This window comes from Bombyx mori, chromosome 21 (genome assembly GCF_030269925.1).
Source record: "Bombyx mori chromosome 21, ASM3026992v2".
NCBI classification, from domain to species: Eukaryota; Metazoa; Arthropoda; class Insecta; order Lepidoptera; family Bombycidae; genus Bombyx; species Bombyx mori.
In genome coordinates, this window is record NC_085127.1 from 5,412,612 (window position 1) to 5,484,700 (window position 72,089).

Genomic DNA, 72,089 nt, shown 5'->3' on the forward strand with positions numbered 1-72,089 from the left:
TAATAACATAATGAAAATTTCATCAAATTAAATTTCTAGCTCTTTTTAATTTAATTAATTTATATGGATAGCAAAATTCTTCCTTATAATCCGATGCTGGTATATTTTTTATCGTAGGTACTAATTACGGAAAACCGCAATGCGGATAAGAATCAATTCATTCGCTAATACTTACATCTCATAGAAATAAAACAATATTTAATTAAATACTCTTTTTCCTATCTAATAACCTCGAGGGGTTCTAGATTCGCCGAATTAGTAGGTGAGCTCACGGGGCTCAAACCTGACGATGTCATTTAAGAGTATTTATTAACTACTAGCTAACCCGGTAGACTTCGTAGTGCCTCAATCGATAAATAAAAGACCTAAGCTTTTGTATAAAAAAAAACTTAAAACAAACAAAAGGAATCCGTCCGACGGGGGACACATCAAAGGAAAAACAAAATTGCTATTTTTATTTAATTCCAAGCTATTTCATATTTATCTACAAATAATTTAAGATCAAAATTAGCCAAATCGGTCCAGTCGTTCTCGAGTTGTATCGAGACTAACGAACAGCATTTCATTTTTATATATATAGATTATTTATACCTTCTTACACACATGCTATAAAAGGTTTATTGGAAGTAACAAGATAACAATGTGTAGGGTTATAATATATTATATGTACAACTATACTAAATTGTGGAATTCGGTATTTAAATTTCATTGATACCTCCTTTCTGGACTGGTAACTGTTCATTTACTGTAGTATCGATATGAAATGTCAAAGAAGGCAAAGTTTTAGATGAAAATGACGAATGCGTTCAGTGAATTACTAATCCGAATGGGGTTACAACATTTTTTCTGTAATTTATCAGTAAATATACTAACAATATTATAGATACGGCATATAAAGGATTCTAAAAGACAGTAAATATTTACACTATCCTACACTATTACCGGTGGTAGGACCTCTTGTGAGTCCGCAGGGGAAGATACCACCACCCGGCCTATTTCTGCCGTGAAGCAGTAATGCGTTTAGGCTTGAAGGGTGGGGTAGCCGTTGTAACTATACTGAGACCTTAGAACTTACATCTCAGGGTTGGTGGCGCATTTACGTTGTAAATGTCTATGGGCTCCAGTAAACACTTAACACCAGGTGGGCTGTGAGCTCATCCACTCATATAAGCAATAAAAAAAAATACTAGACCTAAAATTATCTTTAAAATTAGTAATGATTTACGGTAATAAATTTGCAAAAGCATTGCATTGCACATTTATGTGTGAAATGAAAATTGTATGAAAAAATGTAAAGAAAAAAGACATTTTTTTTACTAATATTAATAGTGAACAATAAAACCTTCAAATAAACAAAAAAAAACAAGTCCAAGAATAAACAACTTAACAGATAAACATACCATAAAACAAATTCAAAGTGCACGCTATCTATACAATCTAAACTGCACTCCGATATAGATTAAACACCTAATCAATTACTAATCTATTTCAAGATCACAAATAATTACTTCCCAGTATTAATACGAACTGCTTTCTTTGTTGACTCAATATTAATTTATAAGTCACGAAGTTCCACAGAACATTAGTCAGAACTGAAGTCATTCGTTCAAAACAAAAATTCAAAAACAAAAGAATACCGCCGACGTTCGCACTCCCGCAAATATTATCGGAAACATGTTATTACTTGCCACAGGTGAAAATAACTAGGGCAAGCCAAACAAATAGATAACACGTAAACGAACGGTGAGATAGAAAAATAGCTATCGTGCGGCGATGACTCATAGAAAAATAATGAGGTGTGTGATGAGAGAATTGATAGACCCTTTGTATAGAGCACGATCTGTGTAAGCAAAATACTAAATCAAGTGGGTCACCCATCCTGGGGGGCAATGCAAATTTAGTTTGTTTTTTTACAGTTGCCATAAGTAAAAATGTTGAAGGGTCGAAGGACCACTTGAACGATTGGCTAATTCTTTTGTGGTCTATTTAGGTATTAAGTTGTAACACCTTGTCTTATACCTATACGGATTCCTTTTGATTGTTTTAAGTTTATTTTATACAAAAGTTTAGGTCTTTTATTTATCGATTGAGACACTACGAAGCGAACAACCTTAGCTACGAATGGAATTAATCTAATTATTATTAATCTAAATCTGTACATAATAATATAATGATTATGAATATTTCGTTAGTTCGATTTCAATGCGTTCGCTCGTCACGTATGCGATTTATTTGAAAGATTTATATGAAGTTATTTGAAAGTAGGCAGCGGCTTGGATCTGCTCCTGGCATTGCTGAAGTCCATGGGCGACGGTAGCCCCTTACTATCAGGTACGTTCGTCTGCCTACAAAGGCAATAAAAATAAAAAAAAATGTACAATTGCTGCTAGAACTTAAGAAGAGAAGATTTTCTAGTTTCCCAAATTTCCATAAGGTAATTTATTCTAAATATCTAATATATAAAACAATCCTAAAAATATAGCGTATTAAGGGTTAGTTTTATAAAATAAATTAGTTATTAGACTAATTATAATTTTATCAAAACGAGTAAATCTTGGATTCATAATTTCAGCCTATAAATCATAACATGATTAGTATGTCACAAATAAAACATAGCCCATAAGAGTTAAGTTTTAAGATTTTGATACTAATCATTATGTGATATTTTGGCCGATTTTTACTGTTTTTTGTTGTTTTAACTTATTTCCGTAATTAATTGATGGTCACTTTCATAAATAAGTAAGTGTACTTTGCAGCTTCTGTTGAGTTTTAATAACAAAGAAGTTTCATTTTTCATCGCATCAAAAATGCCACCCTGATATCGGAGCTTTATAGTTCAAAATGACCACTAAATAGGTATTTGCTGATTTTACGTTATGTAAATCGTGAAGAAGTTTTGACGTACGTACGAACGTAATAAATAAATAAATAAATGTAGTATGAAAACCAAAGAAAAAAACGAAGTCGTCGTGGCCTAAAGGATAAGACGTCGGGTGCATTCGTGTTGAGTGATGCACCGGTGTTCGAATCCCAGGCGGGTACCAATTTTTGTAATGAAATACGTACTCAAAAATTATTCACAATTGACTTCCACGGTGAAGGAATAGCATAGTGTAATAAAAATCAAACCCGCAACAAAATTATAATTTGCATAATTACTGGTGGTAGAAACTCTTGTGAGTTCGCACGGGTAGGTAACACCAACCTGCCTATTTCTGCCGTGAAGCAGTAATGCGGTTCGGTTTGAACCGTTGGGCAGCCGTTGTAACTATACTTGAGGCCTTAGAACTTACATCTCAAGGTGTGGCGCATTTACGTTGTAGATGTATATGGGCTCCAGTAACCACTTCACACCAGGTGGGCTTGAGCTCGTCCACACATCTAAGCAATTAAAAAAAAACTCACTTCAATAACAAGCTGAACTAAAAATAATGATGTCAAAGTAATAAAATTATTGTATTGTCAACTGCGCTTGGTTCCAAAAGCTAAAATCAAAGTGCACCAAGCATATTGGTAAAATGTTCAATTTTCCCATAAACGTTGAGCATCAATATTTTCATGTTCTATCTGATATGGAGTAGTAGTAATTTATTATGATAACAATGATCAAAATGGACATTCTGACTAATCTTTATAAAGTCAATGTCTTAGTTATCGAATTGATAATCTAAATAAACCGCATATAATAAGGGCACCAGTAGAATAAAAAATCATTCAAGATTTAATTTTCGAGTCATATACTCGGAAAAGACATTTCTTCGTAATGGAAAAATTTAAAGGTTAGTTTTGAAATCGATATATTATTAAAGTTGAATTCATTCTAATTTAATAAATAAACTAACAAACAAATAAAACTAACTTAAAATTTATCAAGTAGTAATAAAATCAAGTAGTAATTGATAAATTTTAAGTTAGTTTTATTTAATAGCCTTTGGCTTCTTAAATTAATTTCATTATAAATAATAATGGATAATTCATTCTGAAAGTACAAGATATCTCTTAACTGAGATAGGCCAACGTTTTTACGGTAACTCTTTCACAGTCAATTTTTAACATCAATTAATACTATTTATTTCAGGTATTCTATTAGTATTATACGCAGTCGCATTGTCAAATGCATCTGTCATCAAAGAAAACACCAATAAAGCTACCAAAGGGGTCAATTTCGAATCCGGTAAAGCTACTGAAATCTGTGCTCGTATAGGTTCAGATGGTATACTAGTTGCTCATGAACATTGCACAAGATTTTATAAATGTGCAGAAGGTCGTCCTGTAGCACTTAAGTGCCCTCCAAATCTATTGTTTAATCCTAGCAACGAGCAATGTGACTGGCCTCATAATGTAGAGTGTGGAGACAGAACCATTCCAGAAGACGACGATGATGTTGATAGTGAAAGTGACAATGGCAGTGGAGGAAACGGAAACGAAAACGATAACACTGGAAATGGACACGCCGACCCCAGCCTGGCTACTGAAATATGTGCTGAAAAAGATTCAGACGGTGTTCTGGTCGCCCATGAGCACTGCACCAGATTTTACAAATGTTTCGATAGTCATCCAGTAGCCCTCATTTGTCCTCCAAATCTGTTGTATAATCCTAATAACGAGCAGTGCGACTGGCCTCATAATGTAGAGTGTGGAGACAGAATCATTCCAGAAGACGACGAGGATGTTGATAGTGAAAGTGACAATGGCAGTGGAGGAAACGGAAACGAAAACGATAACACTGGAAATGGACACGCCGACCCCAGCCTGGCTACTGAAATATGTGCTGAAAAAGATTCAGACGGTGTTCTGGTCGCCCATGAGCACTGCACCAGATTTTACAAATGTTTCGATAGTCATCCAGTAGCCCTCATTTGTCCTCCAAATCTGTTGTATAATCCTAATAACGAGCAGTGCGACTGGCCTCATAATGTAGAGTGTGGAGACAGAACCATTCCAGAAGACGACGAGGATGTTGATAGTGAAAGTGACAATGGTAATGGAGGAAACGGAAACGAAAACGATAACACTGGAAATGGACACGCCGACCCCAGCCTGGCTACTGAAATATGTGCTGAAAAAGATTCAGACGGTGTTTTGGTCGCCCATGAGCACTGCACCAGATTTTACAAATGTTTCAATAGTCATCCAGTAGCCCTCATTTGTCCTCCAAATCTATTGTATAATCCTAATAACGAGCAGTGCGACTGGCCTCATAATGTAGAGTGTGGAGACAGAACCATTCCAGAAGACGACGAGGATGTTGATAGTGAAAGTGACAATGGCAGTGGAGGAAACGGAAACGAAAACGATAACACTGGAAATGGACACGCCGACCCCAGCCTGGCTACTGAAATATGTGCTGAAAAAGATTCAGACGGTGTTCTGGTCGCCCATGAGCACTGCACCAGATTTTACAAATGTTTCGATAGTCATCCAGTAGCCCTCATTTGTCCTCCAAATCTGTTGTATAATCCTAATAACGAGCAGTGCGACTGGCCTCATAATGTAGAGTGTGGAGACAGAACCATTCCAGAAGACGACGAGGATGTTGATAGTGAAAGTGACAATGGCAGTGGAGGAAACGGAAACGAAAACGATAACACTGGAAATGGACACGCCGACCCCAGCCTGGCTACTGAAATATGTGCTGAAAAAGATTCAGACGGTGTTCTGGTCGCCCATGAGCACTGCACCAGATTTTACAAATGTTTCGATAGTCATCCAGTAGCCCTCATTTGTCCTCCAAATCTGTTGTATAATCCTAATAACGAGCAGTGCGACTGGCCTCATAATGTAGAGTGTGGAGACAGAACCATTCCAGAAGACGACGAGGATGTTGATAGTGAAAGTGACAATGGTAATGGAGGAAACGGAAACGAAAACGATAACACTGGAAATGGACACGCTGACCCCAGCCTGGCTACTGAAATTTGTGCTGAAAATGATTCAGACGGTGTTTTGGTCGCCCATGAGCACTGCACCAGATTTTACAAATGTTTCAATAGTCGTCCAGTAGCCCTCATTTGTCCGCCAAATCTGTTGTATAATCCTAGTAACGAGCAGTGTGACTGGCCTCATAATGTAGAGTGTGGAGACAGAACCATTCCAGAAAACGTCGAGGATGAGGACAACGATAATGCCAGCGATGGCAATTTGGACGGAAACGAAAATGAAGGCAATGACAACAGCAGCGGTAACTGCGATCCCAGCGCAGCTCCTACGTTGTGTGCTCAAACTGGTTCAGATAGTGTTCTAATTGCCCACGAAAATTGTGATAAATTTTACATATGCTGGAACCACAAGCCTGTAGTTCTCAGCTGTCCTCCAAATCTCCTCTACAATCCATCGAAAGAAGAATGCGATTGGCCTCAGAATGTCGACTGCGGTTCAAGAATTATTCCATAAACACATACATACATACTTTTTTCGAGAAATTATCGTTTTATGTAGCATTATGGATTTTAGATTATTGAACTGTTTTTAGTCGGTTTTACTTAAAAAGTTATTCTGTGATATGCATAGTTACATCACATGATCTCAAAAAATATATATGCGGAAATTAAAATTTAAATTCATAGGTTTGTTGTTATTATTTAAAGAGAAATATTTTAATACATAATATTTATTGGCACAATTTGTTTATTAACAAAATAAATGCGAAAATTATTGCAAAACTGATCATCATTTACTTTCTATTACAATTATTATTCTGTTAAATTTCAGTTATATTCACATTTCATGTTTTTACTTCAAGTGTACTATTTTATTAACAAAATGAAATTAAGTATGTATATGTCGCAGAAGGGCTGACGTCTTCATTTTCTTTTGACATAGTGGACGTGCAGTGGACGTATTCGTGCAACAATTTTTTTTTGTTATGTCGATACACTGGTAGAAGATACGTGTAGAATAGTTTATGAAATTAAAATATAACCACGCGCAGCATGAACAATAATGACAGTTCCGTGACGTCTTTCACTCTTCCTAAGTAAGGCAACGGAAGTGCTTCGTTTAAGCCCGAGCGATGATACCTCGAATCTGCCGAAGCAGAGCACCTTTTCCCCCTTGCCTACTCACTAATAGCCTAAAGGGCTAAGAGGGTAGGCTAGGAGGGAGCACAGAGGGACGTGGGACTGGACGGTCCGCAGATGTTTGAAGCGCACCGCGGGCAAGGATGATATTTAGGGCCCTACCCACTAAACGATTCCCCTGCACTCTCGCCCAAGTGTCCGATCCTCGCGAGGTCAGGACGGACCGGGGTAAAGGGCTCACCCGGCTGACGGAGTGCTCTATGCAAAACTATGGCTCTGGAGCGTCAGCCGTCTCGGTACGGTGCCCATCAGACGGCGGCCCAGTCGGTGCCACTGGTGTCCCGGGATACCCACTGGATCGAAACCAGCTTGCCGGGTTGAGACGCGATACAGCGCCAAGCTGAATCAAGGAGCCAGCCGTTACCACCAGCCGAGGGCCCAAAACAAATTCTCCTAAGCATCATTAAATTTATACACAGGATAAAATTGTACAACATTTAGTTTGATTAATTGTTAATACAACACTTTAAGTTTTTATTTTATTTAGAAGTCTCACAAAGAGTAACCAAATCTTATAAATTCAGATAGACTAGAAATAGGTTAATTGTAGATAAATAAATTTACTGTAAACAAAATGTTTGGGCTTTTCTTTGCATGAGATTAATGGACAAACTTCCCGACCAATGGAAAATAACAGTAAGTCGTGTACGACCAGTAACGTCAATAACTTCATGAATTTAATTCCTTAGAAAAAATTAATCCTATTTGAGAGATTTTAAATCCGGCATTATCACAAATACACCAGACATCTTAATACTTTAGGCTACGGGTGTTACAGAATTGAAATTTTAGCTCAGTTCAAATAATATTCATTTAGTATTCATAGAGGTTTTTTTTTCCTACCTAAGCTGGTACCCTTGAGAGGCTATATCAGCGGAACCTTAACTAGTAGGTGAGCTCATGGGGCTCAACCCTGACGACGTTGCTAACACGAACCCTAGCAAGAGCCGTGCTTCGCACAATCTACCACCGGATCGGAAACGCGACCCACTGAGAAGATCCGGCGAGAAACTCAGTGGGCTGTGTCTGAGGGTTAATTTACTCGTCGAGCCCTTCGTCGCAAGCGACGGGTTCGACGAGAACGATGACTGGATCTTCGTAGAGGTAGTATTTCTCAATGCTTTAGAATGTTATTATATTTTTTTGTTATACGCTTAAAAGGACACGCTGGTTGTCTTTATTTCACAAACTAGGTACTCAGTTTCCTCCTTACATCATGACATCAGATCAAACTGTTTATACTGCCATTTCTTTTATTCCAAAATTGGTTTCATGTGCATGCCGCCAGATAGTAAGCATATTTTATGTGTTCAATAGCCGTAGAGCAAGGTAAAGACTAAAACATTTCTTGTCAGATACGCCGGATCCACTTTCGGTGCTTTTAGGCTCTTCAAGTTTGACGAGCGAACTAACCCATACAGTTTGTCGCCGGATCTTTTCAGTAGGTCGCAATTCTGATCTGGTGTTAGATTCTGCGAAGCACAGCTGCTCTAGATAGGGCTAGTATTGACCAATTCTCTCAGATAGAGCCCCTAAAGCTTCCAGCGAATAGGTAGGGAAAAAAGAGTTAGGAATTATATTGGATTGACCCGTGAGTTCAACTATCAGTTCGTAAGTATTTGGAGTAATCGCTTAGGCTACCAACAAGTAGGGATAAAAACTTACGCTTATAAATACACTTAGAAATTGACAACACTATCTACGAGTATTGTGTTGTTGTAGGGTAACATAATTATATATGTACTTAGCGCCATCTATCATAGGCTATAAACAATATGTGTGCCTACCTACTGTGCTATTTATTAATAAAAGTTAGTCTGTAAAAAACTACTATACGTGTTTTAATAGGTTATGGGCCCAGTGTTATATTTCGTGTTTAAATAAAGGCTTTTTGTTTAAAACTATCCCTGGTGGACTATCAGTGAACTGTTTTTGGATAAACTATATAAGAAGAGTGAAAATCGTTCCTAATTAATCTTTTTTGTGTGTGACAATCAGTTACCGTGTGTGTGGTTTGACGATAATACAAAATGGCTGGAAGTTACATTGTCAACGTGCCTAAATTGAAAGGTCGCGAAAACTTCGACGAGTGGGCGTTTGCAGCTGAACATTTTTTGATGTTGGAAGGTGTCGATATTCATAAGTTAGAATCGTCAACCGATGCTAGTTCTATTGATGAAAGAAAAGCTAAAGCTAAACTTATTATGACAATTGACTCTTCAATTTATGTTCACATTAAAAACGAGCAAACAGTACAAGGTGTGTGGAAGCGTTTAAAAGCCCTGTACGATGACTGTGGCTTTACGCGTCGCATCAGTCTACTTCGTCAGCTAATATCAATTCGATTAGAAGACAGCGAATCAATGGAAGCATATGTAACGCAAATGGTCGACACTGCACAAAAACTTAAAGGTACGGGTTTTCAGATCACTGATGAGTGGATCGGTTCACTATTATTAGCGGGCCTAACAGATACATTTGCTCCTATGATAATGGCCATTGAACATTCTGGATTAGCCATCAGTACGGATGCCATCAAGTCAAAATTACTGGACATGAGTTCAGAAGTTGGCAACACTGCAACTAACAATGCCTTTTTGTCGAAAGGTTGGCAGCACCGGAACAAGAAAAAAGGGTCTAAACAAAAAACGTCATCGCCGGCTGCTAGTTCTGCTAATCATAAAGCAATCCGATGCTATAAATGTAAAGAGTTAGGGCATTATATGAATAAATGTAAAAATATACAAAATAGATGTGAAAGCAATGCATTTAGTGCAATATTTTTGAATGGAAGTTTTCATAAGAATAATTGGTATATAGACTCAGGCGCAAGCTCACATATGATAACAGAAAAGAGTTGCTTACAGAATGTTTCCTATAACCACACAGTAAGGGAAATAATAGTTGCAAATAAAGACAAATTACCTGTAGAATGCTCAGGAAACACGATGATAACGACGATTGTCGGTCATTCAGAATTTAACATTCCTGTTAATGATGTGTTATGTGTACCTAACTTATCTACCAATCTATTATCAGTAAGTCAGATGATTCGTAATGGAAACAAAGTGAGCTTCGAAGAAGACGTTTGTTACATACGCAATCGACAGAATGTGCTGGTAGGAAAAGCAAACCTGGTGAATGGAGTCTATAAATTGGACATTAAGTCAGACAGTTTGTTCGCGTGCTCAGCCACAACTGTGACTAGTGAGATATGGCATCGAAGATTAGGACACATTAACAGTAGAAGCTTGAATATTATGAAGAATGGTGCTGTGGATGGGATATCATACATGGATAAAGCTGAAATTGATATGTCCAAGTGCATCATATGCTGTGAAGGAAAGCAGTCAAGGTTGCCATTTTCACATAAAGGTACGAGAAGTGAAAATGTGCTTGAACTTGTTCATGCAGATGTCTGTGGACCCATGGAACAACCTTCTATTGGACTATCAAAGTATTTTTTGCTTTTTGTAGATGACTACAGTAGAATGGCATTTGTGTTTTTTCTCAAAGCCAAGAACCAAGTTTTCAAATATTTTAAAGAGTTCAAAACTCTGGTTGAGACACAGACAGGCAGAAAACTAAAAGCCTTAAGGACAGATAATGGTGGAGAGTTTTGTTCGCTAGAATTTGATGAGTTTTTGAAGAAAAATGGCATAGTACATCAAACAACAAACCCTCATACACCAGAACAGAATGGCCTGTGTGAAAGACTTAATAGAACTGTCGTGGAGAGAGCTCGGTGTCTTCTGTTTGAAGCAGGCCTAGATAAAAAGTTTTGGGCCGAAGCAATCAACACAGCAGTCTATTTACGAAATAGAACATTGGCAGCAGGACTTCAGAAAACACCTTATGAAATATGGAGTGGTAAAAAGCCAAATCTAAGTCATATACGGATATTTGGTAGTCCTGCAATGGTCCATGTCCCCAAAGCAAAGCGGACTAAATGGAACAAGAAGGCCAATGAACACATCCTGATTGGATACTCAGAGAGTACCAAAGGATACAGGCTGTACAATGTAAAAACAAAAAATATTACCACTAGCAGGGATGTTGTTATCATGGAGAAAATCAACGACACAGATATGATACAAGCAGTAGTGGAAGAAAAAGAAACTATTCCAAGTGAAGAAGGAATACAAAAATGTGCTGTGACAAGTGAAGATTCCACTTGTGACTCACTAAATAGCACATACATGACAGATGATGCTACATATGTACCAGATGATACCAGTACCACCAGCTCAGATGAATTCTGTGATAGTAAATCGAATCACAAGTCAGAAAATCTGCAGCCAATAATTAAGGTGGAAAGGAGGACTAGGAAGAAACCAGACTGGTATGGGTACAATAACATATGTCAGAGCAGTGAGGAGGTGGACGACAATCTTCTCACTTATGAGGATGTAATGAGAGGATCAGAACAAGAAGAATGGTCAAAAGCCATGAAAGAGGAAATACAATCTTTCCATCAGAATGATGCTTGGGAGTTAGTAGACAGACCCAGTGGTGAAAATATTGTGGCATGCAAATGGGTGTATAAAAAGAAACTTAACAGTGACAACTCAGTGAGATATAGGGCACGGTTGGTTGCGAAGGGTTTCAGCCAGAGACAGGGTATAGACTTTAAAGAAACTTTTTCCCCAGTGCTAAAATATTCCACTTTAAAACTGTTATTTGCTATTAGTGTTAACTTGAATCTTAGCATAACCCATTTGGATGTAACGACGGCCTTTTTGAATGGTCACCTAGATGAAACTGTTTTTATGCAATTGCCTCAGAGTTTTGAATGTAAACCTAATGCTGATAAAGTCTTGAAATTGAAAAAGGCCATTTATGGACTAAAACAGTCAGCGAGGGCCTGGTATAAGCGAGTTGATGATTATTTACAGGAGTTAGGCTATAAAAAGTCTATGTATGAACATTGTTTGTTTATAAAATCAACAAAAAATTATAAAACATATGTGGCTTTATTTGTGGACGACTTTTTCATTTTTTCTAATTATGAAAAAGATGTAGAACATTTAAAAGTTGAGCTGAGCCAAAAATTTAAGTTAAAAGATTTAGGCCAGCTTAGACAGTGTCTAGGCATGGAAATTAAGATACATAAAAATAAAATTTTTGTTAATCAGAAAAACTTTATTGAATTTACATAATAATCTTATTATGTAAATTTAATTTAGAAAATTGCAAGAATGTTGAGACGCCTATGGAAACTAATCTAAAGCTTGAGAAAGGAGATAAGACACATTCTAAGTTCCCTTATCAGCAGCTTATAGGCAGCTTAATGTATCTCTCTGTTCTAACTAGACCCGATATCTCATACTGTATAAGTTACTTAAGTCAATTTAATAACTGTAATACTGAAACACATTGGAAACATGCAAAAAGAGTGTTGAGATATTTGAGTGGCACTAAATATTATGGTTTATTGTATGTTAAAAATAATTTAGACATAGCTGGTTATGCTGACGCTGATTGGGCATCAGATAATCAAGATCGTAAGTCATACACTGGATATTGTTTTATTTATTCAGGCTGTTTAGTTTCTCATGAAAGTAGGAAGCAACAAACTGTTGCCTTATCTAGCACAGAGGCCGAATATATGGCTGTTTGTGAAGCAAGTAAGGAAGCTATTTATTTAAAAAAACTGTTAACTGAATTAATAGATAGAGGAAATATTCCTATTGAATTATATAATGATAGTCAAAGCGCTAAAAGGTTAACTGAAAACTGTGTGTATCATAGAAGAAGTAAACACATAGATGTCAAATTTCATTTTATTAGGGAAGCAGTAGGTAACAGATTAGTTGTTGTAAAATATTTAGAAACAAATGAAATGCCAGCTGATATATTGACAAAAAGCTTAAGTAAAAATAAACATTATTATTTTATGAACAAGATGGGTGTTGTAATGTTACATGCTTAAGATGCATTTGTGTTTGACTTTTTTTTTGGTATTATTATGTTAAGTGGTGGTGTTGTTGTAGGGTAACATAATTATATATGTACTTAGCGCCATCTATCATAGGCTATAAACAATATGTGTGCCTACCTACTGTGCTATTTATTAATAAAAGTTAGTCTGTAAAAAACTACTATACGTGTTTTAATATATTGAACATTGTTTCTTTTAGCGTTTAAAGTAAACCCGATAACAAGACGAAATTAATCATCATCATTATCAATCAATACAAATAATAAAATCGCATCTGGTCGCTGTCTGTACATGGAAGATATCTCAGGAAAACTGTTATTGGGGGCTTTATGAACGCAATAGAACCCAAAATAATAGTTTTTCGAAATTTTGTCTGTTTGTCTGTTTGTCTGTGCGTTTGTGCACGCTAATCTCAGAAACAGCTTATAATTTAGTTTTATGATAAGTATGTGTTTACCAAACAATGTTGTGTTAGTAGGTACTATTTATTGTAAGAATGCCTCGAAAAAGATCCAACCTCTCTCAGTGCAGCAGGAATGCTAAAAGGATGAGATTAGTTCGATCACAGGACTCACTAACGCCATCTAACGTCATCTCAGGAACGTCAGGTGAGGTTTCGTGTTACAGATCACAGAAACTTCGGCTCAGCGAGAATCTCGATTGAGTTCACATCGTTCTCAAATAATGGCTACTCGAATTAGGGTGAACAGGGAACAGCGTGACGCACGTTTGTCCATCGATCGTGAATCTTATGCAGTATCGCGTGAATCTGAGACTTTCACTGATAGGGAATCCCGCTTGAGCTTCTCAGAGGGTTTGGACAGCAAATGCGGAGTCTCAGGGGATACTTGAAGAACGAAAAATACGTCTCACTGTCGATCGCGTTTCCAGTGAGCCTATGTTTCGTGATGATAATAAATAAAGCCCAAGGTCAGATGCTAAAAGTAGTGGGTGTAGATCTAAGTGTTAACTGCTTTTCACACAGTCAAGTCGGTCACACGGCTATGTAGCTATGTCACATGTTAGCAATCCTAGCAACCTGCATGCTTTGATCCCCGATGGCTATACGTCTAATGTCGTGTATAGAGTAGCATTACTGCTGCCCAAAGTCGCTATTCCACGCGGACGGAGTCGCGGGCAGAGCTAGTACTTAATATTATAACCGCCATTACTCACACGGAAATTCTGCAACCACCTGGGAACCGCTTCAGCGTTCTTTATCCTGCATTGCGAAGTCTTATATATTTCCTTTCAATTTGAAATTTACTGCACAGATCCATTAGCAAAATTGCCATTTGAAATTTTAGTTCATATTCAAATTTACTACGAGTATTAGAATTTATGCTAGTTGATATTAATATCCACTGTAATAGGCGAGAATAGGACGCATTTGATGCGTTTTCTTTTGTAAAGTGTGCATTCACAGCCACTAATATCCTTTTTTTTTTAAATCAGGAGCAAATCGCTGGAGTGCATTGTCGCACTGGAGTAGGTGGGAGTGTTTTGAATTATTATATCTTTGGGTAGGCTTAAACGACGGAGGAAAGATCTTTCACCGAGCGGGCGATATTTGCTCGGTAGACCGACGGTCCCAAATGTTGTTGTTCGGAACTTTTATATATGCAAGTTTATCCTGAAAATATCGTAAGTGAGATTCAGGCATCTGTCAAATATCTTGCGTTGTATGATGGCTACCCGCCACAATATCTATACTAATATAAAGCTGAAGGGTTTTTTTTTTTGGTTAAGCGCGCTAATCTCAGGAACTACTGGTCCTATTTCAAAAAAAAATCAGTGTTAGATAGCTCATTTATGAAGAAGCCCATAGGCTATATAAAATCACGCTAAGACCAATACGAGCGGAGATCTAATAAAGAACTATTAAAAATCGGGGTTTTTTGCTCTTTTGAGAGCTGCGTGCGCTGCGAAAACGGTTAAGAGTTTAGTTAAAATAATGTATGACAGAACTGTTTTCCTTTAAAAGTTCTTAAAAAAGTCCGCGGCAGCATATCTCTATATTTTAAGGTGGGCTCACTATTACCTTTTATATGCTAACCAAATTAGTTCTGAAATAAAGCATTATTTGGGTAGGTGTTTTTATAAAGATATTAATCCCTATCCAAATGAATACGATATTCGTTACAAGTATTTAAATTAAAAAAGTCGCCCGTTACACCATTTGATTTCAATGAGTATCTTAGAAGATATCGCAATTTTAAAGTAACAATGCAGCAAAATAATGATCAAGTACGTATTAAATAATGATGTACAAGGCGCTGGCCGGCATAGTATAAGAAGAATAACAAGAAACACCCAAATCACTTCAAGATAGGCATTGAAAACATTTTTCTCGATTTCTCCAGGATCACACCATGATGAGAAGGATCAGGAAATCCTGTCGCTTACAAGACTATTCGGGAAGTCTACGCTTTCGAAAAAAAAGAATTATAAGAATCGGTTTAAGCATTCTCGAGAAATCGGTGAACGTGCATATATAAAAAATTGTGGTCGAATTGATAATATCCTCTTTTGAAGTCGGTTAAAAAACGTGATTTTGGTAACTTAAATAGCTCCTTAACATTCTATCATTAAAAAATATTTTCAATTTAGCGTTTTCCCAAAGTAACTCGCGGACGAAGCCGCGGGCAAAACCTAATGTACTATACACGTTTTTTTGCTCCCAAATAAAGTAATTTTATAAAGCGTGTTTCTTTTCTAAAGTATGATAATATTTATTTCTTATTTTTTAGTATAAGTAGCGTTATGTATCGTAAATTAACCATTTCAACAGTTTCCAATGTGCTAAATGAAAAAAAGAAGGCGTTCAAATGAATTTGTTGTAAGAAAATAACGAGTCTAACTGCTTAAAATATTGAATTATCGTCGGGCCTTGATAAGTACGCACTTTACAATTACAAGTTATTCCGACGTGTTGAAGGGTTCAAAATCATGTTCAAAGATTCCGTTACATAGGTACTAACATCGTATGAGGCTAATAAAAGCGTATTAAAAATGTGAAGAGATATATTGTTATAAGTACCAAGATTACTTCCCTATACCTAAGCCGAAATGCATTACTGTGGCACTGGCTTGTTAGAAAAAAAAAACATTTTTTTTCTTTTAACTTTCTCTATAAAGTTCATTTAAGTAGGCGGCAGCTAACCAAATTTGTGAAATGAGTCTTAATATAAAACAGAAATATAACAAATTTGCTCTAATTAATAAATAATATCACAAATAAAGTGACCAAGTAAATACATAGATACCGTTTAAGTGTCAGAAACATGATGCCTAACTTGGATTCTGGTCAGGATAGTTCGAAATTACGTACTGGATTGGCTGGATTATTTGTTGGCACTTTGTAGCCTGGAGCGTTCTAGTCAAGAATCAATTTCACATTTTGCGAAACAGCACAGAATACAATTTTTCATATCGTCCGTCTGTGACGACATTATTTGAATATGCAATTTCGAAAAGGGCACATCTCTGAAAATGTAAAATGTTCAGGAAATGAAAAAACTAAAGCAGTGCAAAAACACTGCTTTAGAAAATAATCAGTTTTTTTTCAAATATATTTTTTTTAAATATTAGCTTTTGAGATATATTTTAGTGTTAATTAGCTATTGAAAATTACTGGAATTGTTATAAAATGGGTGTAGGTAAGCCTCAAAACTACATGTACATGAAAATACGTATTTGACAAAATATGCGACATGTGCCCTTTTCGAAATTGCATATTCATTTGTATACGACAATTTTATTCTAGGGCAAGTTCCGTTGATATTTTATAATGTGAATGAATATGTAAGATTGTAATAAGAACGAATAAAAAAAAGTATTATCTGAGTCAGATTCTGGTAAGACAATCGAAGTTTTTCCTTAAAAACCCAAAGGATATTGTGGGCCATCTGTTGGTAAGTATTATATTATAGTTTCTGGAATCCTTAGACATGAGAAACAGAAACATATTATTTTAGTATTAGTTTACAAATAGCTATATACAATTTATAAACTTCATGTAGTTACAAACATTATTATTAAATAATATCCCAAAAAAGCCTTTCAGAAAGGATCAAAATCATTATAAATACATTATTGGTAAAATGAACAGACTTAAATGTTTTATTGAGGTATTCTTAGGTAAAATTTTCCTGTCTATTGAAATTTCAATAACTCCCAGAGTATAATAATATTTCCTAAATAATAAGAGTAAACTGGAACAAGCTTTTAGTATCTAGAACTGAATGCTAATTGAGGGATTTGCTATAACCATTATTTTTCATTCTATGAAATTTTGTTACATAATTGTGGGGAATAATTACAAAAAGTAAAAAAGTGTTATGTAATGTCATGTATGTAGAAAAGTATATAATAAATCTTTCTATCTTCCTCCTCAAATCATTATATTTCGGCCAACATACAAACAACAGATACACGAAGAAATTCTTATTAAAATTCATATTTCGAAATATAGGGAGCGCATACACACAAATATAACAAAATTAACATACACTTTTTGAACGTATAAAATAATAGAGTAATTATTAATTAGCTATGCACACTCAGATTGAGATCACAGATAGATAAAGCATAGTTTATTTTATTAAACATTATACGTATTATAATTAATTAGTCCGCTTTCAATTTCCATAATATTCAGAAATAGATTTAATAACGAAAACGAAGTTCAAAGGTTTATTGGTAATTTCCACTTCAATAGGAATTTGAGATATAGAAAGTGATGAAAATTTGTGTTAATTTATTTTGACAGCGACATGTTAATATTTACAATTGTCACATGAAAGAGACAAAAATGAATAGATGATTTATAATTGACGGTTGCAAGACAGGGTTGCTCCTTCACTTAAGATTACTTTTGACTAAAAAGCTCATGTTGAATGCAATTGATCATTGACATTAAAACACCGTAGGTGCACTTATTATCCAGTATAATCTTGATTTATATTTCAACCACAATATTTTCTATGACAATTTATACGAATTAGATTTTTTATATAATTATGTTCGGCGTGCAAATGTGTATTTGACATATAATTAAGAATACTAGAGGTCCCGCAGTAGTCGAAATTCGACTATAATTAATTGGAATTGTAAGTTTGTACACTATTATGATTGTATTTTATACTTCTATAGTCACAAATTTCGCCAAGACCACTATATAAAAAATATTAACAAAGACAAACAATAATTAATGTATTCTCAATTTGACAACAGACGTCAAGAACAAAAGTTTGACAATAAATAGTATGCATGCGTGTGTGCGTCAAATACATGGTATGTAGTGTGTGTAATCTTTTCTTTATTGGTTTAATGTATCTTTTACGCATTTTTTTAAAAAAAATTTAGCATTCTGCACTTCTTCTCTATATTCTCTATATATGTAGGAAATTCGATACTCCTCCGTCCGCGCAATTTTCGTAAAAAGGGATACAAAGTTTTTGCGTCACGTATTAATATATAGATAACATATATAGATATAAGTTATTTTTGACTTCTTGGTCATCAAGGATATGGCATAAATAGCCAATATATTTGTCATAGTTTGCTGTGTCGGCACAGCCCTTGCTGTCCAAACTCAATCGCATTGAAATTCCCTTTGATATAAATAATTGTCCCTTTTCACACATCACAAAACACCTAAATCCTTTCCTATCCGTGCTAGCGTGCCAGAATGGACATACCGAAATTCGAAGAGCTTTTGAAACAAATCAAAATGAATTTCTGGCTAATGGGAATCCCGTTTGACAATCCGAAAATACAAATAAGATATTACGTGCTATTATTACCTCTGTCGCTTATGTTGATCGAGGAAATTGCATTTTTCGGTTCGAGAATGTCGTCGGAGAATTTTCTGGAACTAACACAATTAGCACCCTGCATTTGCATCGGGGTGCTGTCTGTATTAAAAATCTTAGCTTTAACAGCGAAAAGACAAAAAATTTACGAGTTGACTCAGAATCTTGAATGTCTTCACAAAATTATTTTAAACGACACCAGGAAGACGGAGCTTGTGAGAAAGAATCTTGTTCTCATAAAGTTCATAACGAAGTATTTCTTCGTTTTGAACGCCGTCCTCATTTTCGTTTACAATTTTTCGTCTCCAGTCATCATAGCGTATAATTATATTGTTAGTAACGAGGTTCAGTTCGTTCTGCCCTATGCGGTACTGTTGCCTTTTAAAACTGATTCCTGGATCCCGTGGCTTATTGTATACGTATATTCCATCTTCTGTGGTAAGATCAAAACAATTAATAACTAGACTGAATAGTAAAATTCTAAAATTATTTTTTAGAGACATTGATTTCCTGTATGCAATTATACATGTAAAAAAATATTGAGAGTTAATGCGTGGACTGTGGACGTGGATATATTGTATATATGTGTTGGATAAATGTATATTAAAAAACAATTCGATAAAACACACACAACAAATACACACACATTTCACAAAACAAAAACACATTATGTAGAATAGAAAACTAATTTGATTGGTCAGGTTCGTTCTTGACTTGAATTGAATTTGACTAATTTGAGCATAAAATTTTGCCATTCCTTTCTAGGGTTCACGTGTGTGTTATATTACGCAACAGTTGACGTACTTTACTGTGTTATGACTTCGCTCGTGTGCAACAATTTCTCGCTAATTAGCTTCAAACTTCAGAAAGTAAATAGAAACACGGCCCATTTACTAAAAGAGGTCGTGAAGGAGCAACAGTACGTATTAAAGTAAGTTTTTTTTAATTATATATTATGTTTATGCCTCAAATGCTTGTGCTATGATTAGATTTCCGTCATAATGTAATCGAAGCAAGTTTTTTCATATAGCTTAAAACATAGTAAGATAATCAAATTTCAAAGATCATTGACGTTTCACGTTTCCTTATAACCTCAGGCTCTATATAATTTTCATGGTTTTAAACATTTATACCTAAATATAGTTAGCCCTCCTATAATAATAGCACGGTAGACACGTTCCTACAAAATGCCGTGTTGTGCGAAACCATGTTTTAAGACATCTTCTTCTTCTTGCTTCGGTTTCCTCAATACTGAGGGTCGTGACCACCTCCTCGCAACAGGAGTTTATTACGGACCATTCCACGCCATTTGCCTCTATCTGCCGCCGAGTGTAGAGCATCGTGAACTGTGGTGTCGAGGGTAGTGCGGATCTGGTCAGTCCAACGTGTCGGGCGTCTACCCGATATATGGTTGGTTATGACATAAGTCAGTTCAAAAAGGAGAGTAATATTTCTGAATGAAACATCTCAACTATGCCTGTATGTATTTTTCTACCTATTAGTATCCATAAAAAAAGCAGTAAAAGTTCGGTTATTTCCATATATTGTGTATTCCCATAATATTGTGTATTCCCATTATATAATTTTCTAAATAATTTATACAAAAATCTCGTTATCGCGTTGTAGAAGTACCGTGTTAAGAAGGGTTACCAGTATAGCTCGATGGGGTTTAGTCGGTAGTCGGTTTTGCGGGGCGGGTCCTGCGTGGTAGACGCCGCGCAGCGCCTCGCGCGCCTTTCTCAAGGCGTAGTCTCCCGGTAGGAATTGGAAGAAGAGGAGGACTTTGGTCTTCCTCTTCTCCCTCTTCTTCTATGGAGGCGCCGGAGTCCGACATAACCCGGTCTATTAAAACTCGACCGGGTATCCGTAAATGGATTCCCCAGCGATAAAAAAAAAAAAGGGTTACCGGTATATTGGAAGTAAAATGACATATATGTATGTGTATCACAGTCGAAGTACTTACTTAAAACTTTTAAAATGCCGAAAATTCCTCTCTGGTGATTCTTAACTTAATGAAAAAATGACAATCTGCAAGCCGCATAATTTTTTGGGTTTTCTTCTTAACAACCTCTAAAAGGATACAATCATTTCAAACATTACATACTAATACTATATACGTCATTACATACGTATTCATGTTCATTAGATCAGCAATTAAGACTTTAGCCGTCAAATTTAACATATTATTATTTTCCATGTACAATTCAACCAGACATTATTACCTATTTACAGTTAACTAGTGGTCCCACAGTAGTCGGAATTCGACTCTAATTAATTGAAATTCTAAGTTTGTATACCATTATGATTCTATTGTCAAAGACTTATTATACTTCTACAATCGCAGATTTCGCCAAGACTACACTTTAGACAGATATTAATAAAGACAAACAATATTAATCTATTCTCAAGTTGATCACAGACTAAGCAATAAGAAAAGTTTGACAACATGCATGCGTGTGTGTGTGTGTCAAATACATGGTAGTGTGTGTAATGTTTTTACTTATTGATTTAATGTATTATTTATGCATAATTAAAAAAAATATTAACAGTATGCACTCCTTCTCTATATTCTCTATAAGTATAGGAAATTTCGTACTCCTCCGTCCGCGCAATTTTCGTAAAAAGGGTTACAAAGTTTTTGCTTCACGTATTAATTAAGTATATATAACACTATTCATTATCCTGGTAAAAAAGCAAGAGCAAATTTCCGTTCAATAAAATTAAGTAACGCAAGATTTCATAACTGTTTTCAGACTCGCCGAGGATTTGGAAAATATTTTCACAGCTCCAAACCTATTTAATGTTTTGATTGGATCCGTCGAAATTTGCGCACTTGGCTTCAATTTGATGGTAACTTTTATAAATACTTTTTCTGCTTACATAATGAAAATACTTCGTTGATTTCTCCTTCCTTAAGAGGAACTATTTCTTCATAATGTATACGCAATTTGTTTGATTGTATTAATTGATGTAATGTTATTTGAATAGATTGGCGATTTGACCCAAATACCTGGCTGCATTCTGTTCCTATCATCAGTATTGCTTCAAATTTTAATCATGAGTGTATTCGGGGAAAACTTAATTTCTGAGGTAGGTATGACAATTCGGTTTGTGACGTAATTTTAATTTTAAATAAAGTGTTAGTGTCCTTTATTAAATATATTGTTATAAAAAATGAACGTATCTAACTGTCTCAGATAATTTAAAACATTGCGGTTGTTAACTCGCCCTTTAGTTTTATTTTCAGTAATATTTATTACTTTATTTTTAGTGTGAATACAGTTATAATATTCTGAATTACTCCTACATTTGTACAATTACTAAATTATTAAATTATTAATTTATTATTAAATTATTGTGTCTTATAGAGTAGCAGAATTGCCGAAGCTGCGTTTCTGTGCAAATGGTATGAAATGGACCAGAAATCCAAAAAGACTATTCTCACAATTATGATAAGGTACGTGGTAATCAATAATGATGATGATAATCAGTAATGAATAATAATGTATGAGGATATCGAGAGAGAAAGAGATGCTGTCTACAGATGAGATGCTGGCATTGATCTATCAATGGAAATAAATTAGTACTGATAGGGAAAAACATTTATTTTAGTCTGAGGATTTTACGTAATAATCAGAAATACGGGCCTTTGTCATTGAATACGGATAAAGAAACTTTAACTGTATAAACCATTGCTTTTGGTGATTTCCTAATTTAAGTGGGCTTTAAAAGACCACTTACGGAAATTTTGTGCCGAAAGTTATGTTCAAGATAGGTAATTTAATTTAGTGTTATGTTTTCGATATATCGTACCAATATTTTGAAGCCCAAAAGTTATAGTAATTTGATTGGCAATTCTGACCTGAAAAGGAATTAGAATTATCAATGATCATATGCCTGAAATGCTTCAAAAGTGCTCGCTATTTTTACAAACAACGATTTTTTCCTTTTTCCTTTTAGCTCAAATTTGTAAAATCATTTAATAAAGTGGAAGACAAATTTGAAATCAATTTTAATAAATTGATTTCCACTTTATCTCATGTATATTTGTCCAATATTACCCAAGTGTTATTCAATCCGTCAGTATTTGTAGGCTCTGGATCTAAGTTCAATAATATCCTGCCTATTCTTCAAACTGAAACGTATCATTGCTTTACTTAGTAAATAGACACGGTCAGTGTGGGTTCCAATATACCCCGACCAGTTTCTAAAGGACACATGTATTTAAGTTACAATAAAAGTGTTTTCGTTATTATGACTTTAAGTAAGAATATGAATATTATATTATGTAATAGGAATATTAGCTTACTTCATTTCTTTTAACGAGTAACTTTTGAAAAACATTAATTATAAATTAAGTTCAAAAGAGCTAAAAAACCATGATTGATGTTCTTATAACAAAAGTGAAGTAAAATAATTTATTTATATAATAATTATAAAAGTGACGATTGATGGATTGTGTGAAAAGAAAAAGCAAAGACAACAACAAAATAGATAAAAACGAAAAGATAAAGACAGAGAGACCAGTAAAAAAAATTAAATAACATAAGTATGAGTCTGGATAAGGATAGAAAATAATAGGAATAAAGAGATTTAGATGAGTCAAAGAACACATCTATCAATAAAACGAACAGTATCTAAGAGATTCCCTATAGTCAGTTATTTTATATTTATTTCATGTTTAATCCTATGTAACTATAACAGTAAATACTAGTAATAAAACATTATAAACGAGTCATTGACTTCGCATCATCTCCACAGATCGCATAAGCCCAAAAAACTAACTGCGTACAAGTTCTCAGTAATAAGTTACGGAAGTTTTAGCAAAGTGAGTAATTTATAAATATTTATGTTCTAATATTTATGTCGTAAGTAATAGCAGTCTTCCAGTTGAGGTTACTAGATTTCATTAATATACGATTTCCATTTTCTTCTTAGTCGCTTGCACTCTTGGCAGAGTGGTTGTGGCCATCAGTTCGGATGGCGGTGCGCTTTACAAGATGTCACCATTTCTAGGGTACCGCGGCATTTCTTGTGCACTCGTTGACGGAACCGTTTAGAGCTGCCTTTACTTGGTTGGTCTTTGGGTATTGTACCGTCAAGCATGCCATGCACCACAAATCCCTCCGCTGAGTCGTCACCTTGTCGCGACCCAAGTCTCATAAAACGGTTTCCACAAAAGCTGAAAAGTATGAGATATAAAGTAATTTTGCAATACTTCAAATTTGAAATATTTTAGAAATTAATATTTTCTGTTTTTCTGTCTGTTTGCTTTGGTGTTACATGTCCACATAAATGGTTTCACTTTTCCTTCTCTGGAAACATAAATTGACTTTTTCTAAGCAAAGTGTAATAGAATTTTGTATGGCATGTATGTTTTTAAGGTACCTGTCTTCGTAGTATACAATAATTTAACAATTATCTTTAATTTACAGATAATAAGTACGTCGTGGTCTTATTTTACAATCTTGAGGACTATGTACACGCCACCAGGCACGAAATTTCAGGATGATTTGTAGGAAAAATCATCATATCAGCTACTTCCTAATTTTCCACGCATTTTAGGAGAATCTTTAGCAAGTAGCAGTGGCTTGGCAGTGCTCCTAGCATCGCTGATGATCATGGGCGAAGGTAACACACCATGCTCCGTATGCTCGTATGTTTACAATGGTAAAACATTAATAAATATGGCTCAGACATCTATTTCAAGGATTTTCGCGTGTCTGACACCGGATATTTGCACACATAACGAATTCGAGACTTGAATGTCCAATATATTTAAAAAGGATACTGAACTCATAACAAGAATGGAACTCTCCCCTCGTGCTATTCCGTTCACACAGTAGAATGGTCTGCTGGAAGCAATCGACTTCCAACTTTTTTCAGCGACCTTCGCTAAGTCGCCTGCCCAATTTGTTAATTGCACCAAAAACTCACCAAAACCTAGTATTAAACCTGCATTAGTGCAGTGGTGCCTTAATTCTTTGTATTAGCAAAAAATATGTGGTCTATTAGATTCTTTCAAATTATTTAGTTATTAATTCGGGCTTATTTTTTTTTCACTCGCAATATTTATAAACAAAATATGTTTCAGACTTGATGTTTAATGTTGGTGAATTAAAGATTCGCTTGAAATAAATTAATTGAATGCGTTTTTTTTTTTAATTCCTAAATAATTTTCAATTAACAACCAAGCTTCATTAAATTAGAATTACAGAAACATTTTATTAAATGTCCTTTCTTATTTTTCCTTTCTCATTCCTCATTTTCTCCTCATCTGTACTTCATTGTATTAAAATATTACAGAAATTTTATTTTCATACCGCCTTTTCGTATAAAGCATTTTGAATTTCTGACTCGTAGTTCTTGAAATTATTGCGTTCGAACATTAAAATTATCCGGCTTTAAACATAAAATTTAGCAGAAGGGTTCATCATACTTGATGATACTTCAGACTGGTCTGGTTTTCACAGATTGACGTCCGCTTCGTCGGATATTTAGGAGTGAACCTTAGAAGTTATGCTTACCTGACGTTAAGGATTTGCGGGAACCTAAACGCAACACAACGTTTATGACATTACCCATATTGAGACTTGAGGTCCAAGTCTCAATCGTATAGTAATTACGCAAATTATAATTTACGGGGGTTTGATTTTGATTACACGATGCTATTCCTTTACCGTGGAAATCATTCTTGAACATGTTTTATGTAATTGCTGTATTAGAAAAAAACCCTTACCTATCAGCGAAATTTGAACACCGGTATAGTCGTTTCAGTCGAAACGAGTATATTGGGCGTCCTATCTATTAGACCACGGGGCGAATTACAGAGAATTTCATTTCAAAAAGTCGATTAGTGCTTTGATACTGCCGACGACCTCGGCGTGCTAAGGTATTTAATCCGTCTGTTGTCCGTTGTCTGTAACCATATTACGAGTGCCCCCGATACATTAACGGTGCTTTTAGGTACCACAAGCACCGGTCACCGTCCTTGTCGAGGGTTCGACAAGTAACTTAACCCATAGACACTGCCCACTGAGTTTCTCGCCGGGTCTTCTCAGTGGGCCGCGTTTCTGATCCGGTGGTAGATTCTGCGAAGCTCTTGCTAGGGCCAGTGTTAGCAACACTCCCGGTTAGAGCCCCGTGAGTTCACCTACACGTCCAGGAGAAGCTGAAATAGCCTCTCAAGGCTATCAGCATACGTAGGGAAAGTAAAAACGAGTGTATTCCAGTAAAGCGTGGGATACTGTCGCATTTGACGACATGCAAGCTCTGCACAGAGGACTGGCAGTACTATAGATTATTGTTAATAGGATTAGGGCATCCAGTACCATACATAGTAGCAGTATTCCATTGAACATAAGCATTTAAAAAAAAGAAGTTTACAAAGATACTTTTGAATCTGGAAGCGATGTTCATGTTGGTTAGTTAGCAAAAGAAGTAGTACTAACAAAAACAACTTTTAAATAACTTTACTACGTCATCCAGCACTTTTAGGATGGTAATTTGAAAAAATCTCCCCTAAATGCACTCCTAGGATAGTAGTCTTCGAAATTTGAAATATCCATCTCCCAACAAGAGTAGATAAATAATTTAGACAGATGCAATTTCTAATCCCAATAAAATACATCTCATTACAAATCTTCGAAACGTTCTCCGCGAATCGAGATATTTTACTCGCTCAGTGTGAACATTTATTACTGTTGCTAACAAAGTTCGGCTTAAAATCATTATTTTGTTGAAACAAAGGGCAATTAACCGATATTAAACCCACCTGCTCCTTGCGGCTCGATGTAAAATATTACTCGGCGTGTATAACAAGTTGCCAAATGCTACAGATGTTCGACATTTCATAAAAACAAGATAACAAATATTTGTAAGGTTTGTTTACAATTTTTTTGTAGTGAGAATAAAAGTCTTAGTAAAAAAGGTAAGCATTTCGTTGCTTAAATAAGTAGACGTATATATATAGAGGTACATGATCTATCTGGTATTAAAAGATTACCAGAGTAAGAATTATGATAAGATGCATGAAGCGAAATCCATTCTCATGGATCGTTTGGAGCCTCTGGGTCTGCAGAGGAACTTCGCTTCTGTCTGTATTTTGTACCGTATGTTCGTTCTATGGGGAGTGCTTGGAGGAATTGCTTGAGATGATCCCATCATCTCGTTTTTACCATCGCACCGCCCGCCACCGGAGTGGAGTTTATCCATACTACCTGGAGCCACTGCGTTCATCCACAGTGCATTTCCAGAGTTCTCTTTTGCCACGTGCCGTCCGGTTTTGGAATGAGTTCCCCTCCACTGTATTTCCCGAGCGCTATGACATGTTCTTCTTCAAACGAGGCTTGTGGAGAGTACTTAACAGTAGGCAGCGGCTTGGCTCTACCCCTGGCATTGCTGAAGTCCATGGGCGAAAGTAACCACGCACCATCGGGCGGGCCATATGCTCGTCTGCCTACAAAGGTAAAACTGGTGGTTCAAGTCTTATTTGCCTGTTCTAACATTCAGTTCACTGCTTTAAGGAGGCAAAATTATTGTCGAACTATAATTTTGTATTTCACGATAAAAAAATATTTTTTCAATTCAGGGAAGATCGGCTATATACATAGGTAATATGGTTGGTGGAAAGTTAGTGCTTTCAGCGAATGTGTGTATTAAAGTATACATATATTTGTCGGAGAAGTGCTGCTGACTCCAATTGAATTGCCATCAAAATGGCCGTCATCGTCGCTTAACATATTGTTTTATTTTAATCAGTCAGTACGCACGCCCGGCGCTGGCGGTGTTTCCCAAGCAAGAGAGCTTCGGCAAACGCTCGCACGCAATACTGATAGATACCTTGACCATAGATAATACACATAAGTTAGGTATAGATAAGAAACTAAAACACTCAACAAATTTTTTTACGGGCGTCAGCCACTTGATGAGTTCGCTTCAATTAGTTTCTCATTGCTCCTGTAGATGGCTACATATTACCTTTACTATATTTTATTTTTAATGAAGGATTTTGTAAATTTTCAGAAACCACAAATTGATAAAATTTAATCATTTTATCTATCTATCTATATATATAAAAATGAATTGCTGTTCGTTAGTCTCGCTAAAACTCGCAAATGGCTGGACCGATTTGGCTAATTTTGGTCTTGAATTATTTGTGGAAGTCCATAGAAGGTTTAAAAAGCAGATAAATATGAAAATGCACGGAATTAAATAAAAATAACAATTTTGTTTGTTTTAAGTTTATTTTATACAAAAGTTTAGATCTTTTATTTATCGACTGAGGCACTACGAAGTCTGCCGGGTCAGCTAGTAATAAATAAAGACTTGCATAATTTATTATTTTGTTTTTATTTATTTATTTTATTTTATTTATTTATTTATGTACACACAAAAAGGAAGACATAGTACAGAGTAATAGGAAACTTATGTACAAAGGCACTGCTTATTTCTTTAAGAAATCTCTTCCAGCAGACCTGCGAGAGGATTATGAGAATAATAATTAAAAGTGATGAGTGTGTGTAGAACAGCTAAAATAACAAATACAACATGAGATTTATAGTAATGCACATACACATAGCAAATATTATTAAACTTGAATACAAAATATTATAAGTAACACAGTATATACGAAGAGTATAGAACAATGATCATTCGGTTGATGAGAGATAGAATTTATTGACCTTATATTTAAAAACAGAAACAGACTTGCAAACTCGGATGTCAGCTGGCAACGAATTCCACAGTCTGACCGCGTGCACAGTAAAGGAGTGAGAATAGAAAATGGTTTTGTGAAGGAGAAGTGGGCTTATGCAGGATATTGAATAGGAGATATAATATTCGAGTATTCCTGCGAAGGCGTATAGGGAGCCATTTAAGTTCTTTGCGAAAATGAGAAACATGATAGAATTTTCTGAGATTGTATATAAAACGGATACATAGACTTTTCAACCTCTCAAGTTTATTTGAGAGCTCCTCAGTGGTATCCAAGTAGCATCATCATCATCATCATCAACAGCCCACAGTCGTCCACTGCTGGACATAGGCCTCTCCCAATCCACACCACTGAGCCCGGTCTGCGGCTCTCCTCATCCACTTCTTTTTATTTATTTTTTATTGCTGACATGTGTGGACGAGCTTACAGCCCACCTAGTGTTAAGTGGTTACTGGAGCCCATAGACATCTATAACGTAAATGCGCCACACACCTTGAGATATAGTTCTAAGGTCTCATTATTGTCACAATGGCTACCCCACCCTTCAAACCGAAACGCATTACTGCTTCACGGCAGAAATAGGCGGGGCGGTGGTACCTACCCGCGCGGACTCACAAGAGGTCCTACCACCAGTAATCTTGCCAAGTAGCAGGCATCTGCGTAATCAATTATGGGTAGAATGAGAGCTTGGACGAGAGATATTTTTGTATGCTGAGGTAAGTAGTCTTGCAGACATCTCAACGAGTGCAAGGCGAAGTGCACCTTCCTACTAATCTCAGTAACGTGAGAACTCCACGAAAGATGTCGATCTACAATAACACCCAGGTTTTTGACTGAATCGGTTAGAGTTATTTTTATTTTTATTTTTTTATTACTTAGATGGGTGGACGAGCTCACAGCCCACCTGGTGTTAAGTGGTTACTGGAGCCCATAGACATCTACAACGTAAATGCGCCACCCATCTTGAGATATAAGTTCGAAGGTCTCAAGTATAGTTACAACGGCTGCCCCACCCTTCAAACCGAAACGCATTACTGCTTCACGGCAGAAATAAGTAGGGTGGTGGTACCTACCCGCGTGGACTCTCAAGAGGTCCTACCACCAGTAGAGTCCCATCCAAATAAATGGGGGGGAGTATAGGATCGCTGAGTCTACTGCGCAATTTTTTACCCCCCATAATGAATACAATAATTAAATGCATTAACTTTAACGACATATAAGTTTAGGGGCATCCGCTACAAGATGTCGCTAGTTTCCACATCAAAAAATATTTGTCTTAAAGTATCGCAGTTTCAGAGCCCTGGTTAAACCTCCCAAGCAAAATGCTATCGCCCATTATATTGTGGTGTATACATTATTATATCTGTTTGTAATTGAAAATATGTATTACTTAAAAAGATTAAACGATAATCGCGTTATCAATATTTAATGCGCTTATCACTAATAAGCAGACTACTGTTGCATTTGAATGATCGAGAAGTGAGACTAGGAGATTAGGGAGGTCGACGCATGCCCCCACACGTGTCACGTACCCACTAGGAGATTGTTATGCGAATTCAAGATCATTGATTTAATTTTACCTGTCATTTTACGTATTGTATATTAAAAGAAGCTCATCTATTTTTTTGTAAATAAATTTTATGTTATAAAAACAATATTTCTTACACTATTTAGTTTTATTTTTAGTTTGGTATTATATTAGTAGTTATATTAGTATATATAGGTATCATATGATTTTTTTTTATGTAATTGCGTGTTAATTGTAAATAGCCCATTTATCGAGGAAGGCTATAGGTTATAAATTTATTATTTGACGGACACTTTATCTGGCTGAAAATATTTTAGATCACCGAAAAAATTAATTTTTGTTATGACGTAACAATAACAAATATTTTTATGTAACAAAAGTAAAAAAAGATGTGTGGTGTCGTGGGACACCGGATAGGAACGATGTTCTTTAGTATAAAAATATGAATTTAAAGTTAGTTCTATTCGAGATATAAAGAAAATAAAACTGGAGGTTTCGCAACAACCCACGGTCATTCGGTAACGTGCGAACTTATTGTGGTACACTTCATTCACGGTTGTTTGCATAAGAGTTAGTGTATTGCGCAAACGAACGCTCTGAGATCGTGGTCAATGAATGATAAAAAATATGCTATTTTTTTACGGTATTACAAAGTTAAGTCGTACACTGTGTGCATTATTAATTTGTACGTTATTACAAAGCTAACTCGTACACTGTGTGCATTACTAATAAAAAATTTACGTTACGGACGTTTTTTCCCGATTAAGGTACCTCTCTGCATCGTCCCATAAGGAATTTCGTTCCAAAAATATGTTATTTTTTGTATGTTATTACAAACTTAAATCGTACACTGTGTGCATTACTAATAAAAATCTTACGTTACGGACGTTTTTTCCCGGTTAGGGTACCTCTCGGCATCGTCCCATAAGGAACTTTGTTCCAAAAAGGCTGAGAGCCCATGACTTAATCTCATATATTATAAATCCATCCAAAAATTTCCGTTATATTTCCATTTTTTGTATTATATATATGTAAATATTTATATACCGTTGAATCGAACGTAATCAGAATGAATCCTAGAAGCACGTACATAAAAAATTTCAAAAACGTGTTACGAACCTAAAATTGGTATTACATTTTTTCTCAAATTTATCTCTAAAGCACTAAGATTTTTTGACTATCATTATGTAAATAAACTGCAAGCAGGATGCTAATAATGAGTATACATAAAATACTTCATACAATGTACCATCTCGCAACGACATTATTTCCTAAGAGGGACGAGTGAACACTGAACCGTACCTTTCCGAAGAGAAATCATCCTATTGATAATCAAGTCAAATAACAGTATATCCCAAAGGAAATTAAAAAAAAATTAGACTAATTGAAACTATTTTTACAATTTCAACGCCTTAGTCGTCCGTGACGACGCAAACTGTAACTATATTCGAACCGTTTGAAATAATGTAATAACAATAATCCTACCGGTAGGATACAATTGTCCTACCGGTAATTACTTACGGAGCCGAAACGTGGACACTCGCAGTACGGTTGGTGCGTCAGCTCAAAGTCGCTCAGCATGCCATGGAAAGAGCCATGCTCGGAGTTTCTCTGAAAGATAAAATCCGGAGTGAGATTATTCGACAGAAAACTAAAGTCATCGACATAGCTCTAAGAGTCAGCAAGCTGAAGTGGCAGTGGGCTGGCCATATATGCCGTAGGACTGACGATCGCTGGAGCAGACGGGTTCTCGAGTGGAGACCGCGCAGCGGAAGACGTAACTTAGGACGCCCCCTGGCTAGATGGTGCGATGACCTCCGCACGGTGGCCGGCAAGAAGTGGATGAGGAGAGCCGCAGACCGGGCCAAGTGTAGATTGGGAGAGGCCTATGTCCAGCAGTGGACGACTGTGGGCTGTTGATGATGAAAAATAAAACACGAAATAAAAATGTTAATGTAATTTAATTATGTTTCTAATCCTTCTTTTTTTATTGCTTAGATGGGTGGACGAACTCACAGCCCATCTGGTGTTAGATGGTTGCTGGAGCCCATAGACATCTACAACGTAAATGCGCCACCCACCTTGGGATATAAGTTCTAAGGTCTCAGTATAGTTACAACGGTTTCACGGCAGAAATAGACAGGGTGGCGGTACCTACTTGCGGGTTTGATTTGTATTACACGATGTTATTCCTTCACCATAGAAGTCAATCGTGGACATTAATTGTTAAGTACGTATTTCATTAGAAAAATTGGTATCCGCCTGCGCGATTACGAATGCACCGGACGTTTTATCCTTTAGGCCACGACATCTTACAAAAAATTACAAAAACCGAAGAAAATACATACTTTTACAGTGTATAATTATATAGAAGTGGGAAGAGGGTGGGATGAAGTGAAAAAACATTCTCATTCTATTTATAAATATACAGATTAAAAGCAAGACAGTTTTCAAAAACAATTATTCATATGATATTATTTTGATATTATAGATTAGATAATAATTAAACTTTGAGCTCGTTTTAATCAAATAATAATAAGCACTAGACCACAAGCGTAGCTTGTTATCTATGTAGCTTTGCAAGGGATTAAATATCCAAAGGTTAATGCGCTACAATCGCAACGCCCATCGCTAATTCGAGCTAAATTTGAAACAAATAAAGTGAATATACTTTCTTGTGTTGAGCTCGTAGAGATAAAATAAAAACATTAATTTTACGGTGGATCTGTGGCGTGACGGGAGAATACCTACTTAATTATTTTGTTTACGTATGTAAGTGTGGGATCTAAGCGTTTATCGCATATATGGTTTGTGTATGGTTAATGGAGGACGGACTGGTGGTAGGACCTCCTGGGAGTCCGCACGGGTAGGTACCACCACCCTGCCTATTTCTGCCGTGAAACAGTAATGCGTTTCGGTTTGAAGGGTGGGGCAGCCGTTGTAACTATACTGAGACCTTAGAACTTATATCTCAAGGTGGGTGGCGCATTTACGTTGTAGATGTCTATGGGCTCTAGTAACCACTTAGCACCAGGTGGGCTGTGAGCTCGTCCACCCATCTAAGCATTAAATGGAGATCACAAACATCACAACATGAAAACTGCACCTTATTCAAGCCTAGGCTTGAGTTTCAATCGTCTAGTTATTACGCAGGTTATAATTTTTCCTGATTTGTTTTTTAAAACAAACGGTATTAATCCTTCATTGCGTCTAAAGTCTTGTGGCCTTCAAATCAAAACGCATTGCCGCTTCGCCTCCAGAATAGGTTGGGTTATGGTGCGGTTAATAGTAAATAAATAAATAAATAAATAAATATAAATAAATATTTACTAACAATCACGCCACGTTAACTAGTCCCGTGATAATTTCGTAAAGAACTTGTGTTACAGGTACCAGATAACGGATATAAATGCGGATATAAATGTAAGATTTTTATTATACACGTACATATATTTAATATACATCCATAACCCTGGAAAAGACATTTGTATTTATCATACAAATATCTTTCCTTGGCGGGATTCGAACCCGCGACCCCCTTGTGTAGTGACCATGTCACTTACCACTACACCAGACGGTCGTTCTCCTTCGCGCTTCCTTCATTCGCATTTCCACTATTCGCGGATTCAAAAAATGCGACCCAATACCTACGTTCGCGGCTAAAGATTTCTTTATTCGCAGATTCAATCGTACCGATATACATTAATAAAAAGAATTCTAACTAGTTATCCAACCGAATATGCGTTGTAAGCGCGCTTTTCCATATTCACGGTTTATGTATTCGCGGCACATTTACGGAACATATACCCTACGAATAAGGAGCTTTTACTGTATTAGAAGTAGAAGTGGCTCGTATCGTAAAACGAAAATAATAAACGCGACTTCAAACTGTAAGAACAGTTGAAGAGTATTTTTTATAAAACGTTAGGCTAATTAAACGGAAGGTTCTTATCATGTTCGTACAAAGCACTTTGTTTGATAGCCTTTTCCAATTTACTGGCAGCGATCAATAAAGGTGTATGAACGAATCTTTATGCAAAATATCTTCGACACTGTATTAATTATTTTTTTCCTGCCTTGAGAGGCTATTTCAGCTTCACCCTAACGTGTGTAGGTGAGCTCACGGGGCCAAACCGGAATGTTGTTAACCCTGACCCTAGCAATAGCAGTGCTTCGCAGAATCTACCACCGGATCGGAAACGCGACCCACTGAGAAGATCCGGCGAGAAACACAGTGGGCTGTGTCTATGTGTGAAAAGTTTCGAAGTCCCTAAAAGTCTCTATGGCACGTTGCAATGGATATACTACTGGAGATAGAACTCTAGGAGGGTTGGCGTCAAGCAGACCCGCCGGTCGTAAGACTCACGGCCAAATCCCTGCGCGCTGAGAGGACGCGCTGCACCGACACCATATAATATAGGATAAGGGCAAGAAGAAGTTCGTTTGACAAGTTTCAGACCCTACTGTTCTATGGGCGTCAACAAGTGACTCTAAACGTTACCTACCTGCGGATCGGAGAAGTCCAAATCAAATTTGGAGTAAAATTTAAGAACCTCATTGTGCTATAATATATTCCTTAGAAATTCCGGGTGGATTTTGATAATGGTAACAATTGCCCGTCTCTAAGTATGGTACAGATGATCATGACGATAGAATGAGAGAGCAAATTATGCGTAATGCAACGCTACACGCTCCCTTGGTACATATGTCCCGGGATTCAGAAATTCAGCAGTGTGGTTGCGCAGTGGTTTTAATCAGTGATGAACATTTGAAATCACTGAAATTGGTTACATTAAATTGTATCTTATCTGAATTATTAATTGATTGTACTTGTAAGGCGATTACCAATCAAAAATACATATAAATCAGTGATTACTGACATTGATTGATCCTGTAATAATGGGACTTATATGAAATTAGCTCGGTAACAGAAAAAAATGCTTATGTGATGCGTAAAATGAATTGACTAAGTCGCAGAACAACTGTTTAACTATCGTTGTAGGTAGGCGAGCATTACACCCACTTGTTGGTAAGTAGTCTCAACATGGACTTCAGCATTGCTAGGGCTACATGTGGTCTACTACTGGCAACCGCAAACATCTCATATCCTATCAATATCTTGATTGATCTTCTATTTGTTGTCTATTTTAGGCGCATTGGCGATCCATAAATCATCTAATTATAGCCTATGAATTGTTTTTCTAGTTTCTTATTCGAAGCTCTGCAAATTCCAATAGGCCCTACTTTATAGTAGTTGGAACTGTCCCAAAGGCTCCTAAAGGCTAATAAAAAGGATGTCAACACACACAGGAGCTTACTAATCAGATGAATGAGTAAGAGTATATGTATTCTAATTAATCAACGTATAATCTATGACTAATTTCAGCAAGGCAACAACAATTCAAGAAAAAAAAAACATGTTGTTTTCGCTCTTTTAATCTAGTTATCTACATGACATCGAACGGAAATTTTTCAACATACTTTTAATATAAATTGTGCTTCATCATGAACAGTTTGTATGCGATCCCATCTACAATTCTGATGAAATTTGTCAACGTTACCCGTTTACCATTCCTGATTGCTGTATTAATTCCTGAATTCTGATCACAAAGCAAACCATGGAGGACAACTACTGTTTACTTGCTGATTTCTGTATTATCCTGTTATATTATACGTTAAATAAAATCGAAACGATTCCAATAGACTATGTTTCGTTGTTGAGAGTACTCGGGTATCTCTAATGGATATCTTTTTATTCCATCGAAGGCTTTGATAGCACTGATACTAAAACGCTCTGTAGAATTCATCAGGATTCTATATTTAGGCGGTACCTCCTTGAGACGTTGCTCGAAACAACATCGAAGGTTTCGTTAAGGAGACATTAAATACGCAGGAATTAAACAACCAAATTTCATTATTAGATAACAGTAAAAGCATTGAAATCGTCGTCGTGGAAAAATATTTTTCGTACTTTATAAGTATGTACAAAGCTAAAGTAAATACTCTTCGGTTGTATTGTTTGTATCTAGTTGATTTTGATACCATTAAAGAGATAACAAATAATAACAGTAGAAATATGAGTGAAAATGGCCTCCCGCTATTTTCCTATTATTCTCTGTGTTCGAAAAAGACTGAAGTAATTGGATACATTTTGAAGCCTAATTAGAAAAAAAAGGGAAAAATGCTATCAATATATATATCGCAATTTTTTTGATAACGTTTATGTACTTAATGCGTTGTCAGTAGCAGAGACTTAGCTCAAAATTTTTCAGCCTGGGATGAAGCTCGTTTTAATCGGGGCTTATACAGATAAAATCGACGCCACTTTTGAAGAGGCGGACTAAGATTAGCCCTTTGGTAGTAACGATATAACTGAAGACGAAGGAGTTGATCAGAAAACAGCTATGATCCATGAAAAAGTCTGGATATACAAAGGAGTTCAATATTAGAGAACGTAAACCGGACCTGTAGCTGCCAAACGTCGTAGTTAAGATACTCGTCAGCGAAGAGACCTAGAACTTTACTGGTTGTAGGACCTCTTGAGAGTCCGCGCGGATAGTTACCACCACCCTGCTTATTTCTGCCGTGAAGCAGTAATGCGTTTCGGTTTGAAGGGTGGGGCAGCCGTTGTAACTACTTACCTGAGACCTTAGAACTTATGTCTCAAGGTGGATGGCGCATTTACGTTGTAGATGTATATGGGCTCCAGTAACCACTTAACACCAGGTGGGCTGTGAGCTCGTCCAACCTTCTAAGCAATAAAAAAATAAAAAAGAAGGCGATATTCGTCTTCTACGAGTATACTATCACACAAAAGGAGAAGACGGAACAAAAGAAGGTGAGCTCTTCCCTTTCCACATCGAACCGTCGCCGCCAAGCCGAGGGCAGGAGAAGAGTGTCTTCGTCCAGCTCAGGTCCTTGTACAAGGCATCTTCCACCCCGATGAAGATCGTGGAGTAACTTGAGGAGGAGTCGAGGGGCGCAGCGCGCCATCGTCACTCTAGCGTATCACACTTTATTGATTAACAATATGGGTGTTGGTTTTATAATGGTACTGCCAAATATGCTGTTTATTTAGCCACTCGCCAAATATTGATACGAAAATCTTAATATATCCACCAAATAGACCTCCCTTTGCATCCTTCGACTATTATTGGTTCGGTTTCTTCAGAATTTTCAACTGGTATTAGATTAACATCAAGAGACAACTCTCATAATAACATGTGGCAGATTTTTAATCAAAGCCATTTTGCGAATGCTTTAGCTGTATTGAAAAAAGTACATTCATAAAAATTTATGGTGTTATAAACGCATCCCATACTTGTTTTTATCAGTATATGTATATCAAACAATACACAGCTGGTTAATTATATACTACTAAATGTATATTAACTGTATATTAATTAAAATATGACATTAAAATTAATAACATAACATAACATATAATTAAAAATGTTGATTTGTGTATAGGTTTCAATATCTGATTTATCATTACGTAGAAAACAACTTAATAAATATCTACTGATAGGAATCTTTTTATAGAAATCGAACAAAAAGAAATACAAACATGTTCCTAATGAGATTGCAAATACATTTTTATGTTTTCTCATATAATTATGGTGTATTTGCGTAAACAGATAATATTTGTTTTGATGTCAGTATCATTGAGAAATATAAAGGAAATATATTTAACTTCGTTACTCATTTATTTAAATTGCGGATTTATTTTTAAATTAACAAAGTTACCCAAATCGTACTATCTTCAAGGAATAATAGCATTTACTATTTTAAAGTTTTTCATTCGTTTAAGTTAAAATACGTGAATTGTTTGCTATTTTCTCTTTCTTTCTCCCAAATTTTTTTCCCTGTTTTTCTATGGTCCGATTCTGAGGTTATGCTCAAAATTACAATTTATGAGGAAGTTGGTTAAAATTTATTTCAAAACCCCCACCCGAACCGACATTACCACAAGCAGTTCGCGTATCTCAAAGAGTGTTTCGAGTTCCTATGTGATACGCATAATTTTGCCCTAAGATCATCGAATGTCGAGGCGATTGGCCAACCCCACGTGGGGACTACGGACCGTCGAGGCGGTTTACCCGGTTTTTGATGACTGGGTGAATCGTGGCGAAGGACGTCTCACCTTTCGTCTGGTGCAGGTGCTGACTGGGCACGGATGCTTCGGGAAGGACCTGCACCGGATAGGGGCTGAGCCGACGACGAGGTATCACCACTGTGGACACGACCTGGACACGGCGAAACATACGCTCGCTGTCTGCTCCGCTTGGGAGGTGCAGCGCCGTGTCCTGATCGCAAAGATAGGACCTGACTTGTCGTGGCTGGCGTCGATGCTTGGCGGCGATGAGTCCTGGAAGTCCTGAGTATGCCCCACTTCTGCGAGTGCACCATCTCGCAGAAGGAGGCAGCGAGGCGAGTGAGGCAAAGCTCTCCTCACTACGCAGAAACCCGCCGCCGCCGAGCAGGGGGTCGGGACCGGGGTCGTATCCGTGACCTGGCCCCCTAAGAGCTTGGGGTCCCACCCTTTTGTGCGGGGAGCGACGCAGACGTAGGGCGGCGTGCTTTGCACACTCACTCGCAGTATGAAGCCGGGTGATGGTAGACCGCGTTACCCCGACCGCTCCGGGGGAAGGTTTAGCGCGGCGCCATCAAGCCGGACTCTCGGCCCGCTGACCGAGGGAACCGGTGGTCGTGTCGCCGGCGGCCGCCGGTCCGGCGTCTGTGGCGGACGGCGGGATGGATGTGATATGCTCTGCGTAAGCCCTGTCCCGCCGTCTCAATAGCTCCGACTGGGTTCCCGCCCGGTTCGGGGTATAGCACCGGCTGTGAGCGGAGTTTTTAGTGAGGTTCAACTCCCACATATAATACGATACGGGATGCGGCGATTTTCGCCTGTGGAAAAAAAAATCGTTTGTTGATCAATCCAACTCCATCACACAATCACGAAATACACACGCGAGGTAAAAACTATATGTTCAAATTTGTTCTACTCGTACTCGCAGATAAATCTCAAGTAATGCAATATAATAAAATCCATTGTTTTATAAAATACTTCCGAAACCAATAAAAAACGAATGTTCTAAAAATCTCTCAATTTCTAGCGCGAGCGAGAAAACTTTAGGTGATTTAAATAATATATTGGCATAAGTTCAACTCGTGCGCCATTCGTTGTTTGAAAAATTTGATTTTGAAAAGGAATTTGTCTTTAGCTAGGTTCTTTGAAATATTCTGATCGGATTTAGATTGTTTGTTTACGCATTAATTGTGTATTGGCAATGCCTCAAACTGTCCCTAAAAAAATTATTTTTATTAGTAATTTTGCAATAATGACCCATACACATTTCAAATAATTTGCTGTCTAATATAATGTTAGCTCACAATGGTCCTCATCAAAAGCTTCAAGGTCACCCAAAGAGAAATAGAAAAGGCTATGATCAGATTTTCCCTGCGAGATAAAAAAAGGAAGGGGTAAATTCGCAGAAGAACCATGATAATCGACAAAGCCCAAAGATTACGAGGTTGAAATAGCAGTGAGAAGGACACATTGCACGTAAAACACATGCCCACTGGCGAGGTAAAACACATGCCCACTGGCGAGTTCTCAAGTGTCGATTGCGTACTGGAAACTCATGAACCTCTTCCGACGTAGCATTGATAGGCCTTCCACAAGGTAGATCAACGGGAAACCACACACACGGGCACTTGGCAAAGCTTGGACATAAGTCCAGCACTAGACGCCTATAGGTGAAAGACAGCATTTCATGAATAATTATTGGATGTCAGATTTGTTTTATTACATAACACTAAGTTCGTGCACAGCCCAGTAGCGAGTTAAAGATAACGAATGCATATTTCATAACTTTAGATTAAGGAAAATAATTTTCGCATAATAACAAAATTATCAGCACCCAAAAAATATCGCCGAATATCTAAATACTGCTTATTGTTTCCAAAATTAATTTTCATTCACAAATGATAATGCTTATCATACCGTTATTTTGAATAAATACCGAATATTTATTCAATCAGTCTGAGTATATTCCGAAATCCAATTGAAAGTGTAGCATGAAAAATTTTGTAGTCGTTTTACTGGCCAGCGCAGGTATGTGAATATCATGGAATTTAAGATTTTTTTGCTATGACAGGCAAGTGACCATACGTATCGCTTGATGGTACACGGTTACCTAAACCCATGAATGCCCAATATCAGAGAAATAGCTGAACCGATCTTTATATATTTAGAACAATAACTGAACCTCTTTTTAAGAATGACATATCGTAGCGTTAAGCAAATACCTCCTCGGTATTTACAGAATACGATATGGTACGTGGCAAAAAATATTTCTGGAAACAGAATGTGAATAGAGCGCTCTAGTTCCAGGTAACTCTGGTCCGCTGGCACGTGGTATGTAGTCAGCAGCATAATTTCGAAAAAAAAAACATTTAAACTAGAATATCATTCTAAGATTTAGATTCATTACATGTATTAGACATTTTATTTAATGAGTCATAGTTTGAATAAATTTTTTTTTGTGGATTTTCAAACTTTTAAAATTGAAAACACTAAATTACATCAATGGCAGCCAAACAAGATGAACAAAGCCGGTGACAATTACTGCAGATAACACTTCGACAGCAAAGGTTTAAAAAAATAGCTAAATATCTTTTATTCTTCAAGCATATCTTGCTGTTGCGGTGCCTATGCAGGAAGAACCGTTACAGAGAGGCGAGTATCCACGTTATATGGATATCCCTGATGATGAAGGCAATCTTCACAAAGTAGATCTTGAAGCCGAACCTGACTACGACCTGCTGGATAAGGTGAACAGGAATAATGCCAATCAATATTTTCTTTTTACAAGGTAGTTATGAAATTGTGTATGTTAATCATGTATTTCATTTTCCAAGATATTGCTACTGTGTACATAGTCAATGACCCATCTAATGAGTGATTAACCCTAGCTGAACTCAAAAACTAACCATTAGCTTTCCCTTACTTTGACTTCGCACTAGGATATGAATTCTGGACATTCTTCTTAATGACTCACATGACACCGCGTTTGCAAATACTAAAAAATACTTAAACATGAAGTCCAAACTTCTGGTTGCTAAAGTAAAGACTATGATTATTAGATAGCATGTGTATAATCATATCAACAGTAATTACACTTTGTAAATTTAGCTGCGTTGACCTTTCTTTCTTTCTTTCTTTCTTTCTTTCTTTCTTTCTTTCTTTCTTTCTTTCTTTCTTTCTTTCTTTCTTTCTTTCTTTCTTTCTTTCTTTCTTTCTTTCTTTCTTTCTTTCTTTCTTTCTTTCTTTCTTTCTTTCTTTCTTTCTTTCTTTCTTTCTTTCTTTCTTTCTTTCTTTCTTTCTTTCTTTCTTTCTTTCTTTCTTTCTTTCTTTCTTTCTTTCTTTCTTTCTTTCTTTCTTTCTTTCTTTCTTTCTTTCTTTCTTTCTTTCTTTCTTTCTTTCTTTCTTTCTTTCTTTCTTTCTTTCTTTCTTTCTTTCTTTCTTTCTTTCTTTCTTTCTTTCTTTCTTTCTTTCTTTCTTTCTTTCTTTCTTTCTTTCTTTCTTTCTTTCGTTTTGTAATTTGGTTTTATTTTGTTTTCTTTAAGACCTTAATTTAGAATCTGAATGGGATTATTCTAGAACAATTAGGTTTAAGAGATTAAATTATATGAATAATGTAATGTGATATGAACTTTTTTTAAGGCGCAACGCACGAGCTAGCCAAACTTTGGTAATGAATAATGCCAACTCAATCACTAACTCGAACTTCAACGCCAACAACCCTACTGTTGTGATTGTTCACGGTTGGCTCAGCACACGGAATACCGAACCCAATCCTACTATTAGGAACGGTAATTATAAATCCATATTAATAAAACATAAAATAAAAATGGCGTTCATTAGTATGGGCATCACTTGAGAACAATAGGTGGAACGATTTGGATATTTTTATAAATATCGGAAAGAGTTGTAAGGGAAAAGCGAAAAATTGTCAAAACTGCAATAAATCTAAATGAAATTTTAATGAAACAAGTAGTTCTGATATACTATTATAACATTAGCTCTAATCTAGCGGTTAACTTCCTACTTCCTCAAGCGATCTACTTCATCAATACCACCCCATACAATATTTGAAATGAGATTTGATCACCTTGTACGTCGACGGTATGATATGATTTGGGTAAACTTGTTCTTGTAACTCTTATTAGTTTCCTACAACACGAAAAAAAATCCCTGAACTCATTAAAATACTGATCCCGTTTTTTGTATATATTCACAGCATTCCTGAACAAAGCCGACGTGAACATAATTTCTGTCGACTGGAGCTATCTTTCTCGGTCAGACTATACCACAGCAGTAAGGGGAGTACCGGGTGTCGGCCGAGCTGTTGGGCAGTTCTTAACCTTCCTTAACCAAGCTACTGGTGCTGCTTTCTCCAACATGCACTTGGCTGGTTTCAGTTTAGGTGCTCATGTCGTTGGAAACGCAGGTCGTGAATTAGGCGGAAGGGTTGCTCGCATCACAGGTACCTTTTTCTCCTTCTCCTTTATATATTTTGTAATTAAAATAAAGAAAGAACTAAAGCCATTTTTACTGGTGTCACGACCTCTTGTGAGTCCACACGGGTAGGTACCACCGCCCTGCCTATTTCTACCGTGAAGCAGTAATGCGTTTCGGTTTGAAGGGCGGGGCAGCCGTTGTAACTATACTGAGACCTTAGAACGTATATCTCAAGGTGGGTTGCGCAATTACGTTGTGGATGTCTATGGGCTCCAGTGACCACTTAACACCAGGTGGACTGTGAGCTCGCCCACCCATCTAAGCAATAAAAATCAATAAATAAAATTTGCTTGATTTCAGGGTTGGATCCCGCCGGACCTCTATGGAATACCAACTCGAACCGTCTTAGGCCAGGAGACGGAGTTTACGTTGAGGCTATTCACACTGACGGTAGCACCAGTGGTCTTGGGATTGGATCTGCTATTGCTCGTACTGATTTCTTCCCCAATGGCGGCAACTCACAGCCCGGCTGCTCCACTAGCCTGTGTAACCACAATCGAGCTTGGGAATTATTTGCTGCTACGGTTACATACAACCACTTGGTCGGCACTCAATGCAACAATATGGCACAAGTTACGGCTAACACTTGCCGTGGAGGACGCCTTAACATGGGCAATGACAATTTAAGGAAAACTGGGTCAGTACCAAATTCCAATTTCATAAATGGAAATATTTATTTTTATTCACGACTAGCTGACCCGACAGACTTCGTAGTGCCTCAATCGATAAATAAAAGATCTAAACTTTTGTATAAAATAAACTTAAAACAAACAAAAGGAATCCGTCCGACGGGGGATTTTTATTTAATTCCGAGCATTTTCATATTTATCTACCTTTTAAACCCTCTCTGGACTTCCACAAATAATTCAAGATCAAATTAGCCAAATCAGTCGAGCCGTTCTCGAGTTTTAGCGAGACTAACGAACAGCAATTCATTTTTATTATATTTACGATTACGATAAATATCACAATTTAACAAATTTTCATGATTGTTTCAGATCCGGCATATACCGACTTAACACTGCTAGAAGATACCCATACTAAAATCATCGACCGACTTAAGAATCAGAGGACCATCAAGAAAATGAATTATTCCGCCACAAAGAATCACTCAATTATTCTCATCTCCAAATAATTTCAACTGAACTCAACTTGATAATAAAAAAAATGAAACTAAATTTGTTCTTTAATTATTCCTTCAACAAACCATCAACTTACATGTGAATTACGGAATTACTGACTGAAATCACAGAAAAATATTACAATAAATATTTAATTACAATATTTGCATTAAATCTAAATACATATTCTCTATGTACGTCTCTATATATGTCTCTATGTATGTATATTTAAATAATAATTATATGCAAATATGTGTTATAGTATTGGTATCATCATAATAAATATAACAATAATAAAATTACATGATATTGAATAAACACTTCGCCGGCTTATTGCTATCGTTGAAACAGTATTGTTCTAACTGTGATACATATTAATGGATGTAATCTACAGTAGAAATCTCCAAATTTGTATGCAAGCGTGTATTTATGGTTTTTTTTTTTGGATTAGTCATGTACATTTTTGTATATTGTATTAAAACCGATTATAATTTGAAAAGTTAAAAGTCATTGTTCTGTTATATTGTCGACATGATAATTACGTATATACTTTACACCCATCTTCTTATTATACAATACAGCAGCTTAGCAACTCAGCATAAAATAGAGAACAATTAGTGATATCATGCGTCTGTGTGGTAACAAATTTGTAATATGACACATTATCAAATTAAATCATATATCAAAACAATCTCCGTAACAATCTTGGTACTAAGTAGAAAATATGGAAAATATTATACTAAATCACAAAAAATTAACAAGATTAGATTAAATTCTATCGCCAATATCGAAGATAGTCGTCAAATAAATACCTGGTGCTATTAAGTAAAAACTGAATTGACCTCAAATAGCATACGTTATGCGGAGCCCTTTGGCTTTCCTGTTGATAGTTGCGGGTATGTTATTTTAATAATTAATTAATCTTCAACGCAATTAGGTTTACGAGATCACAGATTTTGGGAAAATTTGCTACTTACCAACCATTATATACAAATCATGATCACGGATACTATTCATAACAATATAATTTCAAATGAAAAACGGGAGACAATTTGATGGAAACTACTAGAGAAATAAGAGACATTAAAAATATATATATAAAAAAGATTATGTAATAAATGTTTTAAAACATTTTTTTCCAAATAATACTTATTTTATTTATTTCTACCTGTGTTTTTGGTTGAAACATTAAAGTTTATAAATAAATATATTATTATGTAGATACATCATTACTACAGCATAAGTAAAAAGTAACAAGGGAATCTTCTCTGAGACGAACTTGATAATAAAATATTGACTTTGTTTAATTCCTTCACATAGTGAGTTCCAAGTCAAGACGGCATTGGCTCGCTAAGCTGATTGATGCTCATTCCGGAGATAAAGACTGAGCTGGTTCGTTGAACCAAGATAGATAGTTAATGAATTGCTCTGCGTTTTTTATTTTTATTGCTTAGATGTGTTAAGTGGTTACCGGAGCCCATAGACACCCACAACGTAAATGTGCCGCCCACCTTGAGATATAAGTTCTAAGGTCTCAGTATACTTATAGTTACAATGGCTGCCCCACCCTTCAAACCGAAACGCATTACTGCTTCACGGCAGAAATAGGCGGGGTGGTGGTATATACCCGTGCGGATTAGGTCCTACCACCAGTAATAACGCAAATTATTTTGCGGATTAGATTTTTATTACACTATATTATTCCTTCACCGTGGAAGTCGTGAACATTTGTTAAGTACCTACGTATTTCATTAGAAAAATTGGTCGGATTCGGACACCGTTGCATCGCTCGATACGAATGGACTGGACGTCTTATCTTTTAGGCCACGATGACTTCTCAGCTCACTCGTTGTTGTTACTCGTAGTTGTTGTGAAAGTTACAGTTATGTTACAGTTACGAAAGTTACAAGTCATGTGGGCATTGTTACAGTTGCCTCTGCGGTGCCCGTACCGCAGGAGGAGGCGAAATACTCCCGTTACATTCAGTTCCCGGACGGAGACGGTATACTACAAAATGTCGATCTCGAAGCCAAACCCAACATGCAACTGCTCAACGAAGTTGAGAGAAATCCTGCTAATAACATCTACTTATTGTACACAAGGTGTGTTCATTATAACTATCATATTTATTGCTATGATTAGGTAAAAAGACCCAAGTCAATCGAAAGGCATTTGGATGAAATTCTTTGGTTTTATTCTAATACTGCTTGAAATTTTAAATGAGAATGAAATTAGTGTAATTTAGAACAGTAGCCAGTTGAGTGTCAACGAGTGTAATGACAGATAGAATTTGCATTGTTCCCTTCTCTGCATTTCTTGTACCCTAGAGGAGCGTTTGTCAGGATAATTCCGTCTGAAAAATATCAGAACCATTAAAAAATTGTTATTATTAGTGTTAATTCAGAATACTCTATTCTGTTTCTTGGTAAACAAGACCATTTCGTTTTAAATTAAACCTACTTTTATGGTTTAAACTCGGTTTATTATTTTAATTTTATTGATTCCAAACTTTAAAATCATCTTCAGTTTTCGTAATTACGAAAGATTTACGAATATTATTACACGTCATTTCAGATCCTCCTGATCCATTAATTGTGTTTTTGGGTACCTCAAGCACCGATTACCGATTACTCGACGAGTAAATTAACCCATAGACACAGCCCACTGGGTTTCTCGCCGGATCTTCTCAGTGGGTCGCCTTTCCGATCCGGTGGTAGATTCTGCGAAGCACTGCTCTTTCTAGTGTTAATGTTAGCAACGGTGTCAGATTTGAGCCTCATAAGCTTACTTACTTGTTAAGGTTACGCTGAAATGGCCATTCAAGGCCATCAGCTTAAGTAGAAAAAAAGCTTATTACTTTATATTCTTGGCGTTTTTTATGATGTTCCTAAAATTCTTTGACACTAGAAGTTGATACTGCTATTCAAATTATTATTTAAATATGGGCTAGTGCTTAAGATCTTCCTTCTATTAACAACAACGGTTTGAATATCCTTAAAACAGAAACCTTTGAAACAATTGTGAAGCTTGCCACTCGTCTAATCTACATACATAAAAATGAATTGCTGTTCGTTAGTCTCGCTAAAACTCGAGAACGGCTGGACCGATTTGGCTAGTTTTGGTCTTGAATTATTTGTGGAAGTCCAGAGAAGGCTTAAAAGGTAGATAAATGTGAAAATGCTCGGAATTAAATAAAGTTTAGGTCTTTTATTAATCGATTGAGGCACTACGAAGTCTGCCGGGTCAGCTAGTAGCTAATAAAAATCATTTACCATTTTTTAGACGTAATCCGACTTCACCGCAAACCTTGGTAATGAACAATGCAAATTCAATTACTTCATCTAACTTTAACCGTAACGTACCAACCGTGGTCGTCGCCCATGGATGGCTCAGCAACCAGAAGACTAAACTGAACGGTGTCCTTCGTGACGGTAAGTTCGAGTATATCACTATATAGTATAAAACAAAGTCGCTTTCTCGTCCCTATATCCCTAAGTATGCTTAAATCTTTAAAACTATGCAACGGATTTTGATGCGGTTTTTTTAATAGATAGAGTGACTGAAGAGGAAGGTTTATATGTATAATAGCATCCATTAAATAGTGGATAAATCAATATAAATTACAGTTTCCGAAGCGAAGTGAGGGCGGCGCTAGTGATTAATATTATTGAAATCAAAAGGCCTCGTAAAGAATCTTATGAAATTTGATATGTTGATGAAATAATTGAACCTGACTTAGTTTTGAACAAAAAGGCCAAATTTTTCATGAATATTGAGAAAGGATGACTGGCCTTTTTTCTTTTATGTCAGCATTGGTTTCATTTGTGTGAACTAAGTGAATATCAACTTCTTCTTCTTCTTACCCTTATCTGACCATGTGGGGTATAAGCCAAGTAAAATCAAACTTCATTATTTAACTTAAGAATGGTTTTTGTTTCAAATGATTATTATAATTTGAGAAGGTAATTATGCGCTCTAAAATCAAAATCAGTTCTATACAACCAATCAGATTTTATTTTATTTGATTATGTTCGCATACAATGAGGTCACGTATCGCATTACAATATAATTAATAATGCGTAATTGTATTTTGCAAAACTCCTTAAAATTATCGAAGTTTGTTTTATCTAATTATGATTAAAAGTCAATGCCGATTTACGTCAGTAAATTAATCAAGATACTTTCGAACGAAATACCTAATTATGTTATAGCGTCGTGAACTGATGTTATGTGGCGAAAATATCGATTCCTATCTTAACCCTAGAACTCTTAACTCTAGAAAGTAAATAATTCGAAATAACGGCCATCTCACTCCAACAACCATTTGTATGAGTTCTTTAAAATAATATATAGGGAATGCTCTGAGGAATTGTTCGAGATGATACCGGCATTTCGCTTTTACCATCGCACCGCCCGCCACCGGAGTGGAGTTCATCCATACTACCTGGAGCCACTGCGGTCATCCACAGTGCGTTTCCAGAGGTCTTTTTTGTCACGTACTATCCAGCTATGGAATGAGCTCCCCTCCACGGTGTTTCCCAAGCGCTATGACATGTCCTTCTTCAAACGAGGCTTGTGGAGCCTCTGCCCCTAGCATTGCTGAAGTCCATGGGCGACGGTAACCACTCACCATCAGGTGGGCCGTATGCTCATCTGCCTACAAGAGCAATAAAAATAAAAAATAAAAAATTGTCGGTTATCATGGTTCTTCTGCGAATCTACCCATTCCTTTTTTTTTATCTCGCAGGGAAAATCTGATCATAGCCTTTTCTATTTCTCTTTGGGTGACCTTGAAGCTTTTGATGAGGACCATTGTGAGCTAACATAATATTAGACAGCAAATTATTTGAAATGTGTGTGGGTCATTATTGCAAAATTACTAATAAAAAGTATAGTTATCTAGTAGTGCTAGTGTCCACGAATATGGAATTACAACATGCCCTGTCAATAATGAAAAATTCAAATTACACTACAACAAAAAATATTTAAAAGACCTTAATTTGAAATCAGTATTAATAATTTGACCAGCCACTTTATGTTAGATCCAAAAAAGGTATACTTCAGTTGTAACTTAATTTGCTTTATATTTTTTCCGCTTAGATGGGTGAACGAATTCACGACCTGGTGTTAAGTGGTTACCGGAGCCCATACATATCTACAACATACTAGTGGTCCCGCAGTAGGCGAAATTCGACTATAATTAATTGCACTTATAAGTTTGAACATTATTATGGTTCCATTGTCAAATACTATTATACTTCTACGATCACAGATTTCGCCAAGACTACACTATAGGCAAATAATATTAAAGATAAATAATATTATTAACCTATTCTCGATTAGACCACAGACTTAAGCAATAGCAAAAGTATGACAATAAACAAAGAGTATATTTATGTGGGTGTTTGTGTGTCTTAAACTTAGTAATGTGTGTAATGTTTTTTGTTATTGATTTAATGTAATATTAATGCATATTTTTTTTTAAATATTAGCATTCTGCACTACTTCCCTATATTCTTTATAAGTGTGTGAAATTTCATACTCCTCCGTCTGTGTAATTTTCGTAAAAAGGGGTACTAAGTTTTAGCTTCACCCACCTTGAGACAAGAGTTCTAAGGTCTCAGTTTTAACTGAACAACAGCTGCTCTACCTTCAAACCGAAACGCATTACTGCTTCACTGCAGACATAGGCAGGGCGGTGGTACCTACTCGTGTGGACTCACAAGACGTTACCTACCGTTTACCTTAATAAAAGTGCTCACAAAAAGCATTTCCCTTTTTCAATTCCAGTATATCTAAAGAAAAGTAACGTCAATGTCATCATATTGGACTGGCGGAGGCTTGCAATCAGCGATTATGTAACTGCTGTGAGAGGCGTTCCTGCTGTCGGCAGGGGTTTGGGACAGTTCTTGGATTTTGTTAATCGTATTACTGGCGCTCCTTTCAATTCTATGCACCTGATTGGATTCAGCTTGGGAGCTCACTTAGTCGCCAATGCTGGAAGGGAGCTAAGAGGGCGCGTTGCACGTGTCACTGGTATGAATTTCATTACAACTAACAGTTAATAAAAATATCAACAGCTTCGATGTATGAGTAACATGAAGAGCTTTTTGTCGTGTGCATAATGTAATGGCCTCTTACAAATTTTTAATAGGTTTAGATCCAGCTGGTCCACTGTGGAACAGAAATTCTGGTCGTATAGCACCTACTGATGGTGTCTACGTGGAAGCTATCCATACTGACGGTGGTTATATAATCGGTGGTCTCGGCATTGGTGCCGCTGTTGCAAATGCTGACTTCTTTCCCAATGGCGGTGTTTCACAACCCGGATGCTTGCTCAACGTCTGCAACCACAATCGTGCATGGGAATACTTCTCTGCAACGGTATCCTATAATCATTTAGTTGGAAATCAATGTGACAACACCAATCAAATCTCTTCAAACAATTGCCGTGGTAGACAGTTCCATATGGGCAATGATGACTTGAGGAAATTCGGGTGAGATATAATTATTTGTTATGTTTTTCATTATGTGTTCGTAGTTTGAGTGATGGCCGGTAGTGTATACCAGTACCCATCCACACATAGAGACTTGAGGTCGAACTCTCCGTTATTGTATAACTGGTGTCTCGCTCTTCAAATTAGAAAGCATTTTTCGTTTGGAAGCAATCTCTATCCTTCGCTGCAAAGCCGGGGGCCTAAAAAGAGCTTTAGCCCGCTTCCGACCCGTGTGGCAGACAACTTCCCCCCAATTAAAGTTACGGTGCGACCGAATTGGAGGAGGCTGCGCAATCCGCTACCAGCGCTCTCACGAGTTACATAACAACAGTTTTACTAAACTCAAGCTAAGTTGAAGTTGTTTCGCGTTCTGACGCGACAAGCTAGGTCTAGTCCAGCGGGGTATTTCGCGATACCAGCGGCATCTCCCGGGATAGTTTGACCTTGGCTGCTATACCGGTACGCTATATCAGCTTGACCACCGGCCCTGAAAAATGTAACTCTCTGGACTCTGAGGAATGATTTGAGATGATCCTATCATCTCGTTTTTATCATCGCACCGCCCGCCCTGCGGAGTAGAGTTTATCCATGCTACCTGGATCCACTGCATTCATCCACAGTGCGTTTCCAGAGATATATTTGCCACGTACCGTCCGGCTTTGGAATGAGCTCCCCTCCACGCTGTTTCTAGAGCGCTATGACATGTCCTTCTTCAAACGAGGCTTGTGGAGAGTACTTAACGGTAAGCAGGGGCCTGGATCTGCTCCTGGCATTGCTGAAGTCCATGGGCGACGGTAACCACTCACCACCAGGCGAACTGTTTACTCGTCTGCCTACAAGGGCAATAAAAAAATATAAAAAAGCTCTATCGAGTCGATCATATTATTATGTTCTTTTTTATAACTAATGATGTTTATACATTTAGCCCTAAATGTGTTTTTTTTATATTATCAAACCTTTGTTGACGATAAGCGACATGGTGACACCAAATTGTGCAGGCTCCAATTACTACCACCACTACTACTAATATTAGCCTACATGACAGACTGCTGGACATAAGCCTACTGCAAAGCTCGCCACAATATGTTCATTATTTAAAAATATTTGTTTTTATTTCATTACAGAACCGGCTTATACCGAGTGAACACAGGCAGGAGCTATCCATATTAAGCTTTTGTGAACTTAAATACAATATGTAATAATTTTAAGTAATATACATACAAAATGTACTTCTATAAATGTTACCGGATATTAAAATGTTACTCAAAAATATACTAACCACTATTTATTTAATTTTAAACTATTAAACTCATACTCAAAAAAAATAAAAATACCCCGATTCTTTGCGTTTTTAATTAATTAATTAATAGGACATTTTTTTCTAAATTGTGAATCTTGTGTGATTCATGGTGTTTTTGACACATTTTTTTGTTCCCCTAACCCTTATAATATAAAATCAATATGCATTTTTAAAATACTACATATGTATATGACGGATAGGCTGGTTCCATGGTGTTTTTTAAATGATGACGTCAACGTTCCTGACGCCATTCTCTTCATCATTATCATTGCCTTCCATAGTGACAGTAATTAAGACATAGAATCCCTTTTCCAATGAATTCCGTTTATTTCATTTCAAGTGTACAGCGATAACAACAGAAGACTCCGCTCTGTTCGGCTGTTCGAGCCAGAATGTTTTGTGCGACAATAGTCACTCGTATTTATTAGAAAGTGGGGTAGCTTGATCATGAATTCTCTTGAATACAACCTTAAACAGTTGTTGACATACGTAACATTAAGGACTTTTTAATATTAACTATTTTTAGTTAAATAAATAGTGACGTTGCGCCGACATATATATAAAAATGTAAATGTAAATACATATGTATATTTGGGCGAGCTACCTGGTGTCAAAGGGTTACCGGAGACTATCACAACGTAAATACCGTCATCGTCGCTAATACATGATATGTACAGTGGTTGTTCCAACCTTTAAGCCGAATAGACAGTGAGGCTGTACCTATAAGGGCTTAAAATACGACCTAGCAGTAATCAAGCAAATAAAAAATAGGCATGTTCAATTTCTATTTCAAACTGTCATTTCTTCATCGTCAAAGTCAATCGTGAACTTTGTATAAATTGGTTAAGAAGGATCACTATTTGTCAAAAATATTTTTTCTATGTACTAAAGCTCTGAAAAAAGACCCTTCTGCGTACGGCATATATCTGTAAGAAATACTATAGCACCAGTGTGAATTCGCTTCGCGTTTTCCAACATACCAATTTACCAAACTTACAAAACTATTAATATCTGATTGGTACTTGTACATAATTGATTTAAATTATGCAGTTATCTAAGTTATGAACTCTATTATTCATTAAGTTCTTACTTTCACATGGTAATAAAATCACAAGCACGAATTTTAATGTTTTTCGAATGTTTTGGTGCTGTGGCAAGTTCCATCGTCGTGGATAAAATATTAGGAATTGACAAATCTGTATACCCTTCTAGTCCGTTTTTCCAACTATAAGATTGGCCGTAACTGTAGTCCCTTCTGTAGATATCGAGTTGCTTCTGGTAAAAGCTATCATCCGGTGAAGGTAGATGCTTAACAATTCTTTGTGAGCTAATAAACGTAGTTTATGTGTCATAATTTATTCACTTACCATTTTTTGTACTTCATCTGTCAAGTCAATATGGCAAGAAAGAGTTCATCTTTTGCCGGCAATTAGCATAAACATGACAGCCATGGTGAAGTTATTGTCTATATCATGTACCTAACATAAAGCTTACACAGAATTTAATGAAACTTATCGATTATTTTGATGATAACGCAACGGAAAAAATCTTCAATTAAGACATTAAGTACTATTTTTGAAACCAAGCAAACAAATAAGTGAAGTAATTATTTGTTAATATGCATAATCTTATTTAATCACGAATTATAATATAAAGATATGATAAAACATGAATATATAATGGATTAAAAAACATTAACGTAGAGTTTATTCCTAGCATTCACTGAATCTATAACATGAAGTTCATATCGATACTATTGGTCACTTGGACGGGTAAGATTCTGAAAAGTGTATTTATTGTTTGGTTGTCTGAAACTTGTCCTGGTAATGGTGGTAAGACATGTTGTGAAGCCGCACAATTGGGAGTACCATCCATTTTTAGCCCAACTATTGTTTCATGCTTATGAAACATCGATTGTGATTCCTCTAGGCTTCAGCATCATCAGCTCATATTAAACAATAGAATGAAAAATCAATCTATTTTATTTCGATAGAGAAACAAAGAAAAGCTCTACTTTACTATGTGTTGGAAATATTTGTATTTTGCATTGGGAAGCAAAGCATAGGGTGTACCTTCTTATATATATCAGCTGGTATTGCTTGAAACAAGTGAGCCGCTGTTTATCGTAGGACTCTTTTTAAATATCTTCAGATAATGTCACAGCGCTCAGAAAAAACCACGGCTTGATAACAAAACCGGACAGCTCCGATCCAAAAAAAACTCTAAAAATACACTAAAAATGAACTCAATGGTGTCACATTTAATGAACTCTGCTCCAATGCTGGAACGTATCGTAAAATGGAGATGACAAGGTCTCACATCATAGAAAAGACGAGGTTGTCTTAAATCATGGAAATGACGAGATTATCTCATTTCATTACTCTCATACATACATAGACATAGCTGTGGGATTATCGACAATCAGAACGGCTTTTGCCTGTATAAAGTCAAATAGAATGTGTTTGATACATGGGATCTCCGGCCCAAAAATGTAAATAATACTCTAATCAAATTCTAATTGTTCTTTGTGAAGTTATAACTCTTAGTCCGAGTATCATGGCGTGAAGCGTATGGTTTCGCTGTATTGACACTAAAAAACGTGAAAAACACTCGAAATATCAACATTAAATCTCCATACTTTACTTACACTTTAACGGCTGCCTGGTGTAGTGGTAAGTGACATAGTCACTACATAAGGGGGTCGCGGGTTCGAATCCCGCCAAGGGAAGATATTTGTATGATAAATATAAATGTCTTTTCCAGGATTATGGGTGTATATTAAAATATATGTATGAGTATAATTAAAATCTTGCATTTATTTCCGTTATCTGGTACCTGTAACACAAGTTCTTTACGAACTTATTACGGGACCAGTTAACGTGGCGTGATTGTTAGTAAATATTTAATATTTATTTATTTAATACTTTACAAAGGCTACAAAAATAAAATTAGACACACTTATGAATGAAATCTGTCGCCATAGTATTTCTTTGAAAATTTAATATATTCATATTTTTTTAGTTTATCTGGCTGCAGCCGTGCCCGTCCAAGAGGATTCATTTCGTAAAGGAAATTACCCTCGTTACATTGAAATGCCGGACGGTGATGGAAATCTGCACACAGTAGATCTTGAAGCTACACCTGACTATGAACTTCTCGATGAAATAAACAGAAACCCTGCCAACAACCAGTACCTACTCTTCACCAGGTAAGAGAGAAACGGAGCTAGAACTGTCTAGAAAACTTCTTTCTGTTATTAAGCTTCAACTTTTTGAAAATCCAAGTCAGAATTGTCTCTATATTATAAGTACCATATTCACACATATGATTCAATTGTTTTCTTCCATAATTACTCCGTTCCATTTTATTTAAATTAAGTATTAACTCTCAACTAGGATATTCTGTTTCTTTTAGGCGCAATCGTCGTTCCTCCCAAACGTTGACTATCAACAATGCTAACTCCGTAACAAGATCCAACTTCAACGCCAACAACCCAACTGTTGTTATTGCTCATGGCTGGCTCAGCAACCAGAATACTGACATCAATCCGACCATCAGAGATGGTAACTATCTTGGTATTTAGTTCTTAGTCTCCTGATCTAAAAAGCGGCATTAGTATAGTTTCGCGCCACACATTTTTACGCATTAGTAACATTTCTACCCCTTTATGCCGCGAGCCAATTTTGTGTTGCGGATTGAAGAAGAGTGGACAGTCGTTATGCAATTTGATCAACGTTATACCTCGAGGTCAATGGCCAAATCTACGTGGAGATATCTTAGGGATCCAATATTCACTTTGCACAAAGTAGGCCATGAGTTTATTTGCCAATGTAATACAAAAGTAAAATGCATGTGTAGTAAAAAATGGGATATTCTTTATCCTTGAATATGTGAAATTAAATAAAACCGGTACAAAGATACGAGTATTGCTCTAAAGTGCATATTTTTGGCGTAATCCTTAACGAATACTTGAAAAATATATAATACTTAAATAACTTCTTCAATTATTTTTTAGCTTACCTCGGCAAATCTGACGTGAACGTAATTGTTTTGGACTGGAGAAGACTTGCTCTGTCGGACTATGCTACTGCAGCTAGAGGAGTGCCCGCTGTCGGTCGCGGTTTGGGACAATTCTTGACGTTCCTTAATAGAGTAACAGGAGCTCCGTTCAACACCATGCATCTAGTTGGTTTCAGTCTGGGCGCGCATTTAGTTGGCAATGCTGGCCGTGAGCTCGGTGGACGGGTAGCTCGTGTTACCGGTAATTATGACTTAAAATTCCTTGTCTCCTATATGAATTAGTTTGAATAATGTCTTCTGTTATATGGCTAATTTAACACGAATGATTTTCGAGCATAGGTTTGGACCCGGCCGGTCCTCTATGGAACACCAATTCTAATCGCCTTAATGCAAGAGATGGGGTTTACGTTGAGGCAATCCACACCGATGGCAGTACAACTGGTCTTGGCATCGGATCTGCTGTCGCCAACGCCGATTTCTTCCCGAACGGTGGAAACTCTCAGCCTGGTTGTACATTGAGCCTTTGCAACCACAATCGTGCTTGGGAACTATTTGCTTCAACCGTGACCAGAAATCATCTGGTCGGTAACCAGTGCAGCAACATGCTGCAGGTGTCTTCGAACTCGTGCCGCGGAAACCGTCTCAACATGGGAAATGACGACTTGAGAAAGAGCGGGCAAGTTATTTATTTTGAATTAAATAAATGGTTTAGTAATACTTAATGTTACGACTGCTCTGGGGTAGACCGGTATTATAAAATAAAAGAGTGGACTGTATTAATAATACGATAGGTGTAATATTTATAAAAGGTGTAACAAGCAAGTAAGTGTCGCGGGTGGCGTTGCTGCACGAAGTGTCGAAAAAAGGTGTCAAACCGCGACCCCGCGCCGCTGTCCTCCTCCCGACGCCCGCGCATCGCGGTCATCGATGTCCGTGCATCGACACTTAGTACAGTTATTAAATATAGCTTATTATTACAAAGCTTATGTTTGCAAATCTGATTTTTGAAGATGAATTTTATCTGATCTACTACTTACGCAAATCAATATTAGTATAGTAAAACAATAGCGACATGTTCCAGAATCTGTTGAATTTGATGTACTGCAGATGTTTATTATTTCTTAAAATTACTTAAAATGGTCCAATTTTTTTGTATAATATTTAATATTTATAAATATTATGAATTACGCATATGATATTAATATTTTTTTCTGTTTTCTCAGATCCGGACTCTTCAGAGTGAACACAGGCCGGAGATATCCCTTCTAAGCTATAGAATATCGTGAATTTAACTCTCGTTGGTATGCTTATTGTGAATAATAAGCATACCGTCAAATGTCAAAATATTTCGCAAGATTATAGAAAGTAAAACTGTAACAACGTTTTTTTTTAAAATCCTCTCATACATTACATACAAAAAACCATCGCAAATATTCCAACTATCTAGACTTAATTATATGAGCGACTTTATTAAATCATCATAATAAAATCAATCAAAATTTTGTTACTATAGTAACATCCATGGGAACTGGAGACGGAGTCGCTCGCTGCCGACTATCGGTGGCGCAGTGAGCTTCGTGCTCTGGGCGTGGCGCGTCCCTCCAAAAGTGAGCTGCGGGCGCAGAAGGCCCATTCTCGGCGGTCCGTGCTCGAATCGTGGTCGAGGCGGTTGGCCAACCCCACGTGGGGTCTACGGACCGTCGAGGCGGTTTACCCAGTCTTTTATGACTGGGTGAATCGTGGCCGAGGACGCCTCACCTTCCGTTTGGTGCAGGTGCTGACTGGGCACGGATGCTTCGGGAAGTACCTGCACCGGATAGGAGCTGAGCCGACGACGAGGTGCCACCATTGTGGACACGACCTGGACACGGCGGAGCATACGCTCGCTGTCTGCCCCGCTTGGGAGGTGCAGCGCCGTGTCCTTGTCGCAAAGATAGGACCAGACTTGTCGCTGCCTGGTGTCGTAGCGCCGATGCTTGGCGGCGACGAGTCTTGGAAGGCTATGCTCGACTTCTGCGAGTGCACCATCTCACAGAAGGAGGCGGCGGGGCGAGTGAGGCAAAGCTCTCCTCACTACGCAGAAACCCGCCGCCGCCGAGTAGGGGGTCGGGACCGGGGTCCCGTCCATAACCCGGCCCCCTAAGAGCTTCGGGCTCCACCCGCTTTGTGCGGGGAGGAACCTAGGCGTGGGGCGGCGTGGTAGGTCGCGTTCCCCCGACCGCTCCGGGAGAAGGTGTAGCGCGGCGCTATCAATCGGGCTCTTGGCCTGTCGACCGAGGGAACCGGCGGTCATGTTGCTGGCGGCCGCCGGTTCGGCGTCTGGGGGATGGCGGGATGGATGTAATATGCTCTGCGTAAACCCTGTCCCGCCGTCTCAATAGCTCCGACTGGGTTCCCGCCCGGTCCGGGGTAGGGCGCCGGCTGTGAGCGGCAGGAGTTTTTAGTGAGGTTCGACTCCCACATACCCCACCTGCCGTGCGGGTGGAGATCCGGCGATTTTCTACAGTGAAAAAAAAAAAAAATCTTACTAACATACAAGTAAATACTTAGTCTGGCCATAAATACTGTTACAATTAAAATAAACAAAATATTACATTTGAATTTGGAATCTTTCATTTTTATATGATTGCTCATTGAGTTTTCTCATTTTGGCGCCAATACATTGTACAATATTTTGCGATAATAAAATGAAGTGGGGTGATAAAGAGAACCGAATCGCTGTGATTGCATTACACAAAGTAGGTATGGAGCCAAATACAATTTTTAAAACTCTCCATACGCTTGGTATTAGTAAAATGTTTGTGTACCGGGCTATTAATAGGTGCAATGAGACCTCCTCTGTTTGTGACAGAAAAAGATCTGGCCGTCCACGTAGTGTTCGTACGAAAAAGGTGGTCAAAGCAGTAAGGGAAAGAATTCGAAGAAATCCTGTCCGAAAGCAAAAGATTTTATCTCGGGAGATGAAGATAGCACCTAGAACCATGTCGCGTATTTTAAAAGATTACTTAGGACTTGCAGCCTATAAGAGATGTACTGGTCATTTCTTAACTGATAATTTAAAAGAGAATAGGGTGGTAAAATCGAAACAACTACTGAAGCGGTACGCAAAGGGAGGTCATAGAAAAATTTTGTTTACGGATGAGAATTTTTTTACAATTGAGCAACATTTTAACAAACAAAATGACTGTATTTATGCTCAAAGCTCTAAGGAAGCTTCCCAATTAGTCGACAGAGAGCAACATGGGCGCTATCCGACTTCAGTGATGGTTTGGTGGAGTATTAGCTATGATGGAGTGACTGGGCCATACTTTTGTGAAAAAGGTATCAAAACATCGGCACAAGTGAATCAAGATACCATTCTTGAGAAGGTAGTGAAGCCCCTTAACAACACCATGTTCAATAATCAAGAATGGTCCTTCCAGCAAGGCTCGGCGCCAGGTCATAAAGCTCGGTCTACGCAGTCTTGGTTGGAAACGAACGTTTCGGACTTCATCAGAGCTGAAGACTGGCCGTCGTCTAGTCCCGATCTTAATCCGCTGGATTATGATTTATGGTCAGTTTTAGAGAGTACGGCTTGCTCTAAACGCCATGATAATTTGGAGTCCCTAAAACAATCCGTACGATTGGCAGTGAAAATTTTTCCCATGGAAAGAGTGCGTGCTTCTATTGATAACTGGCCTCAACGTTTAAAGGACTGTATTGCAGCCAATGGAGACCACTTCGAATAAGCTTTTTATACTTTAAATTGTTTTATATTTATGTATTAAACTAACACACTGTAAAAGTAATAAATGTTATTTGCCATAGATTTTTTTTTGTTTTTCTTTGTAACAGTATTTATGGCCAGACTAAGTATACAACTAATTATGGTCTCATTATTGTAAACTCAAACTGGTTCACAAACGCTGTCCCCTTCAGTGGCAAAGCTACAATAAATTGATACAATAAATATTTACCATTTTGTCATCGTAATTACTTTGAGTTCAAGCGGAATTCTCATCAGAATAAGCAATTACATTAAATTCTCAGTGTTAAGTGGTTACCGAAGACATTAAATTTTAACGAACATAGATACCGCCAATCCACCTTACATAATGAGGTTGAACTTCGATGTAGGATAACTATAGTTTTAAATCTGAACATATGAATGCTTCGCGGCCTTAAAAGTAATTTAAAAAACATACTTTTCCCCAACATATCCGTAGCATTTGGAAATTTCTACTTGGTTCTTTTAAGTAGCCATGAGGCTTACAAAAAAATAGAAAAGCGTATCTTTGAATGCGGATCGTAAAGACCAAAGTTAAAATCCATCCAACTTCCAATAAGGAGGATTCGTTTGTGGAATTTGTTGAGATAAATCGTTTCAGCATTTAGGAAAGTACTGATCGTTATTTTAGCTGGAATGATCCAATTGACAACCACTAACCGTTTGAGGTTAGAATGTAACCACGAACTGTATAATACATGTAGTGAGAACTTAAATCGATTTTGAGTTTCAAATTTAAGCTGACAGAAATAATGGAAAGAATCTGTAGTTATTTTAAATTGTAACCTCCATGACGACCTGGACTTCGAGTTCATCAGTAAGTATTTACAGTCGGCGTCGATGCGCCACTTCGATAAAGCGGCACGACACGAGAACCCTCTCATCGTGGCCGCCGGTAACTACATTCCCGATCCTGCGAAAAGAATGGAAAGCAGTCGACGTCGCCCAAAACACGTCATCTCGGATCCTCCCGATCCACTAACGGTGCTTCTAGGTACTTCAAGCACCGGTCACCGTTCTCGTCGAACCCGTCGCTTGCGACGAAGGGCTCGACGAGTAAATTAACTCTCAGACACAGCCTACTGAGTTTCTCGCCGGATCTTCTCAGTGGGTCGCGTTTCCGATCCGGTGGTAGATTCTGCGAAGCACGGCTCTTGCTAGGGTTCGTGTTAGCATCGTCGTCAGGTTTGAGCCCCGTGAGCTCACCTACTAGTTACGGTTACGCTGGAATAGCCTCTCTAGGCTACCACAGGTAGGAAGAAAATAAAAAATTAAATTGTATAATATACGGACTAAATAATTGTTATAAAGGGAGCTGACTTATTATTTATTCGTAGGCTAGTATTGCTAGATTTTGAATTGACGCCGGTTACAAATATTAAGAAAATCTATAGTTCAATCAAATGTACATTCGACATGTCTTTTATTCCATACATCTAGAAATAGAAAAAAACAAACACTTCGAATTTTGTTGGATTAATCCATTACTGAAGATCACATTTGGAGAATGAAATGTAGTTGAGTAGATGAACGCTCAAAAAGGCGGTAAGAACAGTTGGTTTCTGAGTTAGATAATTTCAATACAGAGCAACATACGTCATTTACTAAACTTGCTATCTGCGATAATTATGTTTATTAACAATTGACGTAACTGATAAGTAGGCAGAAGAAGCGTGATAAGTTTATTGTTTTTATTTTTATTGTTTTGGCAACTAAACTACCAGTTTTTGGAACGAAGTTCCTCATGGGACGATGTGGAGGGGTACCCTAACCGGGAAAAAATGTCCGTAACGTAAGATTTTTATTAGTAATGCCCACAGTGTACGACTTAACTTTGTAATAACGTACAAAAAATAACATATTTTTTATCATTCATTGACTACGATCGCAGAGCGTTCGTTTGCGCAATACACTAACTCTTATGCAAACAACTGTGAATGAATTGTACCACAATAAGTTCGCACGTTACCGAATGACCGTGGGTTGTTGCGAAACTCCAGTTTTATTTTCTTTATACCTCGAATAGAACTTAAAATTAATATTTTTATAATAAGGAACTTCGTTCTTATCCGGTGTCCCACGACACCACACATCTTTTTTTTTACGAAGCAATAATGTATACTCGCATCGCAGTACTACACGACATCGAAAAATTTCTTTGTCTCTTAAATTTGTTCGCATAAGTGACCTAACTAACAACTTTGCTATATCTTCAAGGTAATATTATAAAAATACCTACCATTTCTTCAACTTGTCTTAACGCGTAATTTCGTAAATCTTTAATAGAGTTCCCAAGACATTTGTTCCCATTTCGAAAAAGGAAATAATTACAGGTAATTGTTGGTAAATCACGGGAGTTGTCATAACAGTATAATATTATGCCCGTGGCTTGATCCTGATCGCGTTCTACACAGATCCCTTACTCAGTAAAACATGAAACGAAAAGTTGAAACATAATCAAATCGCTTTTGGCCACTGTCACGATTAAAGTTTTAGTTTTCTATCAAAAGAAGATTATGTTTTCAGTACAATGCTTTTCTAAAAACCTTTTGTACATATTTAATTTGAAAAAATTGTATTCCTTGACATTCTCTAACAAAATACGACGTGAACTGTCAGTGCTCTGAGCAAAAATAAAACTCATTTCAAACTATATCTTGATAAGTTTAGATTGCCGCAGTTTGTTTTATTGCTGTAACATTCCTTTTTGAAAGTAATATATTTGTGAAGATATTATTAAATTTTCTATTAGTAGAAACTTAGACTCTAAATAATTAAAATTGTTTATCTGGCCATCTATTAGAAAATACAGTCATCCCGGCTTCCTTGAGCTATTGCAAATTCTTTCCCTGTATCCATCTGCAGTAGTATTCCCATTTATAATGCAAATCTTAATCGAATCTATAAACTATAATGTTAAACTATAGAATTCACACTAAGCTCTGACCACCAGTTCTTATCTTAAGCACTCATTCCGATAGAGGCACCCGTCACGTGCGGACGTGCTCATCGTCCACTCGATCGCCCGGTCTTTGTTCGCCCGGCTTTTGTTAGCCCGGCCATTGTTCGCGCGGCCTGTGTTTGTGGTACATCTGCCGACTAAGTGCTCTTTCTGGAAGTTTTTATTTGTTTTGTTTCCTTTTGTTGTTTCTGTGTTCGTGGTACATCTGCCGACAAAGTGGTTTCCTGCAAGTATTTATTTGTTTTGTTTCTTTTCGTAATTTCTGTTTTGTTGTGCTTTTTCTTTGTCCTGTAGTAATCGCGCCGCATTGCCACCTGTGTTCAATAGAACCGCTCAGGTCCGAGAAGTTGGGGCCTCGCCGCAAGGCGAGTGTTTTCAAGACCCGGGGCCGCCCCACCTGGGTACTCAGCGATCATGGACGCTGTATTCGCGGAATTCCTCCGACTTCGCCACCCACAGCTCGCCTCGGAGTTTTTGGCCTTCAAGGCCAATCACACTGCGAGCCCTCTCGAGGACTCCGCCGCGCTCGCTGCTCCTGCGTCGCCTGTACCTGCGTGCAGAGCTTCTGCATTGAGCACCGCAGCCTCTGTCGTGCCTGCCGCTCCCGTGTCGCCTATACTGGCGAGAAAAGCTGCTGCGTCGTCCGCCGTGACCATCGTTTCAGCTGAGCGATCATCCGCGGCCTCCGTCGCGCCCTCTAAAACACCTACACTTGCTCGTAGGTCGCCTGCACCCGCCTCCTCGTGCTCCGACTCTGACTCGGACATGGAGGTCGACCTCGCCCCCGCCTCATCGACGGATGGATTCACCCTGGTACAGAAGGGTAAGAAGCGTGCCGCGGAGTCTCGAGCTCCCGCGGCCGCTAAAATTAGCAAAGCCGTGAACGCGTCGCGCCCCCGCCCTCAGACTCCCGTTGCGCCCCCAGCCCGTGCCACTCCGTCGCCGCGTCCGGTGGCACAAAATAAAACCCAGACCCCTCCCCCGGTTATCCTTCAGGAGAAGGCAGCTTGGGATCGAGTTTGCCTGGCCCTTAAGGCCAAAAATATAAATTTCACGAATGCCCGTAACCTCGCGAACGGCATTCAAATTAAGGTTCAAACACCCGACGACCATAGGGCCCTCTCTTCTTACCTCCGTAAGGAGCGTATAAGTTTCCATACGTATACGCTCCAGGAGGAGCGCGAACTCCGCGTTGTAATACGCGGAATCCCTAAAGAGTTAGATGTAGAGCTCGTAAAAGCCGACCTGTTAGAACAAGGCCTACCAGTGAATTCTGTGCACCGTATGCACACCGGTCGCGGTAGGGAGCCATATAATATGGTTCTAGTCGCTCTCCAGCCTACCCCCGAGGGTAAGAAAATCTTTAACACACAGACCGTCTGTAGGCTCTCTGGTATCGCTGTCGAAGCCCCCCATAAAAAAGGCACTCCTAGCCAGTGCCATAACTGTCAATTGTACGGGCACTCTTCCCGTAACTGTCACGCGCGCCCCCGATGTGTTAAGTGTTTGGGCGATCACGCCACGGCCCTCTGCGCTCGCGACCAAAAAACCGCGACGGAACCGCCTAGCTGCGTCCTGTGTCGAACACAGGGTCACCCTGCGAATTACCGTGGTTGCCCCCGAGCCCCTAAAATAAATCGCCGCGTCGCCCGCCAAAACCGCCTCCGAGCTTCCGGCCCAGACATCAAAGCCTCGGCACCCTCTGCGTCGCAGGCTAAGCCAGCGTTCGTTCCGGCGGCGGTGCCCAGTGTCTCGGCCTGGGCAAAACCGCTGCCGTACACGAACACGGCTACAACTCCCTCCTCCGCGATTCGTCCCGCCCCCGCGACTCGTCCCTCTCCCGCGACTTGCCCTCTGACCGCGTCCGACAATCTCGCTTTAGCGATCGACTTCTTTCAGTCGATCAACTTTGAGCGCGTTAACGCTTTGGGCGACGCCATTCGCGCTGCCTCCACTGCACAACACTTTATCGCCGTTGTGCAGGAATACGCCGACGTATACGCGTCATTAAATACGTACGTCCTCCCCTCACTCCGCCGGTAATCAATGGCGTATATAAGTAGAATAAAGCCCCTATCCGTAACGATAGGATTTTTTAACGCTTACGGTCTCGCAAATCAACGTGATCAGGTTTCTGACTTTTTGCGTGACCACCAAATTGATATCTTCTTAGTGCAGGAGACCCTACTTAAGCCCGCGCGCCGTGACCCTAAAATCGCGAACTATAACATGGTCAGGAACGACAGGCTCTCTGCCCGTGGTGGTGGTACCGTCATTTACTATAGAAGAGCCCTGCATTGCGTCCCGCTCGATCCTCCCGCGCTCGCTAATATCGAAGCATCAGTGTGCCGAATCTCACTGACGGGACACGCGCCGATCGTTATCGCGTCCGTTTATCTTCCACCGGATAAGATCGTTCTAAGCAGTGATATCGAGGCGCTGCTCGGTATGGGGAGCTCTGTCATTCTGGCGGTCGACCTAAATTGTAAACACATCAGGTGGAACTCACACACCACAACCCCGAATGGCAGGCGGCTTGACGCGTTAGTCGATGATCTCGCCTTCGATATCGTCGCTCCGCTAACCCCGACTCACTACCCGCTAAATATCGCGCATCGCCCGGATATACTCGACATAGCGTTATTAAAAAACGTAACTCTGCGCTTACACTCGATCGAAGTAGTTTCAGAGTTAGATTCAGACCACCGTCCCGTCGTTATGAAGCTCGGTCGCGCTCCCGATTCCGTTCCCGTCACGAGGACTGTGGTGGATTGGCACACGCTGGGCATCAGCCTGGCTGAATCTGATCCACCATCGCTCCCGTTTAACCCGGACTCTATCCCGTCTCCTCAGGATACCGCTGAAGCCATAGACATCTTAACGTCACACATCACCTCGACATTAGATAGGTCATCGAAACAAGTTGTAGCGGAGGACTTCCTTCACCGCTTCAAATTGTCCGACGATATTAGGGAACTCCTTAGAGCTAAGAACGCCTCGATACGCGCCTACGACAGGTATCCTACCGCGGAAAATCGTATTCGAATGCGTGCCCTACAACGCGACGTAAAGTCTCGCATCGCCGAAGTCCGAGATGCCAGATGGTCTGATTTCTTAGAAGGACTCGCGCCCTCCCAAAGGTCTTACTACCGCTTAGCTCGTACTCTCAAATCGGATACGGTAGTAACTATGCCCCCCCTCGTAGGCCCCTCAGGCCGACTCGCGGCGTTCGATGATGACGAAAAAGCAGAGCTGCTGGCCGATACATTGCAAACCCAGTGCACGCCCAGCACTCAATCCGTGGACCCTGTTCATGTAGAATTAGTAGACAGTGAGGTAGAACGCAGAGCCTCCTTGCCACCCTCTGATGCGTTACCACCCGTCACCCCGATGGAAGTTAAAGACTTGATCAAAGACCTACGTCCTCGCAAGGCTCCCGGTTCCGACGGTATATCCAACCGCGTTATTAAACTTCTACCCGTCCAACTCATCGTGATGTTGGCATCTATTTTCAATGCCGCTATGGCGAACTGTATCTTTCCCGCGGTGTGGAAAGAAGCGGACGTTATCGGCATACATAAACCCGGTAAACCAAAAAATCATCCGACGAGCTACCGCCCGATTAGCCTCCTCATGTCTCTAGGCAAACTGTATGAGCGTCTGCTCTACAAACGCCTCAGAGACTTCGTCTCATCCAAGGGCATTCTTATCGATGAACAATTCGGATTCCGTACAAATCACTCATGCGTTCAACAGGTGCACCGCCTCACGGAGCACATTCTTGTGGGGCTTAATCGACCAAAACCGTTATACACGGGAGCTCTCTTCTTCGACGTCGCAAAAGCGTTCGACAAAGTCTGGCACAATGGTTTGATTTTCAAACTATTCAACATGGGCGTGCCGGATAGTCTCGTGCTCATCATACGGGACTTCTTGTCGAACCGCTCTTTTCGATATCGAGTCGAGGGAACCCGCTCCTCCCCACGACCTCTCACAGCTGGAGTCCCGCAAGGCTCTGTCCTCTCACCCCTCCTATTTAGCTTATTCGTCAACGATATTCCCCGGTCGCCGCCGACCCATTTAGCTTTATTCGCCGACGACACGACTGTTTACTATTCTAGTAGAAATAAGTCCCTAATCGCGAAGAAGCTTCAGAGCGCAGCCCTAGCACTAGGACAGTGGTTCCGAAAATGGCGCATAGACATCAACCCAGCGAAAAGTACTGCGGTGCTATTTCAGAGGGGAAGCTCCACACGGATTTCCTCCCGGATTAGGAGGAGGAATCTCACACCCCCGATTACTCTCTTTAGACAACCCATACCCTGGGCCAGGAAGGTCAAGTACCTGGGCGTTACCCTGGATGCATCGATGACATTCCGCCCGCATATAAAATCAGTCCGTGACCGTGCCGCGTTTATTCTCGGTAGACTCTACCCCATGATCTGTAAGCGGAGTAAAATGTCCCTTCGGAACAAGGTGACACTTTACAAAACTTGCATAAGGCCCGTCATGACTTACGCGAGTGTGGTGTTCGCTCACGCGGCCCGCACACACATAGACACCCTCCAATCCCTACAATCCCGCTTTTGCAGGTTAGCTGTCGGGGCTCCGTGGTTCGTGAGGAACGTTGACCTACACGACGACCTGGGCCTCGAATCAATTCGGAAATACATGAAGTCAGCGTCGGAACGATACTTCGATAAGGCTATGCGTCATGATAATCGCCTTATCGTTGCCGCCGCTGATTACTCCCCGAATCCTGATCATGCAGGAGCCAGTCACCGTCGACGCCCTAGACACGTCCTTACGGATCCATCAGATCCAATAACCTTTGCATTAGATGCCTTCAGCTCTAATACTAGGGGCAGGCTTAGGGACCCCGGTAACCGTACTCGTCGAACTCGACAAAGAGGTCGACGTGCAACCTAACCCATGCATCAGCCCGCTGAGTTTCTCGCCGGATCTTCTCAGCGGGTCGCGATTCCGATCCGGTAGTAGATTCATTCGCGAAACAATTGCTCTTGAGTTGTTAGGTCTCCTTCGGAGGCGCTCGGGCAGTTGTTAGCAAATCCCACCCCTCTTGGCTGAGCCTTTGCTCGCCCACCTGTCCTGGTGAAACTGGAAAGGCCTTCGGGCCACCAGTAAACTTTCAATCATAAAAAAAATAAAAAAAAAAAAAAAAAATCTTAAGCACTAATGGTAGGACATGTTGCAAGCCACCACGAGTATGCCACTATCTTTCCCGATTCCGTCGCAATCCAATCGTAAGCAACGAAAAGAAGAAAATCCGTCGAATACTAAGCTAATGGGACTTTAACCTCGTGTCGAAAAACATTCTGCTGCCCTCCCTCCAGTCGCCTGGGGTTGGCGCAATATGTTTTCTCCTTCCATACTCCTCTATCATATACCATTTCTTCGCTCATTCTCCTCTTACACGTATCGTCTTTCACGCAATCTATCTATTCTTTCTTAGGTCTACCTGTTCCTCTATAGCCTTCCACATTTAAAGTTAACACTCTCTTATCAACCTCATTGTCATTTCACCTCATCACTTGTCCATACCATCCCAAACTACTCAACTTCTCTGTCACATGTGCCACGTTGCTCACCTATTGCTATATTTTACCATTCCAATTAGATATTTCAAAGAATATTCTGTAATACAAGCTTTAGTTAATTACTTGAACCGTGCTGTATTAAGTTTTATGTTTAATCTTAACGTAAACGGTTAAGGAAGTTTTAGTCATAGGAAAATTTTGTACCCATTTAGTTAAAGTGTTTTGTAGTTTCACTACTTACGAAAACTATTACAATTCTTACTGTACTTGTTACGAATTTCAAGTGAAATGTATGTAGATATATAAGAGACGTCTTTGCTGCATTAATTTGGTAATAGTAATAGTATTCTGGTCAGCGCTAGTATATACCACCATTCTTCAAATCCTCATCCTTTAAAGAAACCATATTTATGAGCACTGCTTTAAACAAGAAGCTGTCCTATCTAACTTAGAATTTTCTAAACAATACTCTTCTACTGATAAAATTTGAGGAATATTAGGGTCAAGATGCAGAAATAATTTAAAAGGAACGAGATAATTAAGTTGAAGATTTGGGTACTACGCGTGAGCTTAGTGAAAGTTAGAAGTTATATTAAAAGAAGCATTGAGAGCTGAGAGCTTCAAACTTCTAACTCATGTCTCGAGGTGATCACTTAACACCAGGTAGGCCGTCAGCTCCCTCGTCTATCTAAGCAATAAAAAAATAAAAATAGATTTCAAAAGTGTATCCTCGGAGCAGGGTCATAAAACAACCGCAAATATTATTCAACTTGAAGTCAGATAATCTAGAACGTACGACTAAAGCTCTAGAAAGTTAAACGTAAAACTTGCCTAATATTGGGTTACAAGAGAATTACTTCCAAGAGCATGTCTCGGGATTATTAACAATCAATATAACGTAAACTTTCGGAAGGCAGTGGGATAAAGGCAGCTCAGCGCTACAATGAAAACACCCGCCCGGCATCGAATACGAATTGTCATCTAATGAGAACATGTCGACTGGTACTCTAGAACAGTCTACAGGGCGTGGAATTTGAGATTTAAAATTAGATATTCTTTATTTAAAAAAATTTTTTTATTCTTCATTGTGAATTTTGATGTGTAAAAGTGTATGGTAACTTAAGAATATACCATAACTGTACGTGCTTTTTACGCACAAATTCAAAATCCCGATATAAAAAAAAACAAAGATGATTTATAAATTGAAGATTAGTGTACAAAATTAACCTAAAACTTACACAAAAAATAAATATTTTTAAATATCCTTCGAACGTTTTTTCCCTTAAATTACTTCGAACGCAAAAACGATTTCTGGCTGTGAGCCTCATTCGACTATAACCACTAATCAACTGACTACAAAGACTACTTTTCCTTTACATAAATGTAACCCAAGAGAGCTACTTGATATTCGGATAACATTCGAGAAATAATAGGAGATACTGTTCGTGAGACACCCGTTTAACGTTACAGGAAATTTGATGAAAATACTCTACGGTATTGACTTGAGCACACATGTGGACGCCCTTTAATAAAAGACAGTTTTTGGACTGTTTCAGAAACGAATAATGAACCCAATTTATGAAGAGCGAAACGGATAAAATACCTACGTAACTTGTTTCTTTCGATTGAACACGTGTTTTAAAATTAATTCTTATATTTCAGCTAGCTATTCGATTAATTCTCTCGTGTATGTAAATGTTTAGAATATTTATAGAAGTTCATAAGACGTAAGACATAGTTTATTTATTTATTATAAAAAAAAGAACACAATATTCCTAACCTAAAAGTACGTGTTATTATCCGCAACATGTTTCGTCAGATTACAGAAATAAAGTCATCAGCAACATTCTTCGTCAATTTTACACAAATTAGTTTATAAACAAATTAGTTTATTTTATTCAATCTGTTTAATTCAATAATGACTGCACAAATTTTTCAAGTTTTATCATCGAGCTAATGTGTGTTTTTAGTTGACATTGTAATTAGACGAGCATACGGCTCATCTATTGGTGAGATCGTGAGTTAAAAGGGTGAGGTTGCTAATGGACGTCAGTAATGCCGTGGGGTAAGCACAGCCACTGCCTCCAAATGACTCTGATAATGAACGTCACTAGAAACATTGACCTCAAAAATCCCAATGAATTCGGTCGCAGGAATACTCCTTAGAAATGCAGCGTTATGACTAAAGGCGCTAAGACTATTCTTCGCAGTGATAAGTGAAAGGAAATATTGTTTACAGTTTACAATTCCATAACTTCTGTTTTATATCTACCACCAGTTATATCCACTCTAATGCTTGGATTTTAGCTCTACTTTTTATGTTCTTATTGTTTTGCACAACATTTTATTAATAAAGATATAATGGCTTGGATAATTTTATACAGATTTCTATTAGTTGCAGACAATATTTGAAATTAGTTCTTACTTTGCTACAAGGAGTTCAGATGTTTCTGTTATTTCTTCAGTCTTCGCGAATTGTAGATATATTTAAAAAAAAAAAAAATTTGGTTTTATGTCGCATTTTTTATTTTTTTATTATTATTAAATTATTGCTGACGTTTCGAATAATTTACAGTTTTCGTGGTCACGGGCAGACGACAATAGAAATGACAATGAAAAACGACAATGCAAAACGACGTGAGAATAAGCCGCAAAAATTTTGTAGGTTTGATTATTATATTTTTATGTTTAGGTACATGTCCATGTAACAGCTGTTTATTAATAATTCTGTAAAATAGGCAATGCCAAACGTATACATATTCTGGTGGTACTTAAAAACAATGGTCTTAAAGTTCAAACCAAAAGAAAGGCATCAAATAATGTGTCATAGTTTACAAAATTGTTTACAAAAACCCAAAATTTTCGTAACTCTAATAAGCCATACAGTTTTTGTACGACTCGACCGGTCAGAGGTCTGGAAATCTGTTGTATTAGTAAAGTAATTTGTCGCGGGTCTGGTCACTGTCCCTACAACTTTTCTAATCTAAACTGTTGGCTTCCGCGTTCAATCTTCGTGAAACTCGTTCGCTATAAGCGAGAGTCATATATAAAAAGCACTTCGAACTAATGTATCTATGAAGTACTTCAGCTTTGTCCCTGCCAACGTGAAATTGTAATGGATATGGGATGCTTAAGCTTTAAATAAATAAAAAAACTGAGGTCAATTTCGAAATTCTGATAGATATTTAATATGATATTTCCCAATATCTAAACTACTTATTATAACCAATTTAAATTATAGCTCAGAACTTATTATAAGTCATTATGGCAATAATAATTTCGTAAATAATAATTGCAACATTTGCTATCTAAGTGTATAAATAGATTAATGAAACGAAATTAATTCTACAAACACAAATAAAAACTATGACAAAGCTAAATTGTCACTACCTACCTCTTGTGCATCGCCCTGTCTAGTTCTGCCGTAAAGCAGTAATCCGTTTCGGTTTGAAGGGTGGAGCGGGGTGGGGCGGCCGTTGTAACTGTATAATACATCTTCTTATCCCATCATCATATCTCTTAAGACGTAAGTTCTAAGGTCTCATTTACCCACCCACCAAGATGGGTGGCGGCATTTACGTTATAGATGTCTATGGGCTCCAGTAACCACTTAATACCAGGTGGTCTGTGAACACGTCCAACCACATGAGCATTAAAAAAAAAAATCGTCATAAAATTTTAAATATGGATTTCGCAAATACGTAATATTAAATATAAGTATTTTTAAAAAACTGTTGCAATCAATTCTTCGATCGAAGAAGTACTAAATTGGAATGCGGATTAATATCTAGTGAATTTTTACATCGTGTTGCTGGATGAGGTGGGCAAGCTGCTGGAACGCATTCTGGCAGCCCGCATCATCCAGCATCTGGTCGGGGTGGGACCCGATCTGTCGGCGGAGCAGTATGGCTTCCGGGAGGGCCGCTCAACGGTAGACGCGATCCTTCGCGTGCGGGCCCTCTCGGAGGAGGCCGTCTCCAGGGGTGGGGTGGCTTTGGCGGTGTCGCTCGATATCGCCAATGCGTTTAACACCCTGCCCTGGTCCGTGATAGGGGGGGCGCTGGAACGACATAGAGTGCCCCCCTACCTTCGCCGGCTGGTGGGTTCCTACTTAGAGGACAGATCGGTCACGTGTACCGGACACGGTGGGATCCTGCACCGGTTCCCGGTCGTGCGCGGTGTTCCACAGGGGTCGGT

The 72,089-nt window shown here is 38.1% G+C and overlaps 5 protein-coding genes across 5 annotated transcripts; all 5 read left to right on the forward strand.

The window, feature by feature from the left end:
* The first annotated feature begins 1,582 nt into the window (after window positions 1-1,582).
* LOC101738492 (chondroitin proteoglycan-2) lies at window positions 1,583-6,662 on the forward strand. Its single transcript, XM_004929691.5, has 3 exons — window positions 1,583-1,693; window positions 3,582-3,779; window positions 4,079-6,662. Exons 2-3 carry the CDS (start codon window positions 3,764-3,766, stop codon window positions 6,391-6,393), a joined length of 2,331 nt encoding a protein of 776 aa, XP_004929748.2. The 5' UTR covers window positions 1,583-1,693; window positions 3,582-3,763; the 3' UTR covers window positions 6,394-6,662.
* A 12,007-nt stretch (window positions 6,663-18,669) lies between these two features.
* Window positions 18,670-24,395, forward strand: Or-42 (olfactory receptor 42). The gene is made up of 7 exons (NM_001098348.1): window positions 18,670-19,274; window positions 19,602-19,767; window positions 21,590-21,686; window positions 21,825-21,926; window positions 22,205-22,293; window positions 23,598-23,664; window positions 24,272-24,395. The coding sequence occupies exons 1-7, from the start codon at window positions 18,713-18,715 to the stop codon at window positions 24,353-24,355; spliced, it is 1,167 nt and encodes a 388-aa protein (NP_001091818.1). The 5' UTR covers window positions 18,670-18,712; the 3' UTR covers window positions 24,356-24,395.
* Window positions 24,396-40,038: 15,643 nt separating this feature from the next.
* On the forward strand, window positions 40,039-43,846 carry LOC101745775 (phospholipase A1 member A). Its single transcript, XM_012693333.4, has 6 exons — window positions 40,039-40,199; window positions 40,776-40,959; window positions 41,811-41,959; window positions 42,388-42,633; window positions 42,969-43,305; window positions 43,667-43,846. The coding sequence occupies exons 1-6, from the start codon at window positions 40,163-40,165 to the stop codon at window positions 43,710-43,712; spliced, it is 999 nt and encodes a 332-aa protein (XP_012548787.2). The 5' UTR covers window positions 40,039-40,162; the 3' UTR covers window positions 43,713-43,846.
* Window positions 43,847-44,527: 681 nt separating this feature from the next.
* On the forward strand, window positions 44,528-51,560 carry LOC101745919 (pancreatic triacylglycerol lipase). The gene is made up of 6 exons (XM_038018610.2): window positions 44,528-44,685; window positions 45,720-45,891; window positions 47,072-47,220; window positions 49,580-49,825; window positions 49,944-50,286; window positions 51,411-51,560. Exons 1-6 carry the CDS (start codon window positions 44,649-44,651, stop codon window positions 51,454-51,456), a joined length of 993 nt encoding a protein of 330 aa, XP_037874538.1. The 5' UTR covers window positions 44,528-44,648; the 3' UTR covers window positions 51,457-51,560.
* A 1,657-nt stretch (window positions 51,561-53,217) lies between these two features.
* Window positions 53,218-56,983, forward strand: LOC101746061 (pancreatic lipase-related protein 2). The gene is made up of 6 exons (XM_004929573.4): window positions 53,218-53,358; window positions 54,608-54,794; window positions 55,001-55,149; window positions 55,602-55,847; window positions 55,946-56,282; window positions 56,830-56,983. Exons 1-6 carry the CDS (start codon window positions 53,322-53,324, stop codon window positions 56,873-56,875), a joined length of 1,002 nt encoding a protein of 333 aa, XP_004929630.1. The 5' UTR covers window positions 53,218-53,321; the 3' UTR covers window positions 56,876-56,983.
* The last annotated feature ends 15,106 nt before the right edge of the window (window positions 56,984-72,089 follow it).

Bases quoted from the DNA above. Each gene is read 5' to 3' on its own strand.
- Or-42 (NM_001098348.1), top strand. From the start codon at position 18,713: ATGGACATACCGAAATTCGAAGAGCTTTTGAAACAAATCAAAATGAAT. The intron at 21,687-21,824 runs GTAACTTTTATA...TTATTTGAATAG, and splicing joins CACTTGGCTTCAATTTGATG to ATTGGCGATTTGACCCAAAT. The intron at 22,294-23,597 runs GTACGTGGTAAT...TCATCTCCACAG, and splicing joins ATTCTCACAATTATGATAAG to ATCGCATAAGCCCAAAAAAC.
- LOC101745775 (XM_012693333.4), top strand. From the start codon at position 40,163: ATGAAAAATTTTGTAGTCGTTTTACTGGCCAGCGCAG. The intron at 40,200-40,775 runs GTATGTGAATAT...TTATTCTTCAAG, and splicing joins CGTTTTACTGGCCAGCGCAG to CATATCTTGCTGTTGCGGTG. The intron at 40,960-41,810 runs GTAGTTATGAAA...ACTTTTTTTAAG, and splicing joins CAATATTTTCTTTTTACAAG to GCGCAACGCACGAGCTAGCC.
- LOC101745919 (XM_038018610.2), top strand. From the start codon at position 44,649: ATGCGGAGCCCTTTGGCTTTCCTGTTGATAGTTGCGG. The intron at 44,686-45,719 runs GTATGTTATTTT...GCATTGTTACAG, and splicing joins TTTCCTGTTGATAGTTGCGG to TTGCCTCTGCGGTGCCCGTA. The intron at 49,826-49,943 runs GTATGAATTTCA...AATTTTTAATAG, and splicing joins GCGCGTTGCACGTGTCACTG to GTTTAGATCCAGCTGGTCCA.
- LOC101746061 (XM_004929573.4), top strand. From the start codon at position 53,322: ATGAAGTTCATATCGATACTATTGGTCACTTGGACGG. The intron at 53,359-54,607 runs GTAAGATTCTGA...ATATTTTTTTAG, and splicing joins ACTATTGGTCACTTGGACGG to TTTATCTGGCTGCAGCCGTG. The intron at 55,150-55,601 runs GTAACTATCTTG...ATTATTTTTTAG, and splicing joins CAATCCGACCATCAGAGATG to CTTACCTCGGCAAATCTGAC.